Genomic DNA, 72,089 nt, shown 5'->3' with positions numbered 1-72,089 from the left:
CCATGCATATTTTGCAAACATGCAATATATTAATAATCCTTATTTTACTGCATTTAGTATGCCTCAAATGCCATGCAATATGCCTATGTGGAATAACATGTTTGCACAATCTATGCCTTATCAAATTCAATCAAATGTGCTAAATGATTCTGTGACTAACCCTACACTTCAACCAACCACATCTGAGATCAAGGTTGACCCAAAGTTACCTAAGTCAAAAGATGCAGGAGGAATGAAGTCTAGGAAAAAGACTAACAAGGCTGAACCCAAGGAAACTTGGGTACCAAAATCAACTTGATTGATTTTGTTGTGTGCAGGGAAAAAGAAGGAATCTATGGTACTTGGACAGTGGCTGTTCAAGACACATGACATGAGATTTCACCCTTCTCACAGAGTTTAAGGAGAGAGTTGTCCCTAGCATAACCTTTGGAGATGACAACAAAGGATTCACTATGGGATATGGCTTGATTTCAAAAGAAAATGTCATCATTGATGAAGTTGCATTGGTTGATGGTCTCAAACGCAACTTATTAAGCATCAGTCAACTATGTGACAGAGGAAATACTGTTTCCTTCAATTCTGAAGCCTGTATTGTCACAAGTAAAAAGGACAATAAAGTGGTTCTAACTGGAGTTAGAAAAGGGAATGTGTACTTAGCTGACTTCAACTCTACAGATGCAGAATCCATTACTTGTCTTTTCAGCAAAGCAAGTGCAGTTGAAAGTTGGCTATGGCACAAGAAGCTGTCCCATTTGAATTTCAAGACAATGAATGATCTAGTCAAAAAGGACTTAGTTAGAGGAATGCCTCTGGTGGAATTCACAAGGGATGGACTGTGTGATGCTTGTCAGAAAGGAAAGCAAAAGAAAGTATCATTCAGTAAGAAGCTTGAATCTGCAATTGATGAACCATTACAACTGCTACACATGGATCTTTTTGGACCAGTCAATGTATTGTCAATTTCAAGGAAAAGATATTGCCTAGTGATTGTTGATGATTTCTCTAAGTTTTCATGGGTCTATTTTCTTGGATCAAAGGATGAAGCTAGTGAAATCATTATCAATCATATCAAGCAAGTCAACAATCATCCTGATTTCAAAGTAAGGAATATTAGGAGTGACAATAGAACTGAGTTCAAGAATTCAACCATGAAGTTGTCCTGTGAAGAAAATGGGATCATGCATGAGTTCTCAGCTCCAAGGACCCCACAACAAAATGGTGTGGTGGAAAGGAAGAACATATCACTAATTGAAGCTGCAAGGACAATGCTTGAAGAGTCAAAACTACCAACTTACTTTTGGGCCGAGGCTGTTAACTGTGCATGTTACACTCAGAATATTTCTCTAATCAATCAGGCAAAAGGCATGACTCCCTATCAATTATTCAAGAGAAGAAAACCAACTTTAAACTTTCTGCATGTCTTTGGTTGCAAATGTTACATCTTAAGGAATCAATCTGATCACAAAGGAAAGTTTGATGCAAAGGCTGATGAAGGAATATTTGTTGGTTATTCTGCTGGAAAATCATATAGGGTCTACAATCTAAGAACCAACATTGTCATGGAATCTGTGCATGTTGTGTTTGATGATAAAAAGATTGATGGACTAACAGATGAAGGACATCATGAAGGACTCAAATTTGACAACATTGAGATATATTGTGATGATAGTGAAGATGAGAATGATGAAGAAGGCATCTCAAGAAGAATTCAGAATCTACCTTTGGATAATGCACAGAATGCTGCATCCATTGAAAGTCATAATTCAGCTTCCGTTGAAAGAAGCAATGCAACATCCGTTGAAAGACAAAGTGCATCATCCGTTGAAGTTCATAATGAAGCATCCGTTGATCCCAGTCTGTCAACGGATAATTAATTCACTTCATTAGTTGATAGAGCTCCCAATTCCTTTCAAAGGATCAGCAACTCAGGGGGAATTTCAACCAATCAACATTCTATCTCACATCATGACAATACTGAGGCAACCTCATCTAGAGCTAATCTACCACCTCAAAGGAAATGGACCAAGAATCACCCTTTTGAACTGATCATTGGTGATGCTACATCTAAAGTGCAAACTAGAAGGGCTACTCAAGATGAATGTCTGTATAGTAGCTTTTTATCACAGGAGGAACCTAAGAGGGTGGAAGAAGCTCTATTGGATCCATATTGGATTTTAGCAATGCAAGAGGAGCTAAACCAATTTGAAAGGAACAAAGTATGGAAGCTGGTACCCAAGGCAAAGAACAAGAGTTCTATTGACACAAAATGGGTATTCATAAACAAGATGGATGAAAATGGCATTGTCATAAGGAATAAAGCCAGATTGGTTGCTAAAGGCTATTCTCAACAAGAAGGGATAGATTTTGATGAAACATTTGCTTCAGTTGCCAGACTTGAGGCCATCAGAATCTTTCTAGCCTATGCAGCCCATGCCAATTTCAAAGTCTATCAAATGGATGTCAAGAGTGCATTTCTAAATGGGGAATTGGAGGAAGAAGTTTATGTAAGCCAACCTCCAGGATTTGAAGATCCAAACTTTCCAGACTATGTGTATTATCTGTTGAAAGCACTCTATGGACTAAAGCAAGCACCTAGAGACTGGTATGAGACTTTGTCAAAATTCCTTCTAGATAATCACTTCACAAGAGGTACTGTTGACAAAACTCTCTTCTTTAGAAATGTTAATGGCTCTAAAATACTTGTTCAAATTTATGTAGATGATATTATATTTGGATCTACAGATGATAAGCTTTGTAAAAAGTTTGCTAAGTTAAAGCAAAGTAAATATGAAATGAGCATGATGGGAGAGCTAACTTATTTTCTTGGTTTACAAGTTAAACAAGTTAGTGATGGAATTTTCATAAGTCAAACTAAATACATTTATGATCTTTTAAAAAAGTTTGACTTAATGGATTGTTCATCTGCAAAAACTCCCATGGCCACTGCCACCAAGCTTGAATTAAACAAGGCTGAAAAGTCTGTGGATATTTCAAGTTATAGAGGCATGGTTGGCTCACTTTTATATTTAACTGCTAGTAGACCTGATATAATGTTTTCTACATGTCTCTGTGCTAGATTTCAAGCTGACCCTAAAGAATCTCACTTAGTGGCTATTAAAAGAATCTTCAGATATCTCAAAGGGACTCCAAATCTAGGAATTTGGTACTCAGATGCAGATTATGCAGGCTGTAAAATAGACAGGAAAAGCACAACTGGCACCTGTCAATTTCTAGGGAACAAGCTTGTGTCATGGTTCAGCAAGAAGCAAAACTCAGTTTCTACATCAATAGCTGAAGATGAGTACATTGCTGCTGGTAGTTGCTGTGCACAGATACTATGGATGAGGAATCAACTATTTGACTATGGTTTGACTGTTGACAAAATTCCAATATTCTGCGATAACACAAGTGCCATTGCCATCACTGAAAATCCAGTGCAGCACTCAAGAACCAAGCACATTGATATCAAGTATCATTTCATTAGGGAACATGTGATGAAAGGTACAGTGGAACTTCATTTTGTTCTAAGTGAAAAGCAGATTGCAGACATATTTACCAAGCCACTTGATGAATCAACATTCACAAGATTAGTAAGTGAGCTAGGTATGCTTAATTATTCATAAATTTATGCCCTCTATATAATCTGCATTGAAGCCTGAAATGAATTTGCTGCAAGAACAAAGTTGGCTTCAAGAAAGACCTATCCTATCAACGGATATTCCCTATCCGTTGAAAGCCAAAATTGTTCTATCAACGGATGTTCATTATCCGTTGAAAGACAAATACATTTCTGGTAATTTTATCCCTCAACGGATAAAATAGTGTTGGTCATCAACGGATAACTATTTACCTTATCCGTTGAAGTGTCACATCAGTTACTTTCAGTAAATCACAGCCGTTGATTTCTTTACTTAACCGTTGAAACAGATATACACTGTTGTATGTATTTGTTTTAAAGGCAGTTTAGAATTTCTACAGTTTTATTTATTCTTAAACGGCTGTAATTTACTTAAAAGTATCATTTTATTTACGTTTTAATTCAAGAAAGTATAAAAGCCCATTGAACTCTTATTTTTCACTTTACGCTTTCTTGCAATTTTCATTCTCCTTCTCTTCCAAAATTCTCAAGTTTTTCTCTGCAACCTCTACTCACAACAATGGCACCAATAGTCAAAATTATATCTCAAACAGGATTTGTTTATGAAAAGAATAATTTCGTAGCCTTGGTTGAAAAGAATGAAGCCCATTCTGATTATCACAAGATGATGGACTTCATCAAACACTGCAAACTGAGCTATGCAATGCTGGAAGCCCCAACCATCTACTGTGAGGTGATTGAGGAGATTTGGACAACTGCAGAGTTCAACTCCACAGATATGACTATTGCCTTCTCTCTCAAAGGTAAGGATTATTGCATTAACTGTGATGATATACAGTCTTGCTTTAAGTTGCCTGAGAATAATGCCATAACACCACACACTGATAAAGATGTATCTGCTATGTTAGATTCCATAGGCTATGCTTTTGATTCTGCTAGTTTAGGTAGTATTAGAAGGAAAGGCCTTAGGAAAGAATGGAGTTTTCTTGGAGATGCCTTTATTAAGATTTTCTCTGGGAAGATTAGCAATTTTGATGTCATACCTTCATCTCTTGTTAATATGCTTTATATGCTAGTTTCTGATAGGTACTTTAATTTTAGCAACTGTGTCATGCTAGAATTAGGTTCCAGATTAGGTAACAAAGCTAATAGACCACATAACATCTACTATGCTAGATTCTTTATATTATTGGCTAACCATGTTGCTGAAGGATTGGCTATATCAAATGAGAATAATAAACTCAAATGCTGGGCACAAGAGAAAAGGGTCCTTGCAGACCTTTTGAGAATGAACCTCAACAGCCAGGTGCCATTGGTATATTTGCCAATCATGAATGCACCACAGGTAAGTGAGGTAAACACTTCTATAACTCCTACTATCTCCAACACCATTGTTTCTTTGTCTTCCAGTGTGGCAATGGGATCTGTGTCTTTGCCCAAACAAGTTCCTACCAAAGCCATCAAAACTAAAGTTTCAAAACTCAAGTCAAAGAAAACTACCTCTGTTATTTCTCAAAAGACAACAGTTGTAACAACTACCATAAACCCTGAAGGGAGTGAACAGGGTGTGAGTGGTGAGGGGAGGGGTGAACATCAAGAAACCCCCCAGGATAAGGTGGGAGAGGTGAGTGGTACCCAAGCCAACCAAGCCACAGTCTCTCAAAAGACTGTGGTGGTTCAAAAGGAGTCTAACACATCCCTAGTTGCATCCTCCCAAAAGGGTTCAACTATTGAAAATAGTCCCCAACCAGGGACACAGACCAAAAGAGGGAGGGACACTGAAGCCACATATTCACCAATTAAAGCCTTTTCAAGGAAGAAGAAGGCCAAGACCCTAGTTTCCACACAAGGGGCTCACACAGCACAGATACATCCACCTGTATTTGAGCCTTCTCAAATTCAGCTTGATGTGATTCCAGCAAATATGGAGTCACAGCCCCATTCTCTCATAATAGAAACACACCAATCATCAAACTCTCTATCACCCTCTCTAGATGTGGATATGATATTCACATCAATTCCTGATTCTCCCTCATTAAAACTTAGGGAGGATCCCCACTCAAAACCTGATGATCATCATCTTCTAGATGATTTATTGGATCATCAGCCAATTCTTTCAGATGTAGTTGAAGAATCTGTGTTACCTCACTTAAAATCAATTCACACAGACTCAACAATTATGTCACTTTCTATATCTACATCTTTTCCTTCTTCAACGGATATCTCTCATCCGTTGATAAGTGGTTGTTCTTCAACGGATAAGCTTAACAGCAGTTATCCGTTGATACCGTCAGTTTCCACTTCAACGGATACTCCTTATCCGTTGATGGTCTCTACACCCATAACAGAAACAATTCCAACTGTAGAGGACATGGCTAATGTATAATCACTTTTAGGTTTGAGGGAAGGGAGTGATCTTTTGAGTGAGAGGTTGGGTTGCTCCCAGGCAAAAGGAGAGGTTGAGAGTCACCATATGCATGCTATTTCTTCCAGCATGGCAAAAGTGAGTGAGGGGAGTGCCACCTTAGAAGGTGAGGGTGAGGGTGTGAGGGTGTGTGTGAGCCAGGGGGAGCCCCTGATGCAAGAAAATAGAGAAAAAGAGAGAAAGGCAGGTACAGAAGCTATAAGGGTGGATCCAACCATTGCTAGTGAGTCAATGAAAGTGGATGATGCAGAAAAGGAAAGACAATTTCAGCAACATTACAAAGCTGTAATTGATAACATTTCCTTGGATTCTGACACTTTTACTCATCCTGTTTCAGCCTATCAATTATAGGCTGCTCATGGCAATGTGGAGGCAGAACAGACATTAAACATTGTACACACTTCAGAATCCCTTCTCAGAGACAAAGTTGCTGTTAACAAGCTGCCTTCTCAAGCTGGTAGCCATATAAAGAATTTGGAGTAAATTCTAATGATGATGACTCTGATTCTTTGGATGAGAGCATGAACTTAGGGGGAATAGTAGGCCCAAGTTCTGTTCCAGATCTTCCTGAATGGGCATGGGCAAAAGCATCAACACCAGGAGAGTTTGGTGTCACTTTGGTCAGACAAGTCATGACAATTCAGAAGGCCCTTCAGGAGACTACAGATGCTGGTACCATGGCAATTCTTCAAGCTCATCTGGAATCTCTGCATCTCTTGCAGTTGCAGCATTTCAAACAGAATCTAAGTGTGGATGAGCTCAAGCAGGATATTGCTGATCTAAAATCCTACAATGCTGAGAAGTTGGATTCAGTCATACCTTATGGTACTATGCAAGATTTGTTGGGGAGGCTGGGGAAAGAATCTGATGCTGACAAGAGACTGGCCAGATTGGAAACCAGAGTTCAGATCATTGAAGACTCTATGGTCACCATTCTTCAGAATCAGCAAACTCAAACAAATCTACTCATACAGCTGGAAAATGCACAAGGCTTGACCCCTACCCTTGATGATAACAAAAAGGGGGAGAATAAAGGGGAAGGGGAAGGAGAGCCATCAACAACAGTTCAAATTTCTCAAGTGCTAGTTTCTGCCATCACCACTTCTCCAATTATTCAAATCAAAGGAAAGCTTGATGGAATTGATCTAATCCAAATAGCAGCAGCTGAATTACAAGTCAAAGAGCAAAGGAAGAAGATTGATGAAAAGATGCAACAAATATTTGGTTCTACAACTTCTCAATCACAATCTGTGAAGCATAGCACAAAAGTGGAATCAATTATTATGGAGCTCAAGCCAATAGGGAGGAATAAGGTTGGAGAGACTTCTTCCAAGGATCTGAAACCTATGGTTCTCAAGCCCAACAACAGATCCAATAAGGACTCTACAAAGAATCCTATGAAAGAAGTGGATTTTCCTCTTCCAAAGGCTGATGAGGACAAGCTTTTGGGTAGAAGTATCACAAAGCTCAAAGAGACCATGGATGTGGTTGTAAGGAGGAACATGACTATTATCTTCAGAGAGGGAAAGAGCATATGTGTGTTGCAAGGACATCCCAAATTCTCAATAGCCAAGAGGGAAGAAACCAGAAGGTTGAAGGAAGAAGCCAAACAGCTAAAGGCTGACAAAAGAGCATAAGCAAAGCTTGAAAAACAGCTAAAGTCAAGTCAGGCTGAAGAACAGAAAGAAATTGAAGACAAAAGTGAAAATGAAGCTATGGGGGACATGGTTGATACTGATATGGAGGAAAGAAGTAAGGGAAGAGAAGAATAGCAGAAAGGGAACAGAAAGAAGGTTAATGCAAAGAGAAATATGGTAGATGAGACTGAAGAAACCCAATCAATATCCAAACCACTACCCTCTATTCCTGAACCCATTGTGCCTGACCCCTTCATGAACATTCATGGTGAAACAATCATTCCTAAGGAGGAACCAATTGATTGGGACACCATCAAATTGCCCACCTTCCTAACCTCTTCTCCACCATCAAAGAAGCAGAAAAGAAGAATCAAATCAACACCCTCTAAAGCCTCAATCAAATTCACACAGAAGCCTAAGCCTAAGCCTCAAACCTCTAAGGATGATTATGTTCACATCTGTGACATAAAAGAATTTTCAGACATTGAACTCTATCTGGATGAGCTGGAGTAAGTAAGGGGAATAGCTGCCTACAGACAGCTACCAGAAAGACTAGTGTTCAAATACAAAGAAGATGGGGAAAGAACCTGGCCTCTTTACAGAATTCTGAATGAAGGCTACTCTACCTTGATTAGAGTCTACTCAGCCATACAAAGGGATTCTGGCTTTACCAGGACTGCCAAGACTGAGATTCTCAACAAGATTGCCAACATAAGGAAAACTTGGAGGGAGCCCAATGCTTTGCCTAGAACATTACTCATTCAAGAAAGAGGAATTACAATTCACAAATTACCTCATTGGTTGATGGAGTTCAGAGACAACAAAGGAGTCAGAAGATTTTTCAGAATTGAAGATCAGCTCAAGATTGCCAGTAATGAAACTCTCAAGGATATGCAATCTAAGTTAGACATCAATGAAGAAGATGAAGCTGAATTCTACAGACAACTTCAACTTCAAATAAAGGAGAATGACAGGAGGATAGGAAAGAAAACAAGGAATTAAAGGAAAAGAAACTAATCTGCTCAGGCTAAAGGAGCACCCTTGGAAACAATGTAATTCTTCAATTCCATCTCAGCATACACATTTTTGTAGCACTTTTGAATTTCTGCTTTATTACAGTTTATATATTTGTTAAGTGTTTTGTTATCATCAAGCTAAACCCAAATTTATGCCTACAGTTCTAGTAGACATAAATAGGGGGAGATTGTTAGGAATATGTGTATTAGTTTGATGATAAGTTAAACAAAACACTTAAGTAGAAATCTAGTGCTTGTAGCCTCAACGGATAAGACCATCTTGGCTATCCGTTGAAGGAGTAGCTTTACTTAGCAATAAGTTTAGTATTGTAGCACATTTCATTCTCTGGATTCAAGTTGTAATTCTTAGATGTTGTAGGAAATTATCAGTCATGTTGACTACTAGTGGATATGCAAATAGGAGGGCTAATTGTAAATATTTCATGCCTTGTAATTTTGTATAAGTGAAGAAGTATTAACGGATATTGAAGACCTTCAACGGATAATAAACAAAGCTTCAACGGATAAGAAACAAAGCTTCAACGGATAAGAAACAAAGCTTCAACGGATTAGAAACAAAGCTTCAACGGATGTCTCTAATGCTTCAACGGATAATATCCATCAACGGATAAGTGCTTCAACGGATAAAGATAATGCATCAACGGATAAAGCTTCAACGGATAAAGCCTCAATGGATAAGGCATCAATGGATGAAAGCTTCAACGGATGCTTAGTTCATTAGCAGTTGATAGTGACAATTCACAAGCTAACAGAGGCACATGGGTTGACAGAGACAAACTGGAATGTGGAAGCCTCTAGGAGGAATTAAGAAAATGCAGCATTTCCATTCTGATGCAAACAAGGAAGTATTCAAAGATCTACAGCCAAGCCTAAATTGCATTTGATAGAGAAATGAAGAAGAAACATGTGAAGAATCTTTTTTAATTATATTTTACAGTTTTGTCTTCACTTGTAAACTTGGTGATATATATAAACCAAGTAGCAGCTAGTAATTAGATAAGAATTTTCCTGAGCTGTTTAGAAATATCCAGAGAGAAAATCATCTAGTTTGTACTAGGAAGCAGCTGTGATTTAATTCTTTGAATCACAGATTTTCTGAAATAACACATCTCTGGTGGAACAACAAATCCACCAGAAAAGTTTTTAAGTTCTTTGTGTTCTTTACATTTGTGTTTGAATATATATCTGTCTGTATCAGCTTCAAGCAATTCACACACATTTGTTCACCTAAACACTTAGCCTTAGAAACTACTCAAAACTTGAAAAAGTTTTGAGATTTACATTCAACCCCCCTTCTGTAAATCTCATTGTTAGTCCACTGGTAATAACAAGTCATAATCATTTAGTAAGTGGGAAGCGTATTTTCCTTGAAACACTGCATGTGCACATTTATTACTGCTTAATACCCGTGCCCACTAATAATTTTTTGACTAATGATATGTTGCCAGGTGTCTAAAGTTTGTTCTGCTTCAATCATAACAGTTGTCAAAAAGAGTATATATATGGGAGTTAAAAGATTTTATAATCTTTTACCTACTTTTCTTTCTCTAATCTCTCTTATTCTCTCTCTCACTAATATTCTCTGAAGCTATTTTCTTACAGGCCTTTTATCAAACACCTTGTGTACACTCTATTTTCTCACTTATTTTTCACAGAAATGGCACCCAAAGACATCATTTATAATGGAGCTAAGTTTGTTCCTAACAACTACTTGGCTATTCTGAGCAAGGATGAAGCCCCATCAGAACTTCACTTCATCCAAGACTTTTTGTCTCGAAGTGAAATAGGCTATGCACTGACCCAACCTGAAGCAATCTCAGGGACTCAAGTGCTGGAGTTCTGGAGGTCAGGAGTTTATGATGATGGTGGTGCTAATGGGTCCCCAAGCATTATATTTACAACAGGGGAGGATGCCCATGTGGTGACTTTGGCCACAGTTCGACAAGCACTACAAATGCCAGAAAACTGCACTTATTCAACAGTTGAGGAGCCAGCTCTTCAACAGCTAATGGCCAATCCGGGCTATGAGAAAACTTTGGCAAAGCTTGGACAACAAAATAGACCCCACATCAGGAGGGAATGGAGTTTCTTCTTTGATTGCATCACCAGAATTTTTGTAAACAAATGTTCAAACTTTGATGCAATTCCTATCCTCAGTCAGCAAATTGGGTATGCACTAATTACTCAATCTCATTTTCATTATGCTACTACTATACTAGGATTCATAGGGGATAGGATGACAGAAGATAGAAATACTGTATATTTTGCTAGATTCTGTCAACTTATTTACAGCTTTTGTAACTCTGATGCACCCCAATTAGCAAGTGAGTTGATTTCACCATTTAAACTTGCTAAGAGAGCATTTACTGACTTATTATCTACTGATAATAAGAAAACTGTTTTGAGACCCCTCCAAATTCCATGATCAGTCAAACAGTTTTTAGTAAACTCTGACCCAGCCACATATATCGCTCAATATCCTGATGTCCGACCAACCCAACCTCCATCAGCACCTCCAACCACTACACAACCAACCACCTCTCAACCTCAACCAACTCAACCTACCATCAGAACATAATTCCAACCAACTCAACAACCATCAGCACCTACCATCAGACCTTCATCTTTCAGGCCTAAGAGGGCAAAGTCTGTTCCTCAACCTCCACAAAAGAGAAGGAAGATGATTCTAAGGGATGAGCCAGATGATGAAGAAGCATAGGTTCATGCATTAGAACCTATGACAGTTGAAGCTGAAAATATGATTGTTCAGAAAGAAGCTGAATGGTCAACCCATCAGAATTTAGATGAAGCTGAGGGTTCAGGTACTTTGAAAAGGAAAAGAACTGTAAGTTCTGATGATAAAGCAACTCCTTCACTATCAAGGATATTAAAGAAAATGAGAGCAAGAAGGCACATGGCTAAGCCTCCATCAGAGAATAATGAAGAAGCCGAGGAAGGAGATCAGGAATCTCTGATCTCACAGCCAATTGTACTTGATGCTTTGCCATCTCCAACTCAAGCTCAAGACACTGCTCAAGATACTGTGCTCACACCTCACGTCTCTCCTATTCATGACAAAGCTACAGATTATGTTGAAGAACAAGCTGTAAGTTCTGAAATAGATATTTACAATCTGAATATACCAACTGTTCTTTATCTGGAAGCTCCAACACCAGCAGCTCAGCCATCTACAGTCAATTCTCCAATTTCATAGGCTGAGATTCTATCAACACCTATTCTGGAGATAAATTCTGATGCTCAGAATTTAGATAAAGTTGTTCCAGAATCTCCAGTTGCCTCACATACTCTTGTACTATCAGAGGATAATGAGTCTTTTTCAAGTTCTGAAGACAGTGTTTATGTTGATACTCCAGCTCCTATTCTAGGAAAGGAGGCACTTATTGAGAATTTTGTTGAGCAAGCTGCTCGTATTCCTTGGGAAGATACTCACAGAGGTGTAGAGTGGACCAAGAAGTGGAATGAAACTGATTTCATTCCAAGCTCCAAAGTACTGACAGACCATATTGGAAAAGCTGATGAGTTGCTCACAAATTCTGATTTCAAGACACAACTCAAAGTCACAACTCTGTCTACCAAAAATCTTCAAGGTCTACACTTTGCTACTCATGAAAAGGTTGACAAACTTCTTGAAAAGGCTGACAAACTTCTTGAAAAGGCTGAAAAGCTGGATATGGAGGCCAAGCTTGATAAAAAGAGGTTTATCAGACCTATTTCTGAGAAATTTGAAGCCATTGAGAAGATACAAGAGAAGCAACAGGCCCAAATTACTGAGGTCCTACAAAATCAAGCCTCTCAAAAAGCTCAATTGGATGAAATCCAATCTTCGGTTGAACTTCTTATCTCTCTCCTACTACCTGATGATGCCAAAAAGGGGGAGAAGGTAGTTAAGTCCAAATGCACTCCTACTCAAATACTGAAGAAGAAGGATGACAAAGATGATGACCAGGGAAACTCTGATAAGAGTAGAGGTCATGGAAAAGATCAAGGTCAAGGACAGAGCAGCAAGGTTTCTTCAAGGAAACTAATTACTGATGCAAGCAAATCTTCTAATCAAAAGAAGACTATAATATCCCATATTTTCAAATATTATTATTATTATTAATTGGAATTATTATGTGATTTTAGGTGAATTTTGGTGAATTATCTGATAAGTGGAATTGATGTTTGGGTGTTTAGATGTGATATTAATTGAGTATTTGAAATTTTATATGTCCAGAATAAAATATAGATAATTGTGATATTTTTCTGGTAATTTTTGGACTGTTAGATTATTTTATATTGATTTATGAATTATTAATTATTTTCTGAGTAATTACCAAAATTATTTTATAAAGCCGAGAATCTTCCGACTTCAACCGTTTTTGCGTTTTTATAACCCGAAACTCTTCCGAAAACTCCTTCCTAACCTAATCTGGTAATTCCGGACATTTTCCGTGTTTTGACTTTTTCAATCCGGATTACGGTTTAACCCGTGCGCGGCCCGGCGCAAGATTTTCGATACGATAGTTATTTCGGTAATCAATAAAACCCGTATTCTCGAGAGACGGGATATTTTTACGTTATTTTCGTATATAGTGTTTTATAAAAAGCTCGGTTTTGATAATTATCCAATTCTGGTATTGAATTGTATCGTTTTTATAGTTACTTAGCGACTAAGTAACTAATTTAACGATCTAAAACGATCCAGAACGATCCAATATTCCATAAATATAAATAGCCTATTTCTTATTTCGTTTATTCCGTTTATTCATTTGCAACCAGTTAAAACACCGTAAATACAGAGAAAAACCCGAGAAACCGATACGTTCCCGAGAATCAAACACACGAACGAAGGCGTTATCGAACTCCGATTCGGACGTGCAGCATATCAAAACGAAGCTCTCGAAATCTTCTTTCTGAATCAATCATCAGTTTCTGCCCAGAAATCACCGTAATTTTCTTATTTAATTATTTATATTCGAATTATTTGATAATTAAATGATGAATTTTTGTTCTTGATGTTGTTGATGTGATTTGATGCTTCTATGTTGTAGAGCATGTTTTTCTGGTCGATTTGGTATATTATACTTCAAAAATAGAGTTCAATATCATATAGAAATTGAGGTTTAATTTTCTGAAAATTTCTTGAATATGTGTTCTTGGTGTTCTTGAAAAATTCTGAAAATCAAAGTCAATTTTGAAGGCGTTATTGAACACCAAATCACAAGTATGAATAACCAAAATGAATCACAGATGATTCTCTATCATTTTATATCATCAAATCGTTTCAAGAGTTGTTAAATTTTAAAATCGATTTTTAGGGTAATATTCGAATTTTTGGGGGTTTATGATTTAGTGGGTTTTGATTGTGTGTGATGACCTGAGTAGATTGTAATCGTTCTTGGCGTTATTTTGACACTGGAATCATCGTGTTTGGTTAAGGATTGAGTGAATTCGAGTTTTTGCCGGAAAACTCGAGAAAACCGCCGGCGTTAATGGCTTTTTGGCCGGAGTTTGAATTCTGCGACTTCGTTCTTGTCGTTGTTGGTACTGTTATGTTGCAGGGTTGATGTAGAATAAAATCCAGCTGAAAATCGAACGAAAACAAGCTGTTAGGACTGCAAACCCCGCTCGCCGGAAAATCGGGGCTTGCCGGATTCTGGTAAACGGCCGGCGAGTTCTTCGTGTTCTTGGCGACCCGATAACCCGGTTGCTTGACCCGGTTTCGACCCACATTTGATTCTATTTCTCCCAATTCAATAGTCTAAAATCTGTTTGTGCAGATTTTGTTTTAAAAATAAATCAAAAATCAATTTTTAGTTTTAAAAATTATTTTCTTTTATTCTAAAAATCATTATTTTAATTCTGAAAATTTATTTTAATTCAAAAATAAATCCAAATTATTTAATTAATTAATTTTAGTGAATAATTAATTATTTAATTAGTCAATTAATTTAAATGTTAATTGATTAATTAATTTAATTAGTTATTAATTAATTTTAATTGATTATTTAATTAGATTTAATTATTTAAAATTGATTTAAAAATTCTGAAAAATGGTTTCGAGTTTAAAATATTATTTTAAATTATTTTCCAGGCTCGATAATTCTTATAAAATTGTTTTTGAGTGTTCGAGCCTTATTATTTAGTTATTAAATGATTCGGAGATCCGTTTTTATTCCGAAAAATGTTCAAAAATTCATAATAAATCAACCGTTTGTCCGTTTAATACGAAACGAACGCGTACAGACTCAGAAAAATATTCCGCTTTCATTAAAAATACTTTCGAGACCCAAATCCTTTTTGTTTTGAAAGGTCGTTTGTTTTACAAGTTATTCTGAGTCGATTATTGATCGAAAAATCATATTTTTGACCTGATTTCAGTTTTAAACATATCGAGTCGACCCTTTTGACGAACTGAGTCATATGTGATATGAATTATGTGATACGTGGATTATGTGCTTACGTGCTATATGAATTATGTGCATATGTGGATCAAGAGTCCTGTATTTGTATGTTATATTTATGTGTGGGCTATCGTATGGGTAGACGATAGGCTTTTGACGCGTAGTTCGTCGAGTGGTTATCGATTAGACAATTAAAGTTCTATATTTTAATTATAGATGCGGATCATTCGAGTTGATCAAGACAAGATTTTGGATAAAGAGTGAGATGGAATGGAAGTGGATATCTGGCTTCTAGCAATAGCAGGAGCAGCATATCAGTAAGGTGTTGAAAAGCAGGACGGAGATGTCTTGAGACAGAATGTCAGAATAGATGCGTCTTTGCGAGTGTGACTAACTACTAAAACCCAAAGGCAAGTATCCCTGACTTCACTTATCGTTCAAGTGACGTTTATTTCGAATCATATTATGCAAGTATCCCTATCATCACTTATTGTTCAAGTGATATTTATTTTGAAGCTTATTATGCAAGTATTACTTTCCCTATTCTCAGTTCGGAATAGATAAATGTTTTACATATCGCTAAATTAAATAATTTTGTTTATGCAAGTACCCTCTGCTATTCTATGTTCAGAATAGTCAAGTGATTTTACTTATCCAATTATCGGATTTACAAATGTTTTGGATTTTGAGAAAAGTGATTTGGTTGCGAATAAACCTACCCAAGAATTGGGGGAATAAAATTATTTCGGGTGTCGGTTATTATGACCCCATTTCAATAAAAGGTTTTAAGATTGGATCATAATTGCATAAGTGACCGGGACGGACGGTCCAGCGGAGGGCTATTTCTAAGTGCCATATGAAATATTATGACACCATTTTGCCACAGGCTAGTTATGCCTTTTTGTTTGAGTACTCGTGTTTTTGGGGTCATGTTTCTACGAATCATGACCTTGTGCTATCACACGGGCTGATCAACATGTGATAGTACGTCCGTCGGAGGATGATCCTAATCTAAATTATCATATTGTTTTTGATATTCATAGAATAAATGATTTATCAACTGTTTCTGTTTTGGAATAATAGTGAAATGCAGTTTTGATTCAGATTCTGATTTATGCTGATACTTACGTTGTTGTTAAATATCAAATGTGGTATTAGTATAGATGATTGATGTTGACTTCAGTATGGGTGTTGTGAGCATCAAAGTTCGTATTAATATCTAATTTGATATGACAGCAAAATAAGTATTAATTTCCAGAGTTCGGTTTTGAGTAAAGTTTGTGATTCATCCCATAATCATTGCTTCTTGTTGTTATTGTTTACGATATTTCCATAAACACTATTTTACGAGCTTTGCTCTCGTCAAGATTCAAAGTATTGCTGAAGCCTGTCGCTTGAAAATATCAAAAAGAGTTTTATGATTCAGCAATTATGATTTTAAATGTTCTGCTCTAATGCAGATGTCGATTTTATATCAAAACGACCATATATATGCTATAATGAACTTGCTGAGCATTTCTTTCGCTCATACTTGCCTGTTTTCAAATCTAACCTCCAGTGAGGATTAGCTTGCGCTGTTTAGCTGCATAATTCGAGGAAGCAAAGAAGAAGCTTTTGGAAGGTGGTTGGTCCAGGGTTTGCGGACTAGTGTAAGTTTTATTATGTAAAGTTGTTTATATTATATTATATATAGTTGTATATTTTATTTGGGCCTAGTATACTTCATTTCGAAGTTATACTAGTGGGTTTAGTTTTGAGTTGGAATTTATTGAAAAGAGTTTTAAAAGAAAGTGAAAAAAAATTATTTGTGAAATTTGGATTTCTTGTTTCTAGAACTGTAACCTTAAAAGATCTTGGATTAGTTGGGGTCATTTATATTAAATATCTTCCGCTGGAATTTATTATTTGATTTAACACGTTATTTTGGATTGAGGTTTCATCGTGACGACCAAATCCCTTGACCCCGGATTTGGGGGCGTTACAGGTTGGTATCAGAGCTGAGGTTATAGTAAACTAGAAACGAGAGTGTGTAGGAGTGTGTATAGCTATGTGAGGACGTTAAGCTCATATCGAGTTCCTGTTGGACTATTGGATATAGTACCAACGATTAAGTTAAGATAGGCGCATTCGTTCGAGATGGTTGTGCTGAGCTGGATGGAACTCCGGAAAGCTGCAAACTTCTATTGTGGAATCTTTCGAGACTACGATTCGACGACAATGGAGATTATCGATATCCTTGAACGTGAAGAAGTGTCTACAATCGGATGACCAGTCAACCAAAGAGTTCAAATAAAAGATAAATATTAAGACTTTGGCAATACCTTCTCTTTCTATAATTTCTTTTGGCCTCTCTCAAAAGAAGTAATTGTTAGAGGATATATTCCCTAACACTCATTTTCAATCATAACTGTGTTTTAAATGTGCCAGAGGTTGTCATGAAACCTATTTTTCAGTTTTAATAGCTCTGTCAAGTTGTGATAATAAATTCCACTTTTCTTATTTGGTGGATAGTTTCTTGGTGATGTGACACCAGTTGCTCATTTGGTGTCAGAATTTTGTTCTCTGGATTTCATTTCCTTCAGAATTATCATCTTTGAAATCTTTTCAGTTTTATTCATTTGATTTTGAATTCCTTTGATATTCTTTTATTCTGACTGAGATGAACAACCCTAACTATAGGGGACACAAGGTATACCTGTCTGTGTGATAGGAGTTGGATGGGACGCCATCACTTGTGTGTGTTGTGACTACAAGAAGGTTAACAACCTTTAGTAGTGTCTTAATTTGGACACACAATACCAAGTTCATTTGATCATATTGATCTCTCAGTTTTTATTTCATTTCAACAATATTTTTTTCTCCAATTCAGATTCTATCCTGTTATGATATGAAATTCTTTTCGTTTCTATGATTTTATCATCCCAAATATTCGAAGGTATGCCAATCAAGTTAAGTTGAGTATCCTGTTCAAGTCAAAGTAAGGCGGTGTGACGGAAAGTTGGTTAGAAAACTCTTAGTGCTCTCTTCTGCTGATTCCGAGGACGGAATCCTTATAAGGTAGGTAGATTATAATATCCCATATTTTCAAATATTATTATTATTATTAATTAGAATTATTATGTGATTTTAGGTGAATTTTGGTGAATTATCTGATAAGTGGAATTGATGTTTGGGTGTTTAGATGTGATATTATTTGAGTATTTGAAATTTTATATGTCCAGAATAAAATATAGATAATTGTGATATTTTTCTGGTAATTTTTGGACTGTTAGATTATTTTATATTGATTTATGAATTATTAATTATTTTCTGAGTAATTACCAAAATTATTTTATAAAGCCGAGAATCTTCCGACTTCAACCGTTTTTGCGTTTTTATAACCCGAAACTCTTCCGAAAACTCCTTCCTAACCTAATCTGGTAATTCCGGACATTTTCCGTGTTTTGACTTTTTCAATCCGGATTACGGTTTAACCCGTGCGCGGCCCGGCGCAAGATTTTCGATACGATAGTTATTTCGGTAATCAATAAAACCCGTATTCTCGAGAGACGGGATATTTTTACGTTATTTTCGTATATAGTGTTTTATAAAAAGCTCGGTTTTGATAATTATCCAATTCTGGTATTGAATTGTATCGTTTTTATAGTTACTTAGCGACTAAGTAACTAATTTAACGATCCAAAACGATCCAGAACGATCCAATATTCCATAAATATAAATAGCCTATTTCTTATTTCGTTTATTCCATTTATTCATTTGCAACCAGTTAAAACATCGTAAATACAGAGAAAAACCCGAGAAACCGATACGTTCCCGAGAATCAAACACACGAACGAAGGCGTTATCGAACTCCGATTCGGACGTGCAGCATATCAAAACGAAGCTCTCGAAATCTTCTTTCTGAATCAATCATCAGTTTCTGCCCAGAAATCACCGTAATTTTCTTATTTAATTATTTATATTCGAATTATTTGATAATTAAATGATGAATTTTTGTTCTTGATGTTGTTGATGTGATTTGATGCTTCTATGTTGTAGAGCATGTTTTTCTGGTCGATTTGGTATATTATACTTCAAAAATAGAGTTCAATATCATATAGAAATTGAGGTTTAATTTTCTGAAAATTTCTTGAATATGTGTTCTTGGTGTTCTTGAAAAATTCTGAAAATCAAAGTCAATTTTGAAGGCGTTATTGAACACCAAATCACAAGTATGAATAACCAAAATGAATCACAGATGATTCTCTATCATTTTATATCATCAAATCGTTTCAAGAGTTGTTAAATTTTAAAATCGATTTTTAGGGTAATATTCGAATTTTTGGGGGTTTATGATTTAGTGGGTTTTGATTGTGTGTGATGACCTGAGTAGATTGTAATCGTTCTTGGCGTTATTTTGACACTGGAATCATCGTGTTTGGTTAAGGATTGAGTGAATTCGAGTTTTTGCCGGAAAACTCGAGAAAACCGCCGGCGTTAATGGCTTTTTGGCCGGAGTTTGAATTCTGCGACTTCGTTCTTGTCGTTGTTGGTACTGTTATGTTGCAGGGTTGATGTAGAATAAAATCCAGCTGAAAATCGAACGAAAACAAGCCGTTAGGACTGCAAACCCCGCTCGCCGGAAAATCGGGGCTCGCCGGATTCTGGTAAACGGCCGGCGAGTTCTTCGTGTTCTTGGCGACCCGATAACCCGGTTGCCTGACCCGGTTTCGACCCACATTTGATTCTATTTCTCCCAATTCAATAGTCTAAAATATGTTTGTGCAGATTTTGTTTTAAAAATAAATCAAAAATCAGTCTTTAGTTTTAAAAATTATTTTCTTTTATTCTAAAAATCATTATTTTAATTCTGAAAATTTATTTTAATTCAAAAATAAATCCAAATTATTTAATTAATTAATTTTAGTGAATAATTAATTATTTAATTAGTCAATTAATTTAAATGTTAATTGATTAATTAATTTAATTAGTTATTAATTAATTTTAATTGATTATTTAATTAGATTTAATTATTTAAAATTGATTTAAAAATTCTGAAAAATGGTTTCGAGTTTAAAATATTATTTTAAATTATTTTCCAGGCTCGATAATTCTTATAAAATTATTTTTGAGTGTTCGAGCCTTATTATTTAGTTATTAAATGATTCGAAGATCCGTTTTTATTCCGAAAAATGTTCAAAAATTCATAATAAATCAACCGTTTGTCCGTTTAATACGAAACGAACGCGTACAGACTCAGAAAAATATTCCGCTTTCATTAAAAATACTTTCGAGACCCAAATCCTTTTTGTTTTGAAAGGTCGTTTGTTTTACAAGTTATTCTGAGTCGATTATTGATCGAAAAATCATATTTTTGACCTGATTTCAGTTTTAAACATATCGAGTCGACCCTTTTGACGAACTGAGTCATATGTGATATGAATTATGTGATACGTGGATTATGTGCTTACGTGCTATATGAATTATGTGCATATGTGGATCAAGAGTCCTGTATTTGTCTGTTATATTTATGTGTGGGCTATCGTATGGGTAGACGATATGCTTTTGACGCGTAGTTCGTCGAGTGGTTATCGATTAGACAATTAAAGTTCTATATTTTAATTATAGATGCGGATCATTCGAGTTGATCAAGACAAGATGTTGGATAAAGAGTGAGATGGAATGGAAGTGGATATCTGGCTTCTAGCAATAGCAGGAGCAGCATATCAGTAAGGTGTTGAAAAGCAGGACGGAGATGTCTTGAGACAGAATGTCAGAATAGATGCGTCTTTGCGAGTGTGACTAACTACTAAAACCCAAAGGCAAGTATCCCTGACTTCACTTATCGTTCAAGTGACGTTTATTTCGAATCATATTATGCAAGTATCCCTATCATCACTTATTGTTCAAGTGATATTTATTTTGAAGCTTATTATGCAAGTATTGCTTTCCCTATTCTCAGTTCGGAATAGATAAATGTTTTACATATCGCTAAATTAAATAATTTTGTTTATGCAAGTACCCTCTGCTATTCTATGTTCAGAATAGTCAAGTGATTTTACTTATCCAATTATCGGATTTACAAATGTTTTGGATTTTGAGAAAAGTGATTTGGTTGCGAATATTCCTACCCAAGAATTGGGGGAATAAAATTATTTCGGGTGTCGGTTATTATGACCCCATTTCAATAAAAGGTTTTAAGATTGGATCATAATTGCGTAAGTGACCGGGACGGACGGTCCAGCGGAGGGCTATTTCTAAGTGCCATATGAAATATTATGACACCATTTTGCCACAGGCTAGTTATGCCTTTTTGTTTGAGTACTCTTGTTTTTGGGGTCATGTTTCTACGAATCATGACCTTGTGCTATCACACGGGCTGATCAACATGTGATAGTACGTCCGTCGGAGGATGATCCTAATCTAAATTATCATATTGTTTTTGATATTCATAGAATAAATGATTTATCAACTGTTTCTGTTTTGGAATAATGGTGAAATGCAGTTTTGATTCAGATTCTGATTTATGCTGATACTTACGTTGTTGTTAAATATCAAATGTGGTATTAGTATAGATGATTGATGTTGACTTCAGTATGGGTGTTGTGAGCATCAAAGTTCGTATTAATATCTAATTTGATATGACAGCAAAATAAGTATTAATTTCCAGAGTTCGGTTTTGAGTAAAGTTTGTGATTCATCCCATAATCATTGCTTCTTGTTGTTATTGTTTACGATATTTCCGTAAACACTATTTTACGAGCTTTGCTCTCGTCAAGATTCAAAGTATTGCTGAAGCCTGTCGCTTAAAAATATCAAAAAGAGTTTTATGATTCAGCAATTATGATTTTAAATGTTCTGCTCTAATGCAGATGTCGATTTTATATCAAAACGACCATATATATGCTATAATGAACTTGCTGAGCATTTCTTTCGCTCATACTTGCCTGTTTTCAAATCTAACCTCCAGTGAGGATTAGCTTGCGCTGTTTAGCTGCATAATTCGAGGAAGCAAAGAAGAAGCTTTTGGAAGGTGGTTGGTCCAGGGTTTGCGGACTAGTGTAAGTTTTATTGTGTAAAGTTGTTTATATTATATTATATATAGTTGTATATTTTATTTGGGCCTAGTATACTTTATTTCGAAGTTATACTAGTGGGTTTAGTTTTGAGTTGGAATTTATTGAAAAGAGTTTTAAAAGAAATTGAAAAAAATTTATTTGTGGAATTTGGATTTCTTGTTTCTAGAACTGTAACCTTAAAAGATCTTGGATTAGTTGGGGTCATTTATATTAAATATCTTCCGCTGGCATTTATTATTTGATTTAACAGGTTATTTTGGATTGAGGTTTCATCGTGACGACCAAATCCCTTGACCCCGGATTTGGGGGCGTTACAAAGACAAGTTCTGAAGCTGCTCAAAATCAAAATCTGATAGCAAGTGCTAATAATCAAAATCTGATATCAAGTTCTGATGAGCAAAGTTTGATGAAAAAGCCTGATGTTCTGATACAAGGTGGAAGTCAAGACTCTCAGAAGTTTTTCCAAACTTTGAAGCTAAAGGGGAAGCAGACTACAGTCTACTACAAGGATCCCAAGATTCAGACACTTGATGAAGTGTTTTCTAGAAGATTATTTCTGAAGCATAATCCTGGAATGGATTTAGAAAATCTCAAGGAGGAAGAAGCTAGATTTAAAGCTGAAAAGACAAATCTAAAGCCAAAAGCTTCTGTTGCAAAGAAACCTCCAAGGCCTAAGGTAAAAGGCATTGTGATCAAGGAGAAATCAAATACTGATGCATCAAAGCCCAAAACAAGATCACAGATTAAGATTGATCCCAAAGACAAAGGGAAGGGAAAAGTTGATGAACCAACCAAGCCACTGGAGATAAAAATTCCTCAAATTCTGATGAAACTAGTGTGCAAAATGGTTCAAGTTACTGATGATACTCTTGCTGAAGATGAAGATGTTCAAACTCTGAAAAGAAGGAAGATTTCTGAAGAATCAAAGACAACCTTTGAAAAGGCTCAAGTTGTTCAGAGTGAAGAACAGCAAGCTACAACAGAAACAGCAAGTTCTGATAAAGTCATCAAGACATCAACCTCTAACAGAGCTCAAGTTGATTTAGACAAGATGAAAGTAGCTGATAAAAAAAACTTCTATGGAAAAATGTCAAACCATCAGTGTAACACCCCCAAATCTGGGGTCGGGGATCCGGGTTATCACGATTTCCATTTCCCTTAATAATACTTAATCTTAATAATCAACCAACTACTGCGTACCGTGACCCCACAATATATACACACACCACAAGTTATAGTCTCAGAGATGAATATCCAAAAATAACACAAGTCATTTTATTCCACAATTATAAGCCATTACACCTTAAAAGGGTTTCTGAATAAATTTACATATTCTTTGCCATTATTACAATTCATAAGTATACATAAGTCTGGTACATCAAAAGTTGAAATCCTAGCCTATTGGTAGTTCCTACCTCAGCTACAACGGCATCAATGCCTACAGGAAACTGCGGAACGTTTCCTATCCGCTCATGAATTTGGAGCTTGGTCATGTTCATCTTGTATATCTTTTGTTGTGTGATGAAAGAAGAAAACAAGGGTGAGCAACAATCCCACCAAAAATGATTTACAATATATGAGCATTCTCATAGTACTCATGAAAGTCTTGGTCAAGCAGATATGAACCAAGTTTGATATCTTAATGCGACCAAGTCACAAAATATTCAGTATATATGTATATATACTTTTCGAAATTTTGGAAATCCTCTTCCATGCATAATATACACAGAGTTCCAGTTTATAACTGTATAAAAATATCGTTGCAAGGTGATCTCATATATCTAACCTTCTCTCAACATTTTTCTGAAAATCTTTGTCATGCATAAGATAATCATTTACTAGATATAAGTTAAAAAAAGATGAAGTTACAAGATACTCCAATATACTTATATCTTTTCCGAATACTACTTGAACTACCACCGTTCAAAGTATAATCAGTTTTAAAAGTTCATCACATAGATGAGACTACGAGATAAGACTTGAATAAATTCAATCTTTGAAATATCATTCAAAAGAGATGAAGTTACGAGATACTTCATTAAGTCCCGATATATATATATATATAAACTTATATATATATATCTCATACATTCCTTGAAAACCTCTGTCATGACAAGTATAAATAGAGTTGTCATATCCAATGAATTTGGAAAGAAGAGAATTTTGGCATAAACCTGATATCTTGTTGATCAGGCAAAGATACCAATAAGTAACCTTTTCTACTGTAGATGGATGAATTCCTCGCCGGTCATCACCCTAGCCGCATTAGGACCTCTCGCTAGACCGTTACCCGGCCACTACGCATGGATGGACTGTCACCCAGCCTCTTACACCTTCATAGACCGTACCCCGGCCTGTCGCTTATGCCGACTCAATTAGATGGACTTACTTCCCGAATATTGGGAAAATAATCAAATTCTTTTATCGAAACAGCAACCTCGTTGCGAACATAAAATACACCACAGAGCCGGATCCCTCAGATTTTTAAGCGAGTATTTAAATCCCCTTCGAAAGGAAGATCTTAAATTTGAAAACAATTTTTGGGATCCGCTCTAACTTTTAATATCATTTTGAAGACTCAAAAATATTTTAAAGAATATTTAGAGTAATGATGATTTAATAAAATAAATCAATCCCGATATATTAGGAAATATCTGAATATTATTATTTAAATAATATTCCCATAAGGATAATCTTTATAAAAATATTTGAATTAGAAGTTTTAAAACTCATACTTGAAATGAGTAATAAATAACAAAAGATATACTTATACGAAAGTACGATCTTTATTTGAATAATCGAAAATAAGTTTTGATTATTATTCAAAACCATCGAATATACCTTATTCGATTAATAGTTATAGAAAACTATATATATATATAAATATACATATATTATTCTCGGGAACATCGACTCCCGGTTTAGAAAAATGTTCACCTTTGGATCCCCTATACTAAGGGTATACGCAACTACTGCTTATCTCTAGCATAGGTATTATGCAGTTTATAAGCATTTGAATTGATAATAGAATATCAAGATTACGAAACAAGCATGCATATAAATGTCATATCACATGCTCCAATATATCGCAAGACTTTGCTAATAATAATCATGCACTTATCACAAGATAATGCACAAACAAATATATACATCACAACAACAGTATAACTGGTAGAAAACTTGACTGAGTGTTCCGGGATAGACTTAAGCTTAGATTGAGTCCGGTAACCTATGAATAACAACATAATCCGGAATTAGACCACGGTCGCATAAGAAACTAGTCAAAACTCACTCATACCCTAACGGTCGCTTACGGTCGCTTATACGCTTAACGATTTGCGTTAATCGCTCGCGTACCCTCGGCTCCACTAATTTTAATAAATTAACCGTTAGGAATTTTAAGGCGACTCTTTTGCGAGAACTTTACTAACTGCCTTATTCACTTGACATTATTATATCGTGATTCGATTAATCATTTAAGAGTCTCAATTATGGTCTCAAAGTTACTCGAGATTTCGGGGTTCGCTCGCGAAATGTCGTTACTTAAAATGGTCCTTTCTCATCTCTCGTAACTCGGATTTAGGCGAACGACATATCAAAATGAAGCTCGTAACATGAACTATCTAAACATGGCAAAGGTCAAAATCTTACAGTGAGTTCACGGGTCCTAAAGTTAATCACATAAATAGTTAAGGAAAATCGGGCATTATGACGGCTAGAACTTAGCGATTTCCAATATTTTTACCACTCCAAATCAATCCCTTCCAACTACAATCCATCCACAACTTCAAGATTCAAACTTAGGCTACTGATCTTAGCCAAAACAAGCTCAAGAATATAATTCCAATTCAATATTATACCATCTCCATAATCAACTAATCTACCTAACAACCAAAGTTCAATTCAAACTTAATCATTCAAACAACTACTTATCCATCCAAACCATCCCAAAATTCAAGAAACAAACTTAGTACTTAAAGTTATAGAAGTTTTATACCTTTATTTGTGAGGGGAAAGTTGCTAGAAAGCCTTAAAACCTTGATTAATCCTTATACAAGCTTGGATCTCACAACCAATCAAGAAAACACAAAGTTAGATTTTGAAGTCTCTAATAGTCCGATTTAAAGAACTGCAAAAATGAGAGTCTTACCTTGCTTATTTGGATGAGACTTGTGAACAATAGTTGTAAGCCATCTCAATACCTTTCCAAAGAGCTATAGAACATAATATTTGAGTGAGTATTGAAGGAGATATGGCAGTTTGAAGTTGCTGGTATTGTTTTGGCCGAGAGCTTTCTTCTTGGAAGGCAAAGTCAACTTCCAATTTTGTGTGTTATGATTTTGCTTGGTTGCTTCTCTTGCTTTGTTAATTAAAAATTTACCATGATAAATAATACTTGGCTCCCATTCAACCAACTAAACATATCCATTTGTCATGCTTATGTCATCTTGATTGTGTCATCTTGTTTGTGTCATCTTTTAACACATGTCTCTTCCTTGTGGTTTGATGATGTCATACTTCTTGGCTTATTGTACAAGATTGTCTCTTGATCGTTCATTTATTTAACGGTTCGCTTAAAACTTTCATTTCTGTTCGTCGTTTGAGGGATCATATCCGGGATCTTATTACTTGTGTTCCCCTAAATCTTTCTCAATATCTTAAATTCCTTTTTTTTATCCTCTCATATAATCCTTAAATTTAAATCATTTTAATCATGTTACCTTATACTCAATTCTTTCGGTATCTGGTGGATTTTCGGGAAAAATCAAAGTGTCCGGATCCGAATTCTAACGACCTTTACACACACACATTTACTTTATGGAATACTAACACGATCTTAGAATTTCCATAACAGTACTCCTATATAGCGTGGTCTGATAATTTTCCTTAATTAGCATAAGAAAAGCCAATGGCTGTCTGATTTCATGACTATTGGGTTAAATGCTAGAGAACCAAGAGACAGGGCTGGACTAGGTTCTGATGAATCTAAGATCAAGACAGGAGTTGAAGTTGCTACTAGAGATCCATTTTTGCTAACTGACAAACATGTTGAAGATGTTACATAGAAACACCTTGATAAGGTTATCTCTGTTCAAGTGGTACTGGATACTCATGACAAGCATAATGTCAAAGAAAATCCGATTCTATTTTTTAAAGATGGAAGGACATATCAAATGTCAGAATCAGATGTGCTAAACAAATCACTGAAAGAACTTCAATTCTTTCATTACCTTTTAGAGGTAAAGTCTGATATTACCAGGAGATGTTCAAAGTTCATAATGAAGACCATAAGAGATAAAGTTAGAATTTCTGGTTCAAGGGTTACAACATTCATTCCAAACATAGTTGAAGATGATGGAAGTGAAATTTCAATGAATAAGAATTCTGTTAAATTTGAAGTGATACTGAAAGAGAAATGTATATGCTACAATAAAGATTCTTCTCATCCAAGGGTAATAAGACTAGATGATGGTTTAGAACCATATCTATGCTCTAAGGACTGCAATCTACCAGATTGGAAGTCAGGGTGAAGATTTGAAGCAAGTCAAGACTACACTATCTCAAGTCTTGAGGAATAAAGAAGAAAAACTAATATCAAGCTTTGTCAAATATAATTTTGAATTCAGATTGACTCAGTGAGATTGGTAAAAGCTACAAGGACTGTAAGTTGTAGTTAGTTATCTAGTTAAATTCTTATTGCATTTGTACTTAAATATTTTTGACATCATCAAATCTATTAACTTGTATATTTTGCATAATTTACAAGTTGGGGGAGATTGTTAGATATATTTGAGATGTCATGTCTAATATGATTTGTGTTTAGTTTTTAGAACTTAACAACATGACAAATCAGGACTTACTGAAAGCAGGATTTACTGGAAGTCAGAACTTAATATCAGAACTTAAGGTCATATCAGAACTTAAGTGCGGGAAGACTTTCAGTTAAGGAATGAAGTTGATTTACAGGAGAAGATTGAGACTAAAACAATAGAAGATATGCATGGAAAGAGTTAGAAGACTGGAAAACTTGTAGAAGCTATCTGATTGATATATTTTAGGAGACAGAATTATATTCCATATCAATTAGAAGTTATTTTGTAACTGTGTACAATATAAACACAACTTAGGGTTTACACTATATGTGTTATCATTATCGAGAAGATTATACATTGTAACCTAGCAGCTCTTAGTGATATTTGTTCATCACTGAGAGAGAACAACAGTTTATATTGTAATAGAGTTTATTGAATATACTTGATATTTGTTATATACTTGTGTTGAATCGATTTGATTGTACAAATACTGTATTCAACCCCCTTCTACAGTATTGTGTGAGAACACATATCCTATTTTTGTTGATCAGGTATTAGCTTTAGATGTCATGTCCTCGTGATGTTTATCTATTAGATATTTAACAACCACCGCCTGAAAAATTTAAAAGTCGTCCTTGGTTAGAGGTAGAGACAAAAATTGAACAACTTGGAAATATTAACTTTAAGGGATTTCTCACCATTCACAACCAACCAGCTGTAAATGGAACAAAATCTGACTCTGCATCTATTGGTTATACTTAGTTGCATAATTGTGTGATGCTTAATGGCATATATGTATATAGTTTTCCAAATCAAATTTTTAGTTAAAGAAAACACGATCAATTCTGTGTTTCCTGCTCATACGCTTATTGCTTTGAAAAATATGAATACTACAATGGTCATAATATTATGTGTTGGTTTTTAAAGTAACTCTATTGCTATATATATAAACACAATTCTCCTTTTTTAGTTGATTCTATAGTTTTTTTAGATACACATAATTTCCGGTCAGTGACATAATTGGCTTCATTCTTTTATATCCCTGCGGGATGGGGGTGGCTATATTTATCAAAAGGCTTATGTTGAGTTTTTCTGTTGTACTGAAAAGTTGAATGCTCTGTTTAAGAAATACAATATTTTTCCTTCCCTCACCTACATTGCCTGTGAATAAAGAAGAGAGTTGGATTTCCAACATTAAGCAAACTGATGTGAAAGCTATGACATATATTTATTATAATATATATAATCTTCATTTATTTTACTATTTTAAGTTAGTGTAACAGATGTTCAATTACAAAAGTCAATTGTAATTTTCCTAATTAATATCAATTTTTATATTAATTCAGAATGTTGTTAATATAAAATTTTAAACAATAAAAAAACACCAATAGTTTAAAAAATACATTTTTCTTTTTAACCTAAAAATAAAAAATAATTATTTGCAATATCAGGGATTATACTTAATCTTTACAAACAGGCTTCAGAATTATTTTTAAAACTATTGTCACATAACCATTACAATAGATTTTATTTTTCAATAACCAAATTATTATATTATTTAAAAAAATTCTCTCCTGCACCCTTGCATAGCGGGCAAAAAATTCTAGTGTATATATAGATCTTTATTGAATATATTAGATAGCATTTTTTGCGACATGTTAGTTTCATGTAAATTAATACACGATAAAGTCATAAATTTTTTAACCTTTAAATTAATTGATCACATCTTTTTACCATGCATATCTGCAGGTTGTTTAAGTTTGTTTTGATATGGTGTTTGGTCGTTTATTTGACTTAGAGGTCATTTGTTAATAACTGGATGAAACCGAATGAACTTAACGAGCGTGATTGATTGGTTAAGACTGTTTGTCCGCCTAATTTTGACTTGGACGACAGGAAAAATCTTCTGAACTACATATACATATGCCGAAATTTTGCTCTGGACCATGCATTACTCTTATTCTTTATTCTTGTATGTTGCCGACTCTGTTTACCATTTCACTTAGTAGCTGGATTTTAAAATTCTCGATTTAATCGATTAATTTCCGATTAATTTTAATTAATTTAATTTTTGAAATCCGATTAATCCTTATAAGTTTTTTATTGGAATATATATAATTATTTATTAAAATTAAAATATTTTATTGATTTAAATATGAATAATTATAAAAATTATATATAATAAATATATATTAGTTAATAAATAACTAATATAATCATAAAAATACAATTTAATATAATTTAATATTATAATACATCCGATTTTTATTCCGATTAATTCCCGATTTCTTATTAATCCTAAATCCATAGATTTACCAATCTTGTCCGATTACCGATTTTCAAAATACTGGATAGAAGCAATAATTATATTCCCTAACTTTTCAAAAATATTTTTAATGGTTTAAAAAAATTATGAGGTATTAAATTTATAATTTATATACAATTCCTCTTTTATGTTTATATATAAGTTTTTATATGAAAAGTAATTCATTGAGATTAAAGAAATTATAGTTAGTGATTTTGTGGGATCAAACCTGTAATTAAAAAAATTATAGTTGGTGACTACGCTAAAAATGACAAAATTAAATGATTGTTACTGAAAAATATAAAAAAACTGATATATTATTATAACAATTTAAAATATGATTTAGGTATAAAAAATTTAATTATTCGGAAGGACTCACATTGAGTTTAAATTAGACTAAGTTGAATTTTGTATAGCATGTGATAAAAGAAAAAATAATGATAAATAATCTTTTTTTTTGTGATTTGGAAAAAAAGAATAGAAATACATTGTTCAGAGAAGCCAGATATTTTTTTCAATTAAATGATATTAAGTATCTATCATTCAGATAACTATTCGTCCTGAAATTTTTATCATTCAGAAATTATGGTTCAGATTTAACAAATGACCCCTTAGCCTCGTTAGTTCTCGATCTGTTAAAAAGTTGGTTCTAATACCATCTCCAACAGTTGTGATACAAAAATTCAAATTTGGATCACCAACTGATCCAAATACTCCAAATACTGATCCAAATTTCAGACCAACTCCAACAGTGCGATCCAAATATTTGATCCAAATTATTTTTTGCATATAATAATATATAAATATCATATTAAGCAATTTTATCTTAAATTTATCATTTATTCATTATTAACAATTTATATAACATTTCATAAATTAATTAAATCAAAAAAAATTAATACATATAAAAATATTAAAATTGTGCACTTAATTCATGAAAAACACATTTATTGCAATAATTAACATACAAAATATCATTGTAACACACTAATTTTCCGAATTAGTATATTCTTCCCACAAATGCTCAAATAATGCATCTCTAAGTGCAATATGTGCCTCTTTATTTTTTATTTTTAAATTTTAATGAAATTATGTTTTCTCATTATTTTAAGTTCTATTTTAAAAATAAATTTTGTTAACTATTAATTATATTTTATTATTAATTATATAATTAAATAATCAAAAATCAATTTAAAATCTCGTAAATTACAAATAATAAACCATTATTTTATATTAAATCAAGTGATCCAAATTTGGATCAGTGAACAGTAGTTATCCAAATTTGGATCACTACTGTTCACTATTCACTTATCCAAATTTGGATCACCATTTGGATCACTGTTAAAATGAAATTTAGGGTAATCTGGCCCAAATTTGGATTTTTAAATCGCTGTTGAATTTGCCCTAAAGGAGTATATATTAGTTTGGTTCTTATATAGACCTTGGACTTTCGAAAATTCTATTCTCTTTTCGGATGAATGCTATTTTTACTGTATTGATCAAATGTTCAAATGTTAGGCTGATCTTTTTCTTCTTCTTTAGTATAAGCAGTTAGGTTTTGTCATAGTTGTATCTGTAAGGTATTTTCTTTGTTCATCATAACTAGCTCCATAGGCCGTGCGAGGCACGAACATATTTTATTCTGAAATATTTTAAAATTTATATACATGTTTGTTAAATAGATATATAGCATGTTATGACTTGTGAGAAGTTAATTTTGTGTTTTCAATTACCTCTATTGTAAATATGAGCTTATCCGGTTTTTATATTTTACAACCCGTGTAAGACACAAACTTTTTCTAAACTCATGTATGGACCGTGTCCATATCATATGAATGAAGTATATATTATGTTGTGAGATTATCTTTTTTTTTTCTAATTCTGGATCGAATAACAGATATATAATATTCGTAAAATATGTACTTTGAAATGTTTTGAATTTCAAAATTCTACAATTGGTTTAATCGAATACAGACATTCATAATTATTTGACAAGATTATGTTAATCGATTAAGAAAAAATTTAGTTCATTTGCTTAGTTGTCTTAATTTCTTATTTTGGATTTGCAGTATTCACTGTAGTGATTGCTAGTCTTTTTCACCACACATGTTGAAAATGTGAATGAATTGTTTAAAAAAAAATAATTAATGCATTTTGTTAAAAGCGCGATAAGTGAGTTACATAATTTTTGATTTTGACGGAAGTATATGTTGTGAGACCGATGATCTCACGAGAAGTATATGTCGTAATATTAATGATTTTCGAGTTTGTTTAAATATTTTTCTTATAGAAATGAAAGTTCTATATTTGTTATATATAAATACGTTTGAATTTTTTTAGGAGTACATCACATTTAACCTTAAAAATTTCAGTCTGATCTTCGTTTATATTTAGTTTTCGCCGTTTTATGATAACGATATTTTATTATAATAATTACTTGTAATTTCATAATAAGATAAATATATACATATATAGTTATAAATTGTTGATTTTAGATAATGAAGTAGTAATAAATATACATAATAATGAGTCATATTAATTAATACTACAAGTATATTAAGTTAGATGCAACTAATAAATGTATATTAAATGAAATAATTATTAATATAAAATTATGAGGGATAATTTAGTAAATTTAATATTAATAAAATGTCTCATTCACCCCTAATTGCTCTATTATATATATAATATATATGATTCTGTAAAAATCAGTGTTTTGCTTCCAACAAAACGTGTAAAGTTAATTGTTTTAAATTATTAGTATTTTGATTTGTTCAAGAAATATTATTTTGACAGAATGTATAAGAGTATATCAATCTTTAACTTTTATATATTTTGAAACTGTCAGCTTTGATTTAGCAAAAATGATTGCCTTCATTGGGTGTAGTATTGATTTTGATTTATGATCATTAATTTTATTTAATGTATCTTAATTGTGTCTTCTATATGGTTAATCTTGATTGCTTTGATTTTGCTTACTAATTTTGTCCATAAATATAAGAAATTGATGTTCTTTGATTTATATGCTTTTAATATGGTTTAATGAATTTAGTTAATGTTTTCGTTTTATTTATGTTTGAGGTATTTCAAAATTTTATTTTGGTATATTTATATAAATTTTGTAGTGCCTTATCTTATTTGAAGAATAATGCTTATTAACAAAGAACTATAACCATGTTTGTTTCATAGTATTAAGTTGGGGTATATGATTATAATCTATTAAATTTTTCAATCCATGTTTGTTTTGTAAAAATATAGTGAAATGTTATCAAAGGATTATAATCCTTTAAATTATCTTATACTATGTTCGCTTTGTTGGATTACAGGATATGACTATAATCCTCTCAATACTTGGTAGTAGAAGGTATTATTTTATCCATTTTCTAAAACATTATAATGTCGTCATTGTAATCCATGTAAAACAAACATAGGATTGGAAAATTTAAAGGACTATATTTCAATCTCAAAGACTATCCCTCAAAATAAATATAGGAAAATTTTTAAAGGATTATAATTCTATCTTAGACTTAATCTTTCCGAACAAACATATGATATTTTAATGGATTAGTTATCCCATAATTATCATCTCATGAAACAAACATGGCCTGTGATGGCCTATGAGTGTTGATATTTGATGGCGTGTCTTTTAATATTTCAATCACAATTAAGTACTCATTTTTTTGTTAAGATGATAATTTCTTTTTTCTCGTAAATGATTTTGAATTAACGGGGTCATGATAGTTGACTTTTTGTGTTTTCAAGAGACAATATATATCATTGATGATAATAGTTATAGTGAATACAGTATATATTTTATTATGTCGCTGGACATACTTTAATTCTCAAATTTACTCTTATTCTTTATTATTATATTCTAATTTATTATTATTCGAATTATGTCTAAATTCTAAGGAACCCTTTTCCTTTCCTTTGATTAGACGTTCATTTATCTTGTAATATATGATATAGCCCTTAGGTTTTTTCTTTTTAGATTTTTATATTAACTATATATTTTATAGTCTTTAAGATTTGTCTTCCTAGTTTTTTATATGTAACTATATAAGTTGGGAAGTTATTTTATTTATACTAGAAAAGAAAAAGTTAGTACATTTATTTGTTATGTTAATCGAGACTAATTAATTTTTCACTTGGATGTGTTTTGCCGGCTTTTTTTGAAAAATATTACTGGATGTTTATGGGTTTCTCTTTTCAATCATTAAAGATTTATTGTGTAAATGTACGAAAATATATTTTTATATCTCCCAGTTAGATAATAAATTTTCTTGAAAGAAAGAAATATTTGGATATTGTATCTTGATACAATTCATCTATGTGTATGTAGACCTGAAAACAAAAATCGTCCTACATTATATTGTTAATTTGATAATTTGTGATGGCGTCATTGAAGGAATTAATATAAATGCATTTATTAATTGTAGCTAAGTGCATGACACATGACATTTATGATACTATTTTGATACTTCTATCATTCTTTTTTATATAAAAATTCACACATTTTAAAAATAGTGAATGTTAATAAATTAATTGAATACAAAAATGTGGAATAATGTTTTGAAAGTATAAATAAGAAATTTAAGAAGTAAAGTTGATTTTTAAAAAAAATTACATTAAAATTTAAAGTGAACACTTGAAACAAATTTATTTTTAAAGGATATATATTTTGAAACATAAAAAGTAATAACTTACGGGGCTTTGGGGGCGTAAATTGAGAAAAAGAAAGGAGAATAAAGTAAAGGAATGACCCATAATTATGTTACTTGTTTGGTTCAAAAACAGAAACCGAATGAAAACTTACATCATTATATTTATTTTTGATTTATTAATATTAAGCAATCTCAAAATAGTTAAAAATATTTATATTTGCATTATAATAAACTAACATAATTAATTATGTAACAACACCATTATTTTTTAATAAATAAACATATAAATTTATATAAAAAATATTTTTAATTTATAAAAACTAAATAATAAATTAGTTTTAATTTTTAATTTTTAAAAATAAATAACATATTAATCTATTTTTAGGATTCAAGATTTAAATTATAATTGAAATATGAAAACAAAAATGGGAAAAGAGCCCAACTACCTAGTAAAGGTGTGGAAAATGGGGTTTGAGAAATTTGATCTAAACCTAAAATCAATAAAGAGAAAAGGAAATAGTTTCATTTGCTAAATAAACATCATCAAAAAGGAATAAACTCAATTATTTCCGTTTCCATTTGTTCAACCAGATATCAAACACCCACTTATTTAATTTGCAAAGCCGGATCATTAACGGAGCGTATATAATACTTCAGTTTTTATATAAGAGTTCTTAACGGGTCCTTATTTTTTATGAAGCCCTTAAGTCACATATATTCTAGAGAATTTATCAAAAATATTCCATTTTCTAATTTTTTTTGTGATTTTACTATCTTTTATTTTTTTTTTGCAAAAATACGGAATAAACCAAGATTAACCAAAATCAACCAGATATGCAACTAGTTGAATAAAGTTTTTTTGGTTGATTTGAGGTTGCATGTAATTGCAGAAATTCGTCAAAGGTTGCCTGCAGTTGATTCCAGTTGCCAAAAAATCGTATTTTTGTAATTGTTTTTGAAAAATAGTATTTTTGCAAATTAAAAAGTATTTTTGAATTTTTTAAAAAAAAATGACAGTATTTTTGCAAAAATATTTTTAAACTTGGATATTTTTCAAAAAAACCCTATATTCTATAATTAAAATATTATTTAAAATATTGTAGAGCGTAATCATGTTGCATAAGTATTACTCCCTCCGTCCCTCCCAAATGTTTACATTTGGGTGGGGCGCGGAGTTTAAGAAAAATTATAAAGTAGTAGAGAAAAGTTGAAAAAATGAGTAAAGTAGTGAGACCGATTAATATTATATGTATAAAGTGGGTATAGTGGAGGAAAGTAGTGGATGTAGTTAATATAAAAATTATAAAAACTTTAATATTTTTGGAAAATTTTGAAATGTAAACAATTGGAAGGGACATCCAAAAGGAAAGTGTAAACAAATGGGAGGGACAGAGGGAGTACTATTTAGTGCAAATTTTATAAATCAAGTAGAACATTACAAAATATATTATTTTACATAAAATATTTAATTTGTGGAATAAATATATTCAAGTTGCAAGCAAAATATATGAGATTTGTAAAAGTTTCATTAGCATAGTGATTTTGATGCAATATGACTTGCAAAATTATATATTATGCAATATTTTATATAATATTTTAATTGCAAAATATATATAAACTTTGGTAATCCATACAAAATAACAAGGATTCCATAAAAATTTTGCCATGATACTTACTAGTATTACCTAAATAGTCATTTATTAAGTAAACAAATACCGATGGTACAGATTCAAGTTAGGTGTTCCATACAAACCCTGTTGTCTCACCTTGTAAGTTGTAACAAAGACTTGTGAATACAACTAGCTAGTTTGCTACTATAACGAAGCCAAAAGAAAGTGCTGATGGCTAATTAAAGCGATTTACTTCATTCGTAAACCAAACTTTATTCTATATACATGTGCACATTAGAATAACATGCAAGCTTTAGTTTATAATTAAAACAAGGCGTGACCATTTTTTTTAGGCCATCTTCGATGGCTTTTCCAGTTTAAAGCAATTTCATTTTCATTTTTTCACTCTATATCATTGTTCCGTCTATAACCATTGTTTTAAATTTCTCTCACATTTATATTTTAAACATTAAATATAGAGATAATATACATATAAATATAAATGCATAGCATGTGAGGGGATTGATTAAAAGATTATGGCAGCATTTAGATGCAACATGAGAATGATAATCGGGAATGAGAATTAATGGTATGAGAAGGGGTTAATAAGAATGAGAATGAAATAAAAATTCAAATATATGTTGGGTTTGATTTACTCATCAAAAGAAAATAGAGTTCACATTTTTCATAACTAAATTATAAACCTAACACTATCACTTAAGTTTAAGGTTGCAATTACAAACCATCAACCAAATAAACATATTAACCATCAACCATCAACCAAATACCTCTTATAACTTTGTATGCACATTAGTGCATCAAATTTGAAGTTGCAAAGTTTAATACTTTATATATAAAGATGAAATTATGTGTGAGGCTATCTCTCACCATTCCTCTACTTTATAATCATTTTATTTTCAATTTTTCATCTTTTTTACTTCTTAATAGTATTTTATGTTTAATCATTCCTTCAAACTCTATTTTATATCTACTTTATCATTATGTATGATGATTAAATATATTAAAATAGAGATAGAGATAGACATACACAAAATAGAAATATGAGAGGGTTATTATAAAATTAATTTTTTTTATATATAATTCCAAATTCGGAGTTGCGTATAACCAATGTTGAACTTGTTCGTGAATAGTATAACCAATGTTGATTTATATATAGAGCCATAACAATCACGATGGTTATTGACTTGAATAGCCATGAATTCGATTAATCGCACATTAGCTCTGGTAATTCTAACTCTTCATTTAGTTTGTTTCACAACATCTTTGTCAACAGATACGATTTGCAACCGCACCCCTTATCCATCCTTCTGCAAATCTACCATACCGACCAACAACTCTATTTCCACCCAGGAAAGTGGCAAGTTCTTTATCAAACAATATATTTCCACAAATAACAACCTGCTTTCCATAATCGATGGATACCTGAACAACCAAAAAGACCTACCCTTGTACACTATACGAGCTCTCCAAGACTGCAAAATTCTTGGGAGCTTGAGCATTGATTTCTTAACAGATACACTTAAATCTATAACTTCTGTTAGTACACTTGAAGCTACTAAAGCTACAGATGTACAATCATTGCTAAGTGCAATACTAACCAACCAAGACACTTGTTTTGGTGGCATTTCCACTATAGTTTCACCTTCAGACATCAAAAAAGACTTTGAAACACGACAACTGAATGCAAGCATGCTAGGCAGTGTATCACTCTCAATCTTTTTAGATGGATGGGCTAATGATACCACGGAGCGTGATCTATTCACGAGAAGGCTATACACAGTTGGAGATGATGTGCTAGTGAACAAGACAGTTGTTGTAGATCCTAGTGGAAATGGAAATTTCACAACTATCAATGATGCTTTGAATGCAGCTCCAAATAATACTAATGGTATCTATGGGTATTACTTGATTCATGTTGTGGCTGGAGTTTATGAAGAGTATGTCAACGTAATCAAATCTAAGAAATATGTGATGATGGTGGGAGATGGAATCAATCAAACTATAATTACTGGCAACCGCAGCGTGGCTGATGGCTGGACAACATTCAACACTGGAACATTTAGTAAGTACACACTTCATTAGATCCCGTATTATATAACTTTCAGTTTGATTTCGGATTTTGCACCATCTTGTCACTCTTATTAGAATATCGATTCTGGATCTTTTTGAGTACTAATTCCGCCACTGCCTGGTTGTTGTCAACTTGTCATTTTCTGTCCCTAGCATTATAGTAAGACACGAGATTGATTATTACGCATTATTAGACGGGGTTACATGTGACTGATACACCCTTAACAAACAAACCGGATCCATGTGAGTAATTATTAATGCCTTTAATTAAACTTAACGATTCTTAATTTCTTATGAAGAGTGGTTGAGTAATGATCAGTAATTGGAGGATTTGTTTATCTTAAAGCCGGAAATACACAATACAGCAGTGAATGCTATTTCTAAATGCTTGAGTTGCCAAATCAAACCAGCATCCTGAATTCTTCGTGATGTTTATGGTTTTGACTGAATTTAAAACTCATTAAATAATTGTCCTGATAATCTATTTCAGTTGTGGTTGGGCAAGGATTTGTTGGTGTGGACATGACTATTCGGAACACAGCAGGAGCAGTTAAGCATCAAGCTGTTGCTCTTCGTAATAATGCTGATCTATCAACATTTTACAAATGCAGTTTTGAAGGTTATCAAGATACCTTATATCCCCATTCATTAAGACAATTCTACAGGGAATGTGATATCTATGGAACTATTGATTTCATATTTGGAAATGCTGCTGTTGTTCTCCAAAATTGCAACATTTATCCAAGGCTTCCAATGCAAGGTCAGTTCAACGCGATAACTGCACAAGGTAGAACAGACATTAACCAAAACACAGGGACTTCAGTACAAAATTGTACTATCTTACCAGCAGAAGATCTTGGTTTAACTAAAACTTATCTTGGACGACCTTGGAAGCTGTACTCGCGAGTTGTTTATATGGAGTCGTATATGGACAGCTTGATTGAACCTGCTGGTTGGAGCATTTGGTCTGGTGATTTTGCACTGAATACATCTTATTATGCCGAGTATGCCAACATTGGACCAGGATCTGATACTGCTAACAGAGTTACATGGGATGGTTTTCATGTGATTAATGCTACGGATGCGGTTAATTTTGATGTTTCAAATTTTCTTGCTGGTGAATATTGGTTGCCTGCTACTGGAGTTCCTTACAGCATTGGGTTGATGTAAACTGAATTTCATGATCCCCAACCAGTTGATTCAAGTTTGGATGCAATGTTACAAACTTATTATAAGAAAAATTTACTGTTACTTATTGGTTTTAAGAATGTCAGATTAAAAACCATCTGCTACTGCCTACTACTATCGATGTTAACTGTTGTGTTTCTAAATCCATAAAATTAGTCCAGAATGAAAATATTTACAACTTAAATGCATGAAGTTACATCTAGTTCATTTAAATAATGAAACATTCACCAACGCACCAGTGGTCTAGTGGTAGAATAGTACCCTGCCACGGTACAGACCCGGGTTCGATTCCCGGCTGGTGCAGAAAGAGTAATGATGATAAATGCACCAATAGCAGCAGGAAGGGTCCGCTGCCAAGTCTGATTAACCCAGATGAAAATAGGTGTTGCTGAACTCTAATCTTTTGAGGTTGTGATTCGAAACCATACAAGAATTACTTAAATGAGCCTGATATACACGGCACACTCCATGTTGGAAGTAAGGGTTTCCAAGTAATTAGTTCATTTTCAGGGGTGTCTTATGGAAGTATTGCTTTTTGAAAAAGGTTAATCCGGTTAAAATAATATATAAACACTGGATTTGAATTTTGATCCAATTGGAATGTTTTATCTTAGATCCCAGTTTTCTGTCCCATAACTAAATTTTGACAAGATTTATATAAGCACAACACACAAGGTGAAATTTTGAATGCAACTTAAAACGAAACAAATCCTTCATGGTAACATAATCCCCACCAGTCCACCATTACAAATAATTAAATAGGGGCATACATTTTGTTGCAAATAATTGCTCAGACATTGATCAAAACTTTATTGGTGCATTAACATATTGCATCACTGTTACAAAGGACAGGAGCACTTTCAAGTACAGTAGTTCTGACCAAAAGTTGAACTTGTATCTTATATAATTTAAAATGTGACATATTCTGGTACCAGATTATAATTTTATAGTAAGGAATACTAAAGATGTTCAATATAGACATAACACAAATGGTACCCAGCTGAGCTATAGGGATCTCTGGATTCTAATCTGGTATTAACAAAATCGGGTGGTCTGAAAACTGTCAGATCTGTCGTTATCTTAGAAACAGGAGCAATGCCGATGCACACGCTGCGAATGTATATGACCAAGATCGACCTTCAGTTAATATTTCCTGACATAAGCACAAGACAAAATGAAAGTCGTAAGAACATACAGAAGCTTCATTAGAACTTGTACAAAACAGTCATAAATACTATGGTGAATTTGAAAGCAAAATTAAATGCAAAATGTTACCGCCTTTATGTTCATAAATACTTGCTAATAAACTAAGATATGGAACCTTAAAACTTATAGTCAATCAGGATACCCAACCAATTATCAAGTTGGCTATACCAATTGAAACTTGAAACAAAAAACTTGGGATTGTAACTGTAGATACCTATAGCAGTATAACTTGACTTCATGTTTTGTTCGAGATAATAAGATAGCTTGTTAATGGAAACTTTACATTTATGTGAATCCCAGGCAGATTTACTTTATCTTGATAATAAACATGATCTATACCATAGTACCATTATCTAAAGGTATAAACCACTGCAACAAAACAATATATATACACAGAAAGAAACAAACTTATTTTACAATCCATTATGGTGAAAATGCAGGGAATCTTCAAGCATATGCACCTATATGACTATAGGTCACAAGAATAAATGTTAATCCGAAATTTATTAAAAGGATGGATACTACTTATTAGCTAATAAGCTATACTCAAAAGCAAAATTGTTACTAGAGTAAATATTTAGCTTAAAAAAATGGAGTGCCCAAGCGACGCGAAGGTTCTACTAGTGCGAGAAGAGATCTAGAGTTTTTATTTCATCTCCCCTCTTTCTTACTTTGAAATTAGACACACTGAAAATATGTCAAGTACCCATAACAAGATTTTTAGCTTAACTAAGAATTAATAAGTCAACATTATTCAATTAAGAACTATTTGTATATGTTTTTGTATCTTTTCAATCTTGGAATCTGTTTTATCAATAAAATATCAACCCCGCCATGGTTTCCTTCGTGGGTTGCCTAGTGATTTATTCTTCAATCCCCGAGAAAATGGGTTTTTGAGTGAAACAAAGTGTTTTTAGGTATAAGATCCCTAAGTGGCATTTCTAACATTTAAGGTAGTGGGAAATAATTCCAAGAAAATCAAGTTCGAAAAGCTTCTTAGTAATTACATCTTCAGATATAGCAAAAGAAGTCATTAGATATTTAAAATAAATAGATACCACTTTGGATTTGGAATGTTCCATATGGCTAATGCATCCACAAAATCCCGGTTCCTCGAATGTTACTCTTTATTAACAAAACCGCAAACATCTCTTCTTCTAATTTCCTTTATAACAATTACTATTAATAATTTATTCTATGAAAAGAAAGTGTACCGGGTTCCAGCTACTATGCTTTAAGAATACTTGTCACATAAATGCTGGAACCATTCAATTCATCAGTTACCACACAGCCTAATGTTCAGGACCTCAGCCTTCAACACCTACTTCAGGCATAATGCTTAAAACATTTAACCTGACATATTTCACGTGTGACAGGACAAAATAGCCCGTGTCCGTCAACTAGCTTTAGTAGCATTTTCTATCCGAACATGATTTTTTTATGAATAGATCCTTTTTTTGGTCTACGCCAGAGGGACTTGAAGTGCTAAAATTTAGTTTTGGAGTTGTCTAGTCACAGCTTCTCAGGCATGTCTAATTATAGAAAACATGGATACACAAATCACATTAAATGGACTTAAAGACATGGAAAGACATGGGGTTAATATGAAATTGAAAGATAATAACTGTGATGTTCTAAATTGACATTAACTATTTATTAAACGGAAAAAAAGGTCATCTAAGGTATACACAATCAGGTGTTGGTGGGTTGAGGTTTTCAATCAGAGGCTGGAAGATCCAGATTAGACTGCATACCCATGTCCATGTTGTATCTCTAAAGTCTAAAACACAGGTAACTCGGCAAAAAATAGCAATTCAAGTATGCTGTTTTGGTAAATATCGATATTTCCATTTCAGGAAAAATAAAAAAATACCTTGTAAATCTTTAGACTGCCAAACACCAAAAAAAATTTAGGGACTTGGGAGTTTAGGAAATAGGTTAAGTGAGAAAAACACACAAAGATATCTAATACGCATATGCATACCAATTTTCCTCTCGACTAATAAATGTAGTACATGACCCTTAAGCCAATCACATCTGCTTCATATATCAGGGAAAATACTTTTGGCGTCGATTACAGACAGCTCTATTCAAATATCCCATAACAGACAACTTTTTAGTGTCAATACTCAGTTATAAACAAGCGAGAAGACTCTTTCCCAGTCAGAAAGACATCTTGTGGCTTGTAGTGGTGATGCGCCATGTCCTTTTACCTCATTAATAAATGTAAGATCAAAACTGATGTTGGTGCAACAATATACAAGTTAAAACCAGCAGTGTAGGTTTTTTTATTAGAATTTCCAATAATACAGACGAAGAAACAGTTTATACCTGTTGCTGCAGATTGTGTTAATTCCTGGTCATATTAGGAGATTATAGCATGTGTCTGGTACTATGGTATTTATATTAAATAGATCACATCGTCATAGAGTCAATTAAGGAAAGTAGCATCTAAATAACCTTCACTTAGGTTTGTTGCAACATGTTCTAGGCCGAAAAACTTTGTTTGTTTGTTTCAATATATTTTGGATTTACCACTATATTAGTCTAGATTATGTTCCTTGGACTTGGTTAGAAGTGTCCGAAATGAACACGTGTCCAAGTATCGGACTTGGCAACATTTTGAAAAATATACATGTTTTTGGCCTAAAATAAGTGTCCGTGTCCGAGTGTCCTTGTCCAACTGTCGAGTGTCCGGCACGGGTACTCGAAGGTAAAATGAAGAGTCCGAGTAACATAAAGTCTAGACATAATTTCTACATATTCTGAACTGAGAATATATTAATCCATGCATTATAAGTTTCCACAAAAACATCCATTAATCAAAGAACCTTCACTTCTATAAAAAACTTACAGTACAAAGAATGGTATATCACTTCATTTACTTCTATTTCCTGTTGTGAACTAAGAAACATACGATCCCAGAATTAGGCACAGAAACATCCACTAATCAAAGAACCTGTATTTAACCATACTGTATAAAATGAGCTGTATCACTTCATTACCTCTTTTAAATATAGTAGAGCAGTCTGTGTAAAGCTGATGAAAAACATTTGAAATATACAACTCGAACAGGTATCATACCTTTAAAGATAAAACAGTTGAAGAGGCAGCTGAAGACTTAAGTCCAGAATAGCCAATATCATAAGAGATGCTTCCATCAGCTTTGAAGAGTCCAAAATTTCTCTCTGAAGTTGGACCAGGCTTCGAATTTTCGTTAAACATCGCAAAAACATACACCTTTAGTACCATTTTCGGCCTCAGTGGGGTCCCTTTCTTCTTGGCAAGCCTTTTACGCAGATTATAATTGTAGGTCCTTGCATTATTTACAGTAGCTGCAGCTTCATTGTCATCTCCACGAGAAGCCCAACCTGTCTCTGTAATTATAACCTCCATCTTTTTGTATCCAGCATCTTCAAGAGCGAAATAAGCAGCATCAACCTGGGCATCAAGCATGTTGTCGTAATGAAGTTTGCTTTTTTTATCATTTATTCCATCTGTCGACTGGAAAAGAGCATAATTTATATCAATGGTATCTGGACTACCCATGTAAGCCAAAAAAGGATAAGCATTTAAACAGAACGGGGAATCAATCTGTGAAAAGAACTCCAAGAGGGGCTTCATGTATTGAGCAACGCCTTCCTTAAAAACACACGAAGAAGGTGGGTAGGAATCGGCAAAAACAGCCTGCGAGTGAGCAGTGGTAATTTGAACACCTTTTAGTTGAAGCTCTTTTGTAGCATTGTATATATTTTTTGCAGCACCCAACAGAGCTGCCCAAAGATCCACATCACCTCCTCCCAAGATTTCATTTCCTATTGCAATACCCACGATGTTGGTCTTGGGGAATGCCTGCACATTTTCTTTAACCCAAGTTAAGGCATGATCTGCGTTAGTACTCATCTCTTTCACAAATCCATTAGGAAGTCCTACCACCAATTCAAGCCCAGTCCCACTGAAGGCATCAAGGACACTGTGATCAGCATCATATATTCGTACATTCTTTATTTTAGATGCTTTGAGTAGTGTAACAACTTTATCAGGTTCGGGAATGTTATCCGCGATCCTTCCATAATTTATCCCATAAGTTCCTTTGAATGCTCTCACTGCCAAGTGCCCTGAAAAGGAAGGATAGCAAAAAGAAACAGATGTTCACTACAATGTCTTCTTCTTATATTTATAATGCAATTATAACTTGATCCCCAAATTACATATTTGTTTAGTCAAATTGAATTCAAGGCACTTCCACTTGATCCCCAAATTACATAAGTATTTGTTTAGTCAAATTGAATTCAAGGCACTTCACCTATCACTCTCCAAAAGATATCAACGAATCTTCAACGTTTAATACAGCTGAATTCAGCATTTTACCCAATTGAGCTTTTCTCATAGCATGCTAATTATTACACCATTAGACAAAACAGCATGGCACAAGACATGTAGAATCAGTTGTAGATTAAAAACAATATCAATTTATTCACAAAATTGAATTCCAACTTGGAAGCAGTATATAACCTTCACAAGGCTATATACAAACCTAACCGCAGTTATCATATCAAGATAGCTCTTGTCTACAAATATGACCTAAATATATAAAAGGACTAGCTGTCCAACCTTGTGACAATCACGAATAACCGAACTTGCTTTAAAACCTATGCATAACATATAAAATCTCCAACCTGATCGCAAATTTAAACAACTGTAAAAATGTCATCTGAATAATAGGCCACCATCAAATTTAATAACTTGAACACACTAAATCCCTCACTAACAATTGAAAGATGCGAATAATCTATCACCTCAACCACCAGGCCACTTAATTTAAAAGCATAACATATAAAACTGAATAATCAAGTAAATTAAAGAAAAGGGTCATTCAGATTAATCAAAATAAGTGCCTGATCACATGAATTATACAACTTACAATTAACAAATATATACATATAGCAAGAAATGGATGATAATTAAAGAAAAAGAAGAGTAGAAAAAGGGCAAGAAAAATACCTTTAGGAGTGAAGAAGACAAGGAGCAAAAGAAAAAATCGAAGGAAAAACAATCTTGAAATCCTCATTGATTCAAATAATCAAATATTTGAATTGTCATATAAATCAGATTCAGAAATTCAACTGTTTAAAGGGGGGGTATTAATAAGGTTTGTTGTATTGAGTTGCTGTCTTAGTCTCCTAATTGTTTGACTGGTTATTACACAATTTAACATCAATACAGACATATACATACAGATGATGATTGTAAGTATATATAGGAGGAGGGAGTTGGGGTTGACGGAGAAAATAGGAAAGTCCGGCGAACACAAGTGAGAGAAGTGTTTTGGCGGTCGTTTTCAAGAGTATCGATTCTTTTTAGGAGTTTAAGACTGTGCTTGTTTGTTTTGTTTTGTTTTCTACTTAGTTATTATATTACTATTGTCAAAGTGCGTTAAATTAAGGAAACTGATTGCTATTGTGTGGTGTTGTGTTATTCCCTTTGTTTCCCTTTGGTTGTAAATAGAGCCGCTAATTTTATATACGACACGATTTATGCGATATAAAATGATATAAAAATTTAGTGTTTATGTGATTATTATGTCTTTAAATAAAATGTTCATTTCTTGGGCATTCAAAAAGCAAGAGGTCATTTGAAAGGAGACATGTTTACTTTTTTTTAGAAAATAATATAAACCTTTTTTGTCGAGAGAAATATTAATAACCTTTTGTTGATAAATATAATTTATAGTCTTACAAAATAACTATGTGTTCTCAGAAAATTTCGGAATGAACGAGAATTAAAGTAAGGACTCCTTGAATTATCCATATCTAATCATGCTCAAATATCCCGCAATGGTTGGTTCTGTTGGTTAAGGAGGGGATAACTATTATCTTGGTCAGAGGTTCGAATTTCACGGGACGAGATTTTATGATTATGCCTCATGAGTCAGAGCATGTCGCTTAATTGTGATTTACCTTGGTTCACGTGATTTGCAGGCTATTGCGTGAGCCTGTAGGGTTTACCCGGTGCGCGCGGGTTAGCTACAATAAAAAAAATCATACTAAAATATTATTAATTTTTAATCTATTATATATATAATAGAGAAAATATGGGTTGGTTGAGACAATTTATTCAATTAAAATTACTTAATTACCCCTCATAAATACATATTATTAAATATATATATAAAAGAGCAAATAGGGGTTGGCTGAGACAATTTATTTAAATAAAATTACTTAATTATCCCTCATAAATATATATTATTAAATATATATTACTATTTCATTATTGATTATTAATAACTTGGATTATTAATGATTTCACAACACATTCTTATACCAAATCAACTATAGTATAACTTATTTAAACACATTTAACATTCAAATACATTATATATGTACATGTACACATATTTATACATATATTAAAAATCATAACAATTTATTCATATCTAGATGATGATCGTTATGCACCAAACATGAGAAATGAAGGTAGATAATATAAACGAACTTTATTTTCTTCTTAATCAACGTAATATTTTCAAATAATGAATATTCATATTTAGTGACACCAATCGTAGAATTCAAAATTTAAAACACTTATAAATATATTTTTTACGAACATCATTTATCAAATATCTAATATAAAATTAGAAGAAAGTTAATCTAACAATAAAAAATTACATTTATTTCACTGATATAATATATATATATACATATATATATTATTAACGCACGTAATTTTAAAATACCTCGCACGAGTTATAAATTTACAAAATGAAAAAATTCATCATCACACCTAATTTATAACATAACAATATTTTATTTAATAAATATACATGTTATTTAACAAATATGTGTTCAAAATTTACAATAGTATAGCTTTGTCTAGCCTGAATTAAAGAGTTAGTTGTATGTTAACGTGCCTTTTAGCTCTTAGCTTTAAGCAAGGCATTGTAATTTTGTAGTAGCTCATGTTTTTTTAGTTGTGGTGGTAATTTCTCAGTTTGATTAATAGTAAGTGGGTCCATGCATACCCCCCGCAACACGGTTTTCAACTTTTGAGTGGGCCATTTTTTATATAAATCATGTACCTCAAATAATTCATTAATGGATATATTTAATTATTTTCCTGAGTTAAAAAATTATATTAGTCAACAATAAGTATTACAAACTATATTTAAATTTCCAATTACGTAAGCCATTCTTTTAAAAAATGTAAATACATTTCATCTTCATACATTGAAAAAACAATATTTACAATCTGCAAATGAGAGAAATTAAAGATTTTTGATGAATATGTATTGTTTTTTTAAAATTAGGAAAATATTTTGTCAAGAGCTTGGTTATAATTTGTGCAGTGTTAGTCAATGGTGACTAGGACCAGAGTCAGCTGACGGTGACCTGTATTTTTGGTAATGGCCACCATCTTTTATTTCACGTTGCGATTTTGCAGGGACGAAGAAGTTATATAAGGTAAATCTAACCACTATATATATAACAGTTTTATAATATTTATTATAAAATACTCCATGTAGTTATTCGAATCATGTACATTTATTTGTATCTTAAAATGAATAATATAAATATTTAATTAATAAATTTTCTAATAAATAATATGAGACAACTCATATTTCGAATTTTTTTTGAAAACCTAACACCTCAGGTTATAAGATATATATTGATTTTCATCAAGAAAATTCTTAAAGTTAGTAGTTTTGGTGATACATTTATATAGATTTGAAGACATTATGGTAGGATTTAAGGTAGACTTCCTCTGTCAAATTAAATTCTCTACGTCATTTTTAACACGCTTTTCAATATTTATTTAAAGTATTAACTTCATTATATTTTTTTTAAAAAAATTCTGTATAAAAAATTTTATGTTTAATTTTTTATTTAAAAAATATTACAAAACTATAATTTACAAAGATTTTGAATTACGTATAAATTGTAAACGTAGATAAATTAATGAGATGGAATAGTGCCTGATAAGATTGTATCCGAAGAAAAGAATCTTCTTTCCGGGGTCCATCACTTTTTAGTTTTTATAATTTTCATGTATTCGTGTGTGCATCATACATGTTTGTGCATCATATATGTTTGTGCGTATATGTGTAGCTTTAACTTTTTTAACAACAAAAGCGATACCACCGAGGAAAAAAAAGAGAGAAGAAGCTATATATCATACTTTGAACTTTTTAAGTGTCATAATTTTAGAGGTTTTTGATTGAGGACTCTTGAAGATTCAAGGCAAGGACATTATACTTTTAAGTAGATTTATAATCATACTTCATATCATAATCACTTGTTTAAATCTTAACTTTTGAGGATTGCTAGCTTCCTTTGAGAGGTTAATCAGACATGGCTGGCTAAGTAAATAAATTACTAGCATATTTAAATATTTGATAATTTTTATGTGTGATACTTTTAATATGTGCTACTTCTGTTATATCAGTAAAGTAAAAATGTGTTTTCAAATAAAATGTACCTGAAATTTAAGATAATTTTATTTTAGATATTCAATTTTAATATGAAAAAAGTGGGAGTATATTTCATTTTGCTGGGCAGGCAAAACACTATATTCATTAGCCTTTTGAACAGCCCAATACCAACTTTTTGTTGAAAGCCCAAAAATATATAACTTATAATAGTTTACAGTGTTTTTTATAACCTTTGAAATGACAGAAACACCCCTAGAAGCTTGGAAATAAACACTTCACAAATCACAAGTGATGAGGAAATCCAGTAATCTTATCCTTTGTATTTCCAATCTGTCCATAGTCCAGACCTCACTTCTTTGCCACCTAAACAAAGAGTAAAACAGAGAGCAAAACAAAGAAAAAATGGCAGCAACATTTGTATCAAATGCAAGCACTTTTCTACCTTCACTTTCATCACCATCATCAGCTACTTCATCTTCAGTTCATGCACAGAACCAAAGACAACTAGTTGTGTGCAAAGCAGTGAATTCTGATGAACCACCATTTCCTGCACTCGTTCTTTCCAAAAGAAACTTGTCCATTGGCCTTACTACAACTTTCTTGATATCTTTGGCTGGAAAAGGCTTATGTTCCGATGCGAATGCCGCGATACTTGAGGCAGATGATGATATAGAATTGCTGGAGAAGGTGAAGAAGGATAGGCAAAAGAGGCTTGAAAAACAAAGTGTTATTAGCTCATCAGATAAAGAGAAAGGTCAGACCTTTTAATTTATTTCCTTGTTAGATTATTGTACTGATTTTTATATAACTACATTTTTCATGTTTTGATTTCTCTTTTGTGAAGAAGAACCTTCAAGTACTTGGTAGATTTAGAAGGCAATTTTTGTCAATTTATTAGCATAGCTGATCAAATATTTCTCACAATCTGAGTTCATTGAATTTGGTCTACAAGTTATTTGGTTGAGGCATAGATGATTACATGTACCCTATTTACCAAATACAGTGGGATGCATATTACAAGATTTATTTGGTTGGAACAAAACCTAAGAATGATAATTTAGCCAAAAAAAAAAAAACTAAGATTACTAATTAGCACAAGGAAAAAAAGTATGTTAAGAGTGTAGAGATTCACTGACAGCCTAGTGGCAAATTTCCATCATTCCCCATTTCCCCCTTCCGGCATAACAAGGTCCATGGTAGTTTCTACATGCGGAATATATGTGTAAAATACCACCTGCAAATCAATCTATATATATATATATCTGTGTATATAAATGTAGATGATAACGTTTAAACGAGAGAAACAGAAATACGTGAAGTTGATCATTTATTGATTAGCTGAGAAAACAAATAAATACACAAATGAAAGCCCTACAAATTAGGGACCAGTACCAACGTTTCCTAAACTATCTCCACTACTCAAACTAATCCTGAAGACTCTCCTGAACATAACCAACGCTGCAGACCAAGTCATTACATCCTTCACGTACTAAACATAAATAACAATAAATAGAAATAGAAATAAACTAACGTTTAGATTAAAACCAACAAACACCCCCTTAATCTAAACGTTCTTATTCAGATTCTTAACTCCCAGCAACAGACGCATCTTCTTGAACTTAAAAATCGGCAAAGCTTTTGTAAGAATGTCTGCACGTTGTTCATCTGATCGTATGTGTTTAACGACGATTTCCCCACGCTCCACGCACTCCCTGATAAAGTGGTAGCGTATGTCGATATGCTTTGACCTACCATGAAATACCGGGTTCTTAGCTAAATCGATAGCTGACTTGTTGTCAATATACAACACCACATGACCAACCACATCATCAGTTATTTCCCCAAGCAACTTTCGCAGCCATATTCCTTGACACGCTGCTCCGGTAGCAGCCATAAACTCAGCCTCGTAAGACGACAAAGCAACACATTTTTGTTTTTGGGAAACCCAGGTTATCACACTCTCATTTAGATAGAAAACCACACCTCCGGTACTCTTTCTGTCATCGATATGACCAGCCAAGTCACTATCTGAGAACCCTGTCAAAACGTTATTCCCACTGTCCTTAGAATAAACCAAACCATAGTTGATCGTACCTTTGATGTAACGGAGAATACGCTTAGCTGCGTTCAAGTGCATGACTGTTGGCCTTTCCATAAAACGACTGATTATTCCAACGACATATGCGATGTCTGGACGCGTATGAACGAGATAGCGTAAACCTCCCACAATGCTTTTGAACTCCGTAGGGTTGATTGTTGTTCCACCTTCATCCTTTGTAATCATAAGCTTCGGCTCCATTGGATACTTAGTTGGGTTACACTCACCCATGCCTGTTTTTTCTAGCACTTTCTTGGCGTAAGCAACTTGTTTAAGCTCGATGAACCCTTTTCCCTGCTCAACCTCGATTCCCAGGTAATAAGAGAGAGTTCCCAGATCGCTCATGTCAAACGTTTCTCCCATCTGTTCTTTAAACTCGCTTATGACAGCTACATTAGTTCCCGTTACCAGTAAATCATCAACATAAACAGCCACGATTAACACCTCACCTTCGACCTTTCTTGTGTACACAACGTGCTCGTATGGGCACCTTGTCAAACCCATATTTTCCAAACATTTACTCAGCTTCGAGTACCAAGCCCTGGGGGCTTGACGCAGGCCATACAACGCCTTGTGCAGTTTGTAAACCTTGTGCTCCTGTCCAGGTTTTTCAAACCCCTGAGGTTGTGACACATAAACCTCCTCTTTTAGCTCCCCATTCAGAAAAGCTGATTTAACATCTAGGTGGTGCACTCCCCACCCATTTTTGGCTGACAAAGCAAGAATAAGACGAACTGTCTCCAAGCGTGTCACAGGAGCAAAAATTTCTTCGAAATCGATTCCATATTCTTGCCCGTACCCCTTAGCCACGATCCTTGCTTTGTGTTTCACTACCTCGCCATTTGAGTCCTTCTTTAACTTAAAGACCCACTTCAAGTCTATTGTTTTCTTTCCCTGTGGCAAATCAGTCAGTGTCCAAGTCGCATTTCTTTCAACAGCTTCCAACTCCTATTTCATGGCATCTCGCCATTCCTTCTTTCTTGACGCCTGTTCATAGTTCAAAGGCTCATCCATTCCTGCAAGTAACAGCTCATCTTCCAACTCGACTACATCTGTGTTGTTGTAGATGTCATCAAGACTTCTGAACTTTTGTGGTTCACTGCTAACAGCAGAACCATCACTTTCAGATATATCTGAAGTCTGAGATGCTACAGGCGTAGACAGCACTTCCAGAGACGAGTTTCCAGCATTAGTGTCTGTAGACTGAGCCGTATTAGTGCCTTCGTTGCTGAGACCCTCATTTTCCTTGTCTACGTTTGTGTCCCCAGACTCACGTCCAAAAATTTCGAAGTAGTTTTGCTGTGACTTGTATCCTTCCTCAAGCTGATCCCATGACCATATTCTCTTTTCTTCAAAGACCACATCACGACTTATGTGCACTTGTTTTGTCACAGGATCATACAAACGATAGGCCGTGGTTCCAGTTTCTCTTCCCAGATTAATCACCATCTTGCTACGATCATCCAACTTCTTGGTTAATACGCTAGGAATCTTCATGTGTGTGACACACCCGAAAACTCGAATATGCTCCAGATTTGGCTTACAACCAGTCCAAGCTTCATACGGTGTTATATCTGACAGAGCACGCGTAGGTAGGCGATTGAGGATGTAAATAGAGTGGCGAACTGCTTCGCCCCATAAGAAAGATGGCAGTTTCATTGTCTTCAAAAAACTCCTGGCCATAGCAACAACAGTTCGGTTTCGTCTCTCAACCACGCCGTTTTGCTGTGGTGTGTAAGGAGCTGTGAACTGACGACTGATCCCTGCATCCTCACAGTAGGAATTAAAAGCATTTGAACAGAATTCCCCACCTTTATCAGTTCGAAAACATCGTATCTTTCTTTCTGGGCCAACTTCCACCTGGGCCTTGAACCTTTTAAAAATACTGAGAGCTTCATCCTTGGTTTTTAGCATGTACACCCACATCACCCTGCTAAAATCATCGACTAAAAGGAAAAAATACCTGTTCCCGCTTGCAGTTTCCGGTGTAATTGGCCCGCACAAGTCACCATAGACCAGTTCCAACGCAGATTTCGCTCTGTAGCTTGATTGCGCCGGAAAAGGCTTCCTCGTTTGTTTAGACATGAGACAGCCTGTGCATGGTTCCTTGGGTTGCACGATCAGAGGCATACCAGCAGCCATATTATTTTTAGACATTAGACTCATGGCATGAAAGTTAACATGGCCAAGTCGTTCATGCCACAACCAAGACAACTCATTTGTTTTTGTCAACAAACATGTGGACTCGACACTTTCAACAATAATCTTGTACAATCTATTTCCTGACCGTTTTACTTTTACAAGTAATTTACCATTTTCATCATGAATCCACAGAAAATCACCATCCAAGACAACTCGATTTCCATTTTCAGATAGCTGACCAAGACTCAAAATATTATTGCAGAGGCTAGGAATGTAGTATACCTCGTGAAACTGTCGTTCTTCACCATTTTTGCATCTGAATGTAATCGTTCCTTTGCCCTTTATGCTAATTGTTGACCCATCTCCAAAACGCACCTGGCCTGTTACATCCTCATTCAGACTTGTAAATTTCGAGCGGTGCCCAGTCATATGGTTGCTTGCCCCGTTGTCCAGATACCAAACATTTGAAATCTCTTGTTGGTTAGCTGTGTCTTGCACCAGTTTTGGTATCATACCCTTCTCACTCAGGAGCAGATTTCTCGTTTCATACTTCAGCATCAACAGCGCAGGTTCTTCATCTGTAGTTTGTGCCATATTAACCTCGACTCTCTGTCCGCTTTGTCGTTTAGGCTTTCTGCATTCGGCTGCGTAGTGGCCGTAGTTGAGACAGTTGAAGCATCTTACTTTGCTTCTGTCTCGAGGTCCCCTATTCGTTTCTTGAGACCTGCTTACATCTCCATAATTCTTGCCTCTCGATTGTGACTTCTTCAGCCACTCTTCCCTGGTAAATAGCAGCTGCCCTTCCTCCTTTTCTTTTTTCAACCACTCGTCCTCAGTGAGAAGTAACTGCCCCCCACTGGATTCACTTTGGCCTCGTAGCCTTTCCTCATGAGCCTTCAACGACCCCACAGCCTCCTCGACTGACATACTCTCCAGATCACCAAATTGTTCAATGGTGGATGCTATTTGCAGAAACTTTGAAGGTACAACTCTTAGTAATTTTTTCACCACATAATTTTCTTCAATTTCCTCTCCCAAAGCTCGAATGTTTGCCACCAAACCATTTAGCTTCATACAAAACTCGTCAAGTTGTTCTGTCTCCTTCATTTTTAAAGACTCAAACTCAGATCGTAGAGTTTGAACCTTGGCTTTCTTAACGCGATCAGCCCCTTGGCACATCGTTTTGATGGCTGACCACGCCTCTTGAGCCGTAGTTTTTTCTGCGAGGGACAAAAGCATGTCTTCAGGGATCCCCTGGTAGATCGCTGCCAATGCAAGTTTGTCCGTTCTTTCTTCCACCTTCGCTTTTGGATCCTTGGGTTCCACAGCATCCCACACCGCGTGAGCTTGCATAAACACCCTCATCTTAATCGCCCAAGCTGTATAGTTGCTTCGAGCCAGCATTGGGTAATTCAGACCAACTCCTCCCTCCTTAACCTTATTTGTTTCCATTGTTGTTCCTCTAGGCATGTACTTGGGCATCCGCTGAAGAATTCTAGCTCTGATACCACAATGTAAAATACCACCTGCAAATCAATCTATATATATATATATATATCTGTGTATATAAATGTAGATGATAACGTTTAAACGAGAGAAACAGAAATACGTGAAGTTGATCATTTATTGATTAGCTGAGAAAACAAATAAATACACAAATGAAAGCCCTACAAATTAGGGACCAGTACCAACGTTTCCTAAACTATCTCCACTACTCAAACTAATCCTGAAGACTCTCCTGAACATAACCAACGCTGCAGACCAAGTCATTACATCCTTCACGTACTAAACATAAATAACAATAAATAGAAATAGAAATAAACTAACGTTTAGATTAAAACCAACAATATGGTCCCATCACCTCCATTACAAGATTATATGCTGCTGCCGAGTATTTGAAGGAAAACTCGAGCACTAGTTTAAGCCGTCAGCTTAGATGTATGCTTTATCGCTTCTTCTGATGCCAAAGCGGAATGTGTTGTATTTGAATAGTTAGCACCGCATGTTAAAATAATATTCTACAGGGTATTTGCAAGATCTTGTTTACAAGCTTAGCAAAGTAGGTCAAGCCATAGAAAAGAATGATCTGCCTACAGCTGCTTCTGTTCTTGGTGAAAAGAGTGATGCGGAATGGGTTAAAAAGACAAATGCAGCCCTCGCCAAGGTCTTTATCAAAATGCTCTAACACACATATGATCAAACTCTTGCTTAAATAGTACTTATGTTTTTTGTCTACTTTACAAACAGTTGAGCTCTAGCCCTGAGGAAAAAGCTGAAGCTGATACTGTTAACTCCTCTTTGTCTACTTTGATATCGTCAGGTTAATCTCTAAACTCCCAGTCTAAATCTCATTCTACTTAGCATAACAGGATCAAGATTCTCCTTGTCTGCAGGCTCCCAATAGTTTGATTAAACATACATATGAAACTTATGATTTAGCCTATGTGTTCATCTCGCCTTCATACTAAATTATCAGTAAAGTTTATATTTGTAGTTTGACCTTTTTCAAAATATGTTAAAGTTTGGAACATCTCTTAGTTTAGAGCAATTTTTTCATAAAACCCACACAGTAATGAGTACCTCCAACCCTCGGCACGTTCAATAAAGGCGTGTCAAAGGCGTACATTTAATATGCCTATCGTAACTATTTGGAACCACGTCTCGTTGAACCTGCTTTGGGAATCTGTGACAATTTGCAAAAAAATATGCACTTAACTTTCAGCAAGTACAAGAACCAGCTCTCATATATATATATATATATATATATATATATATATATATATATTCCTTCCTTTTTTTTTGCACTTTGCAGTAAGCCAGAAAGATATCAAAGCCTCTACAATAGCCTTTGTGGCATCTGCCAACGCATTGGAGAAATGGACATTATTGACAGGATTGGCTGGACAACTCAAGGGGCTGTGACCTGTTAGTTGAAGAAGAGAGCCTGTTTATTTTTTGAAGTTTAACAAGAGATATATTGATCAATTCTATTGATTGAAATTATACAAGAGATAAATTGATCGATTACATTAGTTCTTCTCTATGGATGGTTAATTTTCTCACAATTTCCAACCAGTCGTGTATATCGAAATCAATAGAAGGCTAATTACCAGTCGTGTAATTCGCCTACACAATTTCTGTTGTTCAGTGCCTTGCACATCTGACTAGCTGTGGTTTTGTAATTAAATCCCCGTTTATCCATGTAACAATTCTTCACACATTGAATAAGCAAAGTTTCTACAAACAATATTCTTTGGAATTTCATATACCTGAAAGGCATGGCATCATTAGGCTAATATGCATGCACACATACAAATCAAAGAAAATAAACTTAAAGATCAACAACTTGTTTAACTACTTGTCACTGATACTGAAAAGTTGTCTGCAAAGCACTCCCAGTCAATGCAAACGTCCAGGCATTTGACGGTTGTTGGAAGAACTAGCATGCTAAAACGACATAAGTTCAGACTACATGTTCACTGATGCTGAAATTGTATGCAACAATTAAAGGCCTATTGGCCAATTTACATACTCCAACAAACATTTGAAATCTATCATATAACAACGGAAAGTACAGTCAATAACCTAATTTGATGTGAATGCTCAAGTCCTGACTCATCCGGCTATGCCATTGCTGCCATTCCCAGCAACCTGCCCCTCCTCCCCCTTGCTCATTACATCATTTTGTTCAGCAGCTATAGACCCACAGTCAATGTGCTCAATTGGTGATTTCCCCATGGATGCTTGAAATTGTTCCTCAATAGGTGCTTTCTCCGCTGCTGCTGCTTGAAACTGAGCCTCGTTTGGTGTTTTCTCCACTGCTTGCAATTCTGACTCGATTAGTGTTTTCTCCGCTGTTTCTTGCAACTGTGCCTCCTGCATTTGTACTTCATCATTTTTGGATATTTCAGTGGTGTCAGGTACTTCCTTGATGTCTGCTATTTCAGTGGTGTCAGGTACTTCCTTGATGTCTGCTCCAGTCTTCTTGCCACATCCAGCATCATCAGGCTGTTTGATATCTCCCTCAAGATTAACTTCACCAGTAGTAGTATTCACCATTTTGTTATCAGTGTCTTGTGCTTTATCCAGAACTTCCTTTTCAACATCCTCAGCTGCATATTGTGTTTCATCATTTTTGTCCTCTTGACTAGTGTCACCAGCCTTCTCAATATCCTGCACTGCATCTTCATTTTCATCTTCTTCTGCTACAACTTCCTTCTCAGTTTTTTCTACTTCTTCCATTTGAACTTCTTTCACCAAATTATCCTCAGGGAAAAGCTCTTTCTCTTGCCCATCCTCTTCTGCGGTGGAAGATTTTTTGCTCCTCTTCTCCGGAGGATTACTTTCTGGTGACGGGGATGCTTTTACCTTTTCAGTAATTCTTGCTGATCTTCTAGGTGTTTCAACTGTTCCCCAATTGAACTCAGATATCCCAGGACCACCAGGGTGTGCTTTAAGATACTGTTGCAGCTGCTTCTTGTTAAAAATTTCTTCACCTGTTGGAGCAGTGAATATGATCTCATTCTTCTTCCTTGCCCCTCCTTGCTTGGGCATGTACTACACAAAAACACAATTATTTTTGTCAGATTCAACTGATAAGAATGATATTTTGCTAAAAAGAGCTATGATATAGCCACAATACTGTATATACTTTTAAGGAATCCCTATCACTGAACCAGAGGGGAAACTAAAAAATTGCCTACAAAAAAATATCCAGTCTCAAACACCATGGTTACAAGGTGGTGACCACAGACCAAGTGATTAGGAAAAGTTCTAAATATCCTAAATGAGCTAGTAAGAACTCATATAGTGACAATGACAACAAGTATGAAATATAGCTAGTTACATAATGATCAACTTAAACATTTCAATTTCAACAACTGATACTGCAGCAGCCAGCAGGAAGTGGGGTAAAAGGAAGAGAGGAAGAACAATGATGATGTACATGCTCAAAAGTTTGTGAGCCAAATGCATCTGCATGCGGGAAACATTCAATTAAACATCCACGGTTTAACCAGGTCAAAATAATTTAACCTACTCAGAAAATTAACACATCATAGCAACATGTGTTTGTAGTGTAGATAATTATCTAATAGTCATCATGACTTACACACAAGAAAAGAACTCTATTAGGAACATAGCAATCGACTTTTCTATCCGCAAGGTATGACCATCTAATTTAGAAGTCATAGGAAGTACAGAGCCATTAATTATTATCCAGAGTAAAAAATAAATTGTTTTTGTTTCTTAAAAACACTGAATTTTATTAGCTATGCATTTTAACTGAGAAATTTAGATCCCCTTATTACAAAAAGAGGTTGATACATAAGTTTTACATAATAAGGTCAAGTACTTTTTTATTGTAATTTTTTTCACAAAATCTTACGATAAATGCATGAATACATTTTAGGAGAAAACTGTACAAGTTTCATAATACCAGTCCTGGTAATCACACTAACAGTTTCTCTTACCACCACAAAGTCACTATATATCAGATATTTATCATTTATGCACACAGCTGAAAGAAAATGAGTTACTGATGTTTTATCGAGATCAAATATAACAAATTGTTCACTGAAACTTGATAACACATTACATCACTTCCCAACTGAACCAAATTATATACATTCTATCTATAGACTTCAACAACGTTAAAATGAAAAATATTAATCTATTATGATCATAACTTGCTGGCTGCTGCCAATAGCAATTTTTTTCTGCACTTCTTATTTCAATCACAGACCCCTAAAGATTCTACTGTGAACTGAGCGGTCCAGATAATATATAGAGGATCCACTAAAACCAGAGCATTTGAAATACTGTCACGTTGGAGTGTATAAAAAGGGGAATGGAATGATTTGAGCTTTGATTTTCACGCATAAATACAAATAATTCATCATATTATACTACCAGATGTCACAAATACAAGGATGCCATATACTCCAACACAATCTACATAGGATTGTCAAACAGTTTGCCACTGACAACTCATTTGCACCCATTATTTGTAAGGAACAGAAGTAGCATTTCATGCACTTAAACTTCAACCCAAGAATTTATTTTAAGTGTGGAAGTAACTACACGGGTATGGTCGGGGGAACTTCAACGTAAGAATTTATTTTAAATGTGGAAGTAACTACACGGGTATGGTCGGGGCAATTTCATTAACTGAACTGGAAATTATACATATTAAACACATTTTAATTAAAATTTATACCTAAATTGGAATTCCAACTCCGCTTAATGTTAAATTCGACCCGACTAATTTTTCCGGTTCCTTGAGCTATAAGCTTAGTATTTCTAGAAAAGTTGGGGGTTACTGGTTCTGTCTTCAACATCCGGAGAAGTTTTACTAATTCCAAAATAGAAAATTCTGGTATGTAGCAACTGATAAACAGATAGCCTGTTTGTGTCAGTAACTTGATTAACCCTAATCCGCATATCTGGCACCATCAAACACGTAGTTTACACATGATTGCATGAATGCTTCCCTCATGGTTCTATATTTGAGGTACAATATATATTATACTAAAAAAAACTGTGCTACATATTACGTGACATATAGAACATAAAGACTTCTTGTGGATAATTGGATATGTGCTCTTTCACCAATTACAGCTACGGAAACATTTACAATGCCTCTTCAGTCGGACAGTAACAACATAACTCAAGAGAACTACAAGCGGCTGGCTGTTATTGTTTAAATCAAGTTCCATGATATGAATACATAACAAACATTAAAATGAACTCTACCATTTGTTGCTTCCACTTAACATTTACATTGTTATCTCATTAAGGAGACACAAAAAACCCTTAACATGCTAAAAAGCAATTCGAGAGCTCGTAAACCATACTTTTACCTCTAACTGTACACGATGATATAGGATATAGCACGGGAACGGAGTACAAACTACAGATCATTTATGGTTTGAAATCCCAGGAAATCTACAACCCCGCCCTTTCCATCAATATTATCACTATAAAAACACGCATATATGCATAAATGGAAATCTTAGTGTTGTTTAAATAAAGTATCCTTCCGGCCATTACATGGTTACCTAATCATCCCCAAAATTTAAATGCATATCTTATACGGTAATGTAATAAATATAATTAAAACTCTATTCACTCCTTCTACACAGGGACTCCAATTAATTAACATAACAAAAATTCAAGTTGAAATAGAAATTTCAATTTCAGTTTCGTGGCACTTGTACTTGTATTGTAAATTCTCGAAAATTAATGCAAGTCAACTATACTAGTTTGTATCCGAAACAATAAATAACATACATGAAAGGCAAGAGGGCGATGCAAATCTTAATTAGATATACACACAGAGATACATCTGAGAAACACATAAATTACACACAGATATACATGTATAATTAAGGAATGAAGAAAATAGGCTAATTGAATTAGGCATCAGAATCCAATTAAATATAACCACGAGAAAGACATAGAAGGAATGCATAAAATAGACCTAAATCCACAAAAATAAACAACAAAAACAACAACAACAAAATCGAAAGAGAGAGGGGGAGAGAGAGAGGACCTTTTTGGTCCAACCAGAAGGTGCGGGAAGTTCCTTGTAAACAGCTTCCTCTGGCTGTTGTTCTTTCTTCTCAACGGAGCTCGCCATTAGATTCAACAATAGAGAAATAATAAACTGTGTGGATATAGAGATATAGAAAGGGGGGTTTGTTTGTTTGTTATATATATCCTGAAACGTGATGCACCCCGTAGTGTGTGCGAGTGTTCAATTTTAACAACTTCTCGAGACTCCACACCCCCACTCTCCACCGACTACGTTATCCACTTTTACGCCCAATCCTACTATTTTCATTTGTTTTATTTTAAACTAAATTACTAAGTCAACATTTCCCAGCTGGCCTCTAAAATTATATTTTATTTTATTTTATTTTTATTTTTATCTGATATTTTGGTCATTGCGAAATTATAAATTATAAATAAATATAATAAATCAAGAGTTTAAAAAACTGTTCTATCGTTAAACATGTTCGAGTCTTTACTCCAATGAGCCGTTTTTTCATTATTCACAAATCTAATATGATTAAATTATATTATTTATTAATAAATAATGAATATAAAATTTTTCAATTATATATAATTTTTTTAAAAATACATAAATATATTGAAATAATACGAGAGACGCCATCTCATCGCCCTCCTCTTCTGCTTTACCTAGATAATATAATGATATAGTAGAATATTATGGTAGTTAATTGATTTCAAATTTTTTTATTTTAGTGGAAGATGTTGTAGAAATTTAAGAGAATATTATGAATTATTATCAATGTAACATCCCCATCGATAAAAATAAGAGTGTTTGTGATCTTTATAAATACAAGTAAACAACCATTGTGTAACAAATCACTAATTTTTTCGGACTGACCTGTGATGGGTTGTTGGGTCCCGATATGCATTTAATTGTGGGCTTGGATGTTATAAATGGTATCAGAGCACTGCCCGGCTGGAAGTGTAGAGACACTGCTCGGGTTCTGTTTGTGAGATCGACGATGACGTCGATCCTATAAGAGGGGGTGTTTGTAACATCTCACATCGATAAGAATAAGAGTGTTTGTGACCTTATAAAGTACAAGTAAACAACCAATATGTACCAAATCATTAGCTTTTTTGTACTGACCTGTGGTGGATGGTGGGTCCTGGTATGCATTCGATTGTGGGCTGGGATGTTATAATCAATATTTATCAATACTTGTATTTGTAATATTTCAAAGGCTAAAAACTAAAAAAAAAATAAGAAAATATAGTATAGTAAATTGATTTTAGGGGAAGATGTCCTAAAAAATTATAGAAGAATATTATGAATGATGATAAATATTTATAAAATACTTGTCTTTGTAATATTCAGGAGGTTAAAAATTGAAGAAAATTTTTAGGAAAATATAATGTACTCCCTCCGTCCCCTTGGGATGTATACATTTAATTTCGGCATGGAGGTTAAAAAAATGTGGAATATTGTAAGAAAAAAGTAAAATAAATGGGTAAAGTTGTGGGAACAATCAATATTTAATGTATAAAATAAGTTTAGTGGAAGAAAGTTATGGAGGTAAGTGGGTCTAGTAAATTTTTATAGTATAAAACATTTACTATTTTTGGGTAATTTTGAAATGTATAGAATTGAATGTGACATCTCAAAAAGGAAAGTGTATAGAAATGAACGGGACAGAGGGAGTAGTACGTTAATTTCAGGAGAAGGGGAAGAAATTGTATTAAGAACGAAATTTTAGAGAATATCAAGATGAAACGTTAATTTAACGAGAAATGAGAAGTTTTAGGAGAATATTAAGATGGTAAGTTGATTCCAAAAATCTTATGGAAGATTTTGTAGAAATTTTAGGAGAATATTACCAATGATAATAATATATTTAGAAGAATATAAGATAACTGTAATTTTTGATATTTATTAACTCAAAAAATTGAGACAATTAAAAAAATAGAATAAAACGATTTGATATGCGTCCCTGTATGTTATTCCCAAACAATGCAACAAGAATTACAGAAGGGGCGTTGAATGTAATTCTGGCTCCTTTTTGTGATTTTAAAATTGTTCTTACTTAATATATATAACAGTGTTTAATTTTGCAAAAAGTGTGGAATGAAACTTGAATTGAAATCGAAACACAAAATAATAAAACACAAAGCTTTAAAACTTTCTGGTGGATTTGAACTTATCCACCAGAGATATATATATTAGTATGAGAACTCTGTGATGCTTGAATAGCACACAGCTGCTTACAAGAGAACTTACAAACTTACATAGAAATTCTTAACATATACAGCTTTTTATATCTCTCTGAAAAAAACGCTTACTCAGTTATTAGTTCTACTTGCTATATTTGGTTTCTATATATTACCAAGTTACATGATAGTAAGACAAGATAATAAAACAAACTATATCTAGTCTAACTCCATGTTGTTTCACTATTCTATTCCAGCATCTTTGAATATCTTCATAATTGCATGGAAATGGTAATGCTTATTTGTTCTCTAAAACCTGCAATTAGGCTGCCACATTTCATTTGCAAACACCCGACGCATGTGACTGTGTTGTCACTGTCAACTGCTAATTTGAATATTATCATCTGTCAGGATAATGTTGATCATCCGTCGGGAGCCTTGTTGATTATTCGTCGATAGTCTTTGTAGATCATCCGTTGGAAGCCTTTCTGTCACTTGACTCCATTTCACTTATACAAAATTACAATACATCTCATATTTACAATTAGCCGACCTATTCTGTATATCAATCTGGTAGTCAACATGACTTAGAGAATCCTACAAAATCTACTAGACTAAAAATATTGTTGTTTGCAGAAATGTGCTGCAATACTTATTGTTACATAAGCTACACTCTCGATGGATGTTCAGTTGTTATCCGTCGGGACTATAAAGATCATCCGTCGGGACTATACTAGAACATCCGCTGAGATCTATAAAAACACTAAGTTAAATCTACTAAGGTGTTTTATTTAACTTATCATCAAGTTCACAACATATTCCTAACAATCTCCCCCAGTTTATGTCTACTAGAATTGTAGCCATAAATTAAGAGAAACTTGATGATAATAAAATACCCTAAATATACAGATTGAATAATAGTAGATGAAACTAGTAAGTGCTACAATTTATTGAAAATTGGACAAAGTAAAGTGTACAAAGAGTTCTCATATTCATTATCAAGGTGCTCCTCTAGTCTGAGCAAATGTTTTCTATTTCCTTGATGGTCTTGATTTCTTCCCAAGTTTCCAGTTGTTTTCTTCTATTTGATTTTGGAGCTGCCTGTGGAATTCAAATTCTTCAGCATTTGACAAATCTAGCGTTTCTTGCATTTCCAGTAGAGTCTCATTACTTGAGATACTCAATTGGTCATCCGATCTGAAAAATCTTCTCACACCTTTGTCATCCATTAATTCCATCAGCCAGTAAGGCCTCAAGTGCATTGTACTTCCTGTGAAGGGAATTGTTAGAGTTCTTATAAGTGCATTTGAGGCTTTTCTACTCCTTTGTTCTTCAATCTTCTTTAGAACCAATTTCTTGGCTGTCACATTGAATCCAAAATTCTTCTTGAAGGATGAGAATATCTTCATCAAAACATTACAACTTTCTTGGAGAATTCAGTGAAGGGGCCATATGATCTCTCTACCACTTTTATATTTGAATACCAGTCTTTCAGGGAGATGTCTTTGAGAATCAATCCCTCTTACTTCTTCCAATTCATCCAAGTAGAGATTTATATCTGAAAATTCCTTGATGTCACAGATATATAGAAGATCTCCCTTATTGACAGTTGGTTGAGCTTTGGCTAAGGTTTTGGTTCTGAGAGTCACGGGCTTGATCTTCTTGATTGCTCTTATCTTTGTCTTCTTTGCTTTGTTGAAAATTTATAAATTAAGCTCAGGTATAAGCAAACTTTCCCAGTCTATTGGCTCATCCTTGGGAACTATAGGCCCACCATAAAAATTCTTTATTGGATCCACCTTAAATTCCTCATTGTTAGTCCCTTAACAATACAACAAGAATTACAGAAGGGGGGTTGAATGGAATTCTTAAAAAATTTTCACAAATAAAATTGTTCTAACTTAAATATATATATATCAGTGTGAATTGATTTGCAGAATGCGGAATAATAACTTGAAATGAATCAAAACACAAGTAATTAAAAACACAAGTCTTTAAAAACTTTCTGGTGGATTTGAATGTATCCACCGAAGATATATAATATATCAAGAGAACTCTGTGTAGCAATTAGCTCACAGCTGCTTACAAATTTTCAACAACTAAAGATTGTAGAAAAATGCTAAGAATACAACTTACAAATGTTTCTCTCTTGGTTGCTTAGTTAGTTGTTCTATTTGCAACTTCTTGGTTTCTATATCACCAAGATTACAAAGCAATAAGACAAGATAATAAAACAAAAACTATCAAGTCTAATACTATGCTACTTCATTACTCTATTCCAGCATCTTTGAATATCTTCATAATAGCATGGAAATGGCAATGCTTCATTATTCTCTAAAACCCAGTTGAATAGGCTTCCACATTCCATTTGCATACACTCGACACATGTGACTGTGTTGTCACTATCAACAGATTTTTGAATTCTTTATCCGTCGGGTTCATGATCATCCGTCGAGTTCATGATCATCCGTCGGGTTGTCTTGATGATCATCCGTCGAATGGCATTGTTGTTTATCCGTCGGGTAGCATTCTGGCACTTGACTTCATTTCATTTATGCAGAATTACAAGACATCATCTATGTACAATTAATCAACTATTCTGCATATCTAGTTAAAGTCAACATGACTTGAGTACTACTACAGAATCTAAATAATGTTTATGCAGAAATGTGCTACAGACTTATTGTTGCATAAGCTACTCACTCGATGGATAATAAATCATCATCCGTCGGGACTATATTGAGTTATCCGTCGGGACTATAATCCTTATCCGTCGAGTGCTACATTTTTCACTAAGTAAAATCTACCAAGGTGTTCTGTTAATGAAATCATCAAGTACACAACATATACACAACAATCTCCCCCAATTTATGTCTACTAGAATTGTAGCCATAAATTAAGAGAAACTTGATGATAACAAAACACCCTAAAAATACAACTTTGAAAGTAAGTAGATAAAACTGTAAAGTGCATCATTTAACAAAATGTACAAAGTTTAGCTCACAGTCATTTTCAAGGTGCTCCTCTAGCCTGAGCAAATTTATCTAGTTCCTTGAAGGTCTGGACCTCTTTCCAAACTTTCTGTTGTTTTCTTCTATCTGATTTTGGAGCTGTCTGTGGAATTCCAGTTCATCAGATTCTGAGAGATTTAGCTTTTCTTGCATCTCCAAGAGAGTCTCATTGCTAGAGATGCTCAATTGGTCTTCTAATCTGAAAAATCTTCTAACTTCTTTGTCATCCATGAACTCCATCAGCCAGTAGGGCCTTAGATGCACTCTTCTCCCTGTGTAAGGAATAATTAGAGTCTTTGGGAGTGCATCTTTAGCTCTAATACTCATTAGTTCTTCAATCTTCTTTAGAACAGTCTTCTTGCAGTTACATTGAACCCAAAGTTCTTCTTAAAAGATGAATAAACCTTTATCAGTACAGCTTGGCTTTCTTGAAGGATCCTGTGAAGTGGCCATTGAATCTCCTTTCCTCCCTTGTACTTGAAAACTAACCTTTCAGGTAGATTTCTGTATGCATCAATCCCTCTCACTTCTTCTAGTTCATCTAGATAGAGATTTAGATCAGAGAATTCCTTGATGTCACACAAGTACATGTAATCTCCCTTGTTGACTTTAGATTGAGCTTTGACTAGAGATTTGGATTTGAGAGGTGACAACTTCACTTTCTTGATTGCTCTTGACTTTGTTCTCTTTGGCTTGTTAAGGATTGGCAGATTGAAGTTAGGAATTGGTAGGCTCTCCCAGTCTATTGGTTCATTCTTAGGCACAATAGGTTCACCATAAATGTTCCTGTAAGGATCCACCACCTTGATGTCTTCAAATACCACAGAGGGTTTTGATGCTTGAGTTGTAGTTGGAGTGGATTCCTTGGGAAACTGATCCTCCAATTCCTTACCAACAAAGTTCAATTTCCTTTTGGTTCTTTTGGCCAATTCCTTGTATATCTGAGATTTCTTCTGTTGTGATTCAACTTGCTTCTTTGGATCTTGAGATTCAGTGATTTCAGATGGCTGAGCAGGTATCTGTTGTGTTAGTTTCACAGCTTGTAGCTTGGACAAGATAGCAGCTTGCTCTTTCTTTTGCTTTGCCTTTTTGGCATTTAGAATAACTTGTTTCTTTTCCTGCTTCAATCTTGTCTTTTCTTCTCTCTTTGCTTGAGCAAATTGAGGATGTCCGGCCACCACACAAATTTCTTTCCCATTCCTGAAAACTTTAGCAATTCTCCTTTTTAAGGCTGAATCAGCTGGATCCTTGTAGAAGGAAATTGATCTTGACAGAAGCTTCTTCTCATCAGGCTTAGGTGTCTCATATACTGTATCCAAAGGGTTCTTTAGTGATGATTTTGGATCGTTCACCCTTGGCTTCAGAATTATTTCAGCCTTTGGAGATTTGATGCAGGATGGTTGTCCTCTTTCCAGATAGCTCATGCTCATTTCATTCACAGAGATATGCTTGACTTGAGAGTGATGAATGGCTGACTTTACTAGCCCAAACTTCTTTTGTATGTCCTCATCAATTTTCTCCCAGTTGATTAGCTTTAACTGCTCCTTTTCAGCTTCTCTTAAAGTGGCAGCTGCTGCATTGATCAGATCAATACTGTCTGTTACTGGTGGCTTGGTGAAAGCAATTGTAGGCACAATTACTTTACTAATTTAAATTTGAAGCTTCTCCCCCTCACTTGGTCCTTTCTCCCCCTTTTTGTTATCATCAAGTTGAGTAGAGGAGGAGGTTTGTGCAGCCACCAGTTTCTGAAGCAAGTCTGTTTGTTGAGCTTGATGAAGATGAATGGCTGTTAGATATGCTTCCATAGCTGACATTATTGTATCTAAGACATCTATCTTTGTGGCAAGATCAGAATTTTTCCTGAGTTGTCTCTTGATGTCAAGCATTGTAGCTTCTGGAAGCTTAGAATCCATCTTGTCAGAAATAGCCTTTTTCATCTCATCAATATCACCCTTGATGGTGTTGACATCTCTAGCATGTTGGAAGCCTTGAATTTGTTGTAGTTGCAGAGAAGCAAGATGTACTTGAAGGAGCTTCTTGGTGTTGGCATTTGTAGTGGTTTGAAGAGCATAATTTGTCTGATTTATGAGTTGGATCAGGGTTGTCTTGAAGTAATGTTCATCACAATGTTTTGAAAATGCCCATGATGGCATGCCTGATCTTGAACTGGAACCTACTTCTCCCCCTATGTCCAATGGCTCTTCTTCACTATTTCCACCTTCATCTCTAAAGAAATCTGCTGAACCACCAGTCTCATAATCAACATCACCAGCTGTAGAGGGCAAAACTGTGATGGCATCCTTAGCTCTTGGCATTGACTGAGTGGTATGCACCAAATTGAGCATCCTTTCTACATTGTCATTACCCTGTTTAGCTAGAAGTTGATAATTTGGAACAGTGTGAGTAAATACCTCAGCATCAAGGGAGGTGGAATCTATAACAGCTTGAGATTGCTGAGATAGTCCCTCCATGTCTGCATCCTGGATATTCATTAACTCACTAGCAATGACATCCATCCTTATAGCTCCTGTACCTGCATTTCTCTCTTGTTCTCTCTTTCGTTGCATCAGGGTCTCACCCTGGCTTCCCACCCTCACACCCTCACCTTCACCATCTAAGGTGGGACTCCTCTCACTCTCTTTTGCCAATCCTGAAGAAATGGATTGCATATTTTCACTCTTTTCCTCTCCTTTTTCCTGGGAGCAACCCAGAATCTCACTCATAACACCCTCTTCCCTCAATCCTAAGAGTGACTGTACAACCACTAAGTCTTCTGCACTATAGATAATAGATGAAATTTAAAGTTGTGCAGAATCACCCGAAGGATGAGGAATATCCATCGGGTTAGCAGTTTGACTATCCGACGGATAAATGCTGTTAAGCTTATCCGTCGGGATACAATCACTACTCGACGGATGAGCAATATCTATCGAGAGAGTAGAAACGAATGAACTTGGAATTGAAACTATTGTGGACTCTGTGCTGATTGATGAGATTTTAGGCACAGATGTTTCAACAGTTCCTGAAAGAATTGGCAAGTGAGCCAACAAATCATCCAAAAGATGATGCTCACTTGCAATAAATTTTGGCTTCCCCAACAAAGTTAAAGAAGGGGAATCAGGAATTGTTGTGTTGATCATGTCCACATCCAGAGAGTTTGTGGGAGAATTTGGTATTTGAGGTGATTCTATAACTAATGATTTTGGCTGTGACTCCACATTTATTAGAGCCACATCAAGCTGAATTTGTGAAGGTGCAGTGATTGTGTCTTTAGCACCAGTTTGCACAGTGTGTGAACCCTGTGCATCCCCAAAGGTTTTGGATTTCTTCTTTCTGGCATAAGTTTGGGGTGAGCTAGTGTCCCTTACCCTTTTGGCCTGTGCTCTTGGATGAGAGCTTTGTTCAATAACTACATCCTTTTGGGAGGATGCAACTAGAAATGAGCTTTTATCCTTATTAATCACTGCAGTTTGTTGGGAAACTGCAGTGTGGCTAGGCTGGGAACCACTCAACTCTCCATCCTTATTCTTAGGGTTTCTTTTATGTTCACCCTGTCCCTCACCTACCTTTCCCACCTTCACACTCCCCTCTTTGGTTTTGAAAGATTTTGCAACTGGCATCTTTTGAGAGATACCAGAGGGGGCTTTCTTTGATTTGGATTTTGAAATTTTTGATGATTTAGTAGCTTGGGTAGGCAACTGTTGGGTCATTGACACAATTGTCATTGCTACACTAGAATTCAAAGAAATTTGTAAGGTTGGAATAGTATGGACAGATGAACTTACCTCACTTACCTGAAGTGCTTCCATTACAGGGAAATAAAAGAGTGGCACTTCTCTATGATGATTTGCCATGTTCAAATCTGCAATAATTCTTCTCTCTTGAACCCAACAATCTAATTTGTTGTTTGGGTTCTCAAGTACAATTTCCTCAGAGAGGTGGTTAGCTAACATCATGAAAAATCTAGCATAATAAACATTTTTACCCCTCTTATTTAACTCTCCTAATTTAAATCCCAACTCAAACAAAATAAGATCACTAAAATTAAAGAATTTATCTGTAACTAGCATGTAAAGCATGTTAAGCATGGAAATATTGACAAAATCAAAATTACTGATTTTACCAGAAAAGACCTTGGTCACTACATCACACATGAAACTTTATTCCTTCCTAAGACTCAATCTCCTAATGTCACATAACTTAGAAGTAGAGAGAGCATAGTTCGTGGAATTAAGCATATTAACTATATCAGTGTCTGTGTGTGGTGAGGTCACATTATTATCAGGAATCTTGAAACATGCTTTGATAATATCACTATTAATACAAAATTCTTTACCTTTAATGGTGAGTGTGATGGTCTTATCTGTCGAGTTGTATGAAGCAGTAATCCACATCTCTTCAACAACCTCACAGAAGATGGTGGGTGATTCTAGCATTGCATAGTTGAGTTTACAGTTCTTCACAAAATCCATCATTTTGTGATGGTCACTTGAATGTTGAATCCCCTTGTTTACTAGAGCCGTGAAGTTGGTCTTCTCATGGATGTATCCAGTTTGTGACATGATCTTGACTACTGGTGCCATTGTTAGAGAGTGGAAATTGCAGAGGTAGAGATGCTAATTGCTTTTGAGAAAGAGAGAATTTAGAGCAGATAATTTGAGAATGATAAAAGAGAAGCAATGGAAATGAAATAAGCTTTTATACTATCTCAAAAATAATTGTCAAAAATAATAAAGTGAAATAAAATAACCAATAAAAATTGCCTAAAATAGCCATTTAAAAATAAACTGTAAAAATTTCATCAATTATCCGTCGTGTTATGCTTAAAAACTATAAGTATACTCGATGGATAATGTTCAGGAAATTAACGGCTAAGATTAAGACAATTCAACGGATGAGGATAAACTGTTATCCGTCGAGTTATAAAATATTCCAAAAAAATAATTGATTTTTATTTACAAGCAATATCCCGACGGATGATCAAACTCGATGGATAAAGATCATCAGTCGTGATATAAATTTTGACTTAGCCAAAATTCCATCTTAGACTGAAAAATCAATTAAATTTCTGGCTGCATAACAACCTGCAAATTATCTGAAAAGATTTAAGAATAATTAAGCATACCTAACTCACTTACCAACCTTGAGAAGGTGGATTCATCCAGTGGCTTGGTAAAAATATCTGCAAGCTGTTTTTCACTTGGAACAAAATGTAGTTCCACAGTACCATTCATTACATGTTCCCTTATGAAGTGGTACTTGATGTCTATGTGCTTTGTCCTTGAATATTGTACTGGATTTTCAGTGATGGCAATTGCACTTGTGTTATCACAAAAAACAGGAATCCTTTCAACTTGCAGACCATAGTCTAGCAATTGATTTTTCATTCATAAAATCTGTGCATAACAACTGCCAGCAGCAATATATTCAGCTTCAGCTGTAGAGGTAGAAACTGAATTTTGCTTTTTACTGAACCAGGACACAAGCTTATTTCCTAGAAATTGGCAGGTTCCTGTTGTACTTTTTCTATCAATTCTACAACCTGCATAATCTGCATCTGAATAACCAGTTAGATCAAAACCAGAATCTCTAGGGTACCAAATGCCAAGTTTTGATATTCCCTTGAGATATCTGAAAATTCTCTTAAT

The 72,089-nt window shown here is 34.2% G+C and overlaps 4 protein-coding genes, 1 long non-coding RNA gene and 1 other non-coding gene across 6 annotated transcripts; 3 read left to right on the top strand and 3 right to left on the bottom strand.

Moving 5' to 3' along the window:
- Positions 1 to 23,460: 23,460 nt before the first annotated feature.
- On the bottom strand, positions 23,461 to 26,489 carry LOC141693902 (uncharacterized). Its single transcript, XR_012563303.1, has 3 exons — positions 26,313 to 26,489; positions 26,160 to 26,227; positions 23,461 to 23,670 (listed from the first exon to the last, which is right to left on the bottom strand). It is a non-coding gene; the product is annotated as an uncharacterized LOC141693902 (long non-coding RNA).
- An 11,642-nt stretch (positions 26,490 to 38,131) lies between these two features.
- On the top strand, positions 38,132 to 40,021 carry LOC141693191 (putative pectinesterase/pectinesterase inhibitor 20). The gene is made up of 2 exons (XM_074498208.1): positions 38,132 to 38,637; positions 39,136 to 40,021. Exons 1-2 carry the CDS (start codon positions 38,265 to 38,267, stop codon positions 39,813 to 39,815), a joined length of 1,053 nt encoding a protein of 350 aa, XP_074354309.1. The 5' UTR covers positions 38,132 to 38,264; the 3' UTR covers positions 39,816 to 40,021.
- Positions 40,022 to 40,065: 44 nt separating this feature from the next.
- Positions 40,066 to 40,136, top strand: TRNAG-GCC (transfer RNA glycine (anticodon GCC)). The gene has a single exon. It is a non-coding gene; the product is annotated as a tRNA-Gly (tRNA).
- Positions 40,137 to 40,509: 373 nt separating this feature from the next.
- On the bottom strand, positions 40,510 to 46,448 carry LOC141689656 (glucan endo-1,3-beta-glucosidase 14-like). The gene is made up of 3 exons (XM_074494011.1): positions 46,044 to 46,448; positions 44,124 to 45,157; positions 40,510 to 40,986 (listed from the first exon to the last, which is right to left on the bottom strand). The coding sequence occupies exons 1-3, from the start codon at positions 46,108 to 46,110 to the stop codon at positions 40,909 to 40,911; spliced, it is 1,179 nt and encodes a 392-aa protein (XP_074350112.1). The 5' UTR covers positions 46,111 to 46,448; the 3' UTR covers positions 40,510 to 40,908.
- A 3,277-nt stretch (positions 46,449 to 49,725) lies between these two features.
- On the top strand, positions 49,726 to 56,908 carry LOC141689667 (thylakoid lumenal 16.5 kDa protein, chloroplastic). Its single transcript, XM_074494022.1, has 4 exons — positions 49,726 to 50,221; positions 55,732 to 55,871; positions 55,955 to 56,027; positions 56,520 to 56,908. The coding sequence occupies exons 1-4, from the start codon at positions 49,870 to 49,872 to the stop codon at positions 56,627 to 56,629; spliced, it is 675 nt and encodes a 224-aa protein (XP_074350123.1). The 5' UTR covers positions 49,726 to 49,869; the 3' UTR covers positions 56,630 to 56,908.
- A 115-nt stretch (positions 56,909 to 57,023) lies between these two features.
- Positions 57,024 to 61,517, bottom strand: LOC141689666 (uncharacterized). The gene is made up of 2 exons (XM_074494021.1): positions 61,260 to 61,517; positions 57,024 to 58,264 (listed from the first exon to the last, which is right to left on the bottom strand). The coding sequence occupies exons 1-2, from the start codon at positions 61,344 to 61,346 to the stop codon at positions 57,323 to 57,325; spliced, it is 1,029 nt and encodes a 342-aa protein (XP_074350122.1). The 5' UTR covers positions 61,347 to 61,517; the 3' UTR covers positions 57,024 to 57,322.
- Positions 61,518 to 72,089: the final 10,572 nt, after the last annotated feature.

Source organism: Apium graveolens, chromosome 10, assembly GCF_009905375.1.
Source record: "Apium graveolens cultivar Ventura chromosome 10, ASM990537v1, whole genome shotgun sequence".
Classification (NCBI taxonomy): Eukaryota; Viridiplantae; Streptophyta; class Magnoliopsida; order Apiales; family Apiaceae; genus Apium; species Apium graveolens.
This window is presented reverse-complemented; position numbering and strand designations above follow the sequence as displayed.

Bases quoted from the DNA above. Each gene is read 5' to 3' on its own strand.
- LOC141693191 (XM_074498208.1), top strand. From the start codon at position 38,265: ATGCTAGGCAGTGTATCACTCTCAATCTTTTTAGATGGATGGGCTAAT. The intron at 38,638-39,135 runs GTAAGTACACAC...AATCTATTTCAG, and splicing joins ATTCAACACTGGAACATTTA to TTGTGGTTGGGCAAGGATTT.
- LOC141689656 (XM_074494011.1), bottom strand. From the start codon at position 46,110: ATGAGGATTTCAAGATTGTTTTTCCTTCGATTTTTTCTTTTGCTCCTT. The intron at 45,158-46,043 runs GTATTTTTCTTG...CTTCCTTTTCAG, and splicing joins TGTCTTCTTCACTCCTAAAG to GGCACTTGGCAGTGAGAGCA. The intron at 40,987-44,123 runs GTATGATACCTG...TGCTTATGTCAG, and splicing joins CAACTGTTTTATCTTTAAAG to GAAATATTAACTGAAGGTCG.
- LOC141689667 (XM_074494022.1), top strand. From the start codon at position 49,870: ATGGCAGCAACATTTGTATCAAATGCAAGCACTTTTCTACCTTCACTT. The intron at 50,222-55,731 runs GTCAGACCTTTT...AATATTCTACAG, and splicing joins CTCATCAGATAAAGAGAAAG to GGTATTTGCAAGATCTTGTT. The intron at 55,872-55,954 runs GTCTTTATCAAA...CTTTACAAACAG, and splicing joins CAAATGCAGCCCTCGCCAAG to TTGAGCTCTAGCCCTGAGGA.
- LOC141689666 (XM_074494021.1), bottom strand. From the start codon at position 61,346: ATGGCGAGCTCCGTTGAGAAGAAAGAACAACAGCCAGAGGAAGCTGTT. The intron at 58,265-61,259 runs GTCCTCTCTCTC...GTTTTTGTGTAG, and splicing joins CTTCTGGTTGGACCAAAAAG to TACATGCCCAAGCAAGGAGG.